Below are 72,089 nucleotides of genomic sequence, written 5' to 3' on the forward strand. Positions count from 1 at the left end.
CGTCTACACTTCCATCCTGCAGCAGATGAAGACACTGCAGTCAGTACAGGGTTAACGAAACGATAGATCCGTTTAAATAGAAATTTCTCTCTATGCTGAGTGTTGGATCATTGTTGTCAACGGTGGCGTGAATGACGAAAGTACAGAGAATGCGAGCTACAAGGGGTTTGTCCGTGATGATGTTACACAGTTTCAGGAGTGATGGAAACGGATAAATATATCAATCCGACGCATGGGACTCTCGTCCAGAAACGACAGAGTCTAAATTTGCAAGCGAAAATCGTTCCGATACCTCTGACAGTGGAAATCCTTTGTTTTTCATATTTTGGGATTAGATAGTTTGAACCAAAACAACAAAAATATCCAGTAAACAAGGGCTCTAAAATACATACCTAATGAGCTATGAGTAGTTGTTCAGTAGAAGAGATGTATTTCACAGTAGCAAACGTTAATAACTGCCCATGGCCCTTCAGGAAAGAACTTTAGAGTTCACATTTAGTGAACCTGTTTTTTTATTTATCGATTCTACTTTCTCCCCAAGTACGGACAACGAAGAGCCTGCTGCAGAAAGGCGAGTGTCAGAGACACCAGAATAATTTTCGCTTATAACATTCGACTCGCTCGTTTACTGGACATGGCCCCCTACTTCACGCTGATTCATTTACCCTTTTCTGTCAATCCTGACAGTTTGTAACATCATCTGTAGACTGCATATTATTCTCCAATTAAGACATTACCGGTAAGTACAATTTGTACACTGCTTGGTGAAAATGTTATCTCTCATTATCGTTCGACGACTATTGTGTGTGTATCAACGTAGTATATAGAAGTATAAAGACTGTAATTTTTCAGATTGTATTCTGGTGTGTAACATCCCAGTCCGTCGTTAGCTGTAGGTACTAGTAACATCTAACTCAAGTCAATCTGTTCTAAAATTGTAGCATTTCTGATTGACATATGAGAACACACCAATTTGAATGTTACCAGCCAACAGCTAATGCCGGTACAATTTCTCCTATGTGATACCCAGCGGCATTCGTGATTTGGAATAACGTAGAGGTAATTGCAACAGCTTACAACCAAGACAAATCTCTGAAGACAGTGGACAGAAGCAGGAAACTGTAGCCATTTTAATTTTCATTGGAGAGGGACATGTCCCAGCTAAAAGTATCAAGGGAGTATTCGTAAGCCTGTGTAACAGGACAGAGTCGGTGACTTTACTGGCGAGTGTTACAAGTACACAGCACATATTGAGAAGATAAAAGTTAATTAGTTACAGCACTAAGTATCCAAGCTATCAAAATTTTTTATTAGAAAATGTCATGTTTGCCTTGAAATAAATTAAAAATTATTCCTAATCCCCAGTTCGAAGCAAGTATTTCGAAAAACTGACCTTAATTTCAATCCATTTTCCAGTATGAAAACCTTGCTAAACATTTCCAGATGGGGAACCATCTGATTCACTACCTAGTCAGCTGCCATGTGACTGACAAGATCTGGCCTGTGGAACCTACCTCAAACTATCCACACTACTCTCTATGGTAGAGAATGAAATGTATAAAAAGATAATTTCAAATTTTCACTCTGTACCACTTCCTTAATCGCAGAGTATCATTTCTTTTACAGGTAGAGTCAAGGTTAGATCGTGACTCATAGACTACACTACGTAGACAGACTGAGTTACTATTTACAACAAGTCTTATTTAAATTAAGCTTCGTTAGGCTTCTGTTGTGATAAGTACAATTAACCATATATTACAATTTTTCGTCAGGTCAGAAATGATGCCAAGTACTCTCCATCATTACTCAGTTAACTACTAATCAAAATAATGTATCGGCTAGTGGACAAGTAGTAGCATCTTACAAGTCTTTACAAAGATTTTGTAAGTTCTGTTCATGTTTCTTTCAATACATACTGGGATTTGGTTGGCAGGGCTCACTTCCCTAGCCTGACTGTCAGGTGTTGGCGCTTCTTCAGGATGGACTCTGAAATAAATTAAATATTTTTAGTTTTATTTATTCATGATTTTAAAATCGTTTTACAAAAATTTATTCATACAAGGAAGTACACATGTAGCCATGGCAAACTGTTATATAGCTATGATTACTTTAATTTGATTAAAACACATATATGATTATCTCACATAAATAAAGCAAACTCTTTGATACTTGAGTTACTGTTACAATATGGTTTTTGCACATTCTTCATACCCATTCTTTGAACCTGATTGAGCTGTTTCCCTACAATCAGATTCCTGAAGCGTGAGAATGAATACTCAAGTCCCAGCACACATCTTCAGAACATAAATTTGGATAAGCCAAAAAGCCCCTCCCAAACACCCTCCAACCCTAGAGGTTACTGTATGGGGCAGTAATTACCGAATATTCACGAATTCAGCTGCGCTACAAGGTAAGTTCCACGCTGAAGAATTCTGAACCCATAGCACAACAGGCCGGACTCACCTGCTGGTCCTCCTGGACCTGCGGCCTCGTGGCAGCCTAATGGAGAGGCAGCAGGCCAGCAGCCGCCGCAGCAGGCCGCGGCTGGTCTCGCCCTCCCCCACCTCCTCCTCCCCCACCTCCTCTTCCTCCTCCTCCTCTTCCCCCACCTCCTCCTCCTCTTCGCCTCCCTCTGCCTCAACCGCATCGTGGTGCTGCTGTGGCGGCTGCTGTCGGTCTGTTTCGCCTCCGCCTTGCCTCTCTTGTAGTTTTGGCATGTCATCGTAAACCTGCTTGCGTAAAATGGGTGATGGGAAAACAAGACAGAATATACTCCTTGTAGGGTTATGTCGGAAAGATGGTCACTTGGTCCAAAAATCTAGTTATTCAAGTATAGCTTGTTAACACAGAAGGGATTTTGGTTTACAACAAATAGTGGCCCAAATTTTATGTGCAATACTGTTTGCCTGAAGGCAGTTACGTAAACTGTATGGACCAGATCACAGTAGAGTTTAATTAACAGTGCCCTCATTTATGAGCTTCCATCACAGTTTATAGGGGAAATCGGGTGTTACTATCATATTGATGGTCTAACCTGTTGTAAGCATAAAATCCAAATACCTCAAATAATTTTTCACAATGAGAGTGGGTGTTGTTGTATTACTGAGTGAATAGACTTTGGTTACTGATACAGAAATAGTAATGCTTTATATTTTTTACTTCCGAGTTAAACCAACAGTGCACGTGAAGTTACGTGTGTATTGGTGATTTCTGACCCTTAAAAGAAAGACTGCTAACGAATCGCTAAAAGTTGCATTAAATAGGTAATAATCTTAAAGTTCATAGAGATAATAAGTGAACTAGACTCACCATTTTTTTTACAGTGAATAGAGAGCAGCTACTGGCTCATGTAACTATGTTCCTGTATTCTGCTTAAAATGTACACCTAGAACAGCGGTTAATAAAAGCGTAAATAACCTACATCTTAAAATCGTGAGATATACAGCCAGTCCATTGCGCGAATAGTCTGCTGCTTTGTCTTGAGCTACGGCTAATCCCTTTTTCTTGATATTCTGAGCTGTGTATCTTGCTGAGTGTCTTATACTAAGTACACGGGTTTTGAGTGGCTGTTGAAAGTAAATACTCCATACTCATATGGCCTTTGCGGTTTGGGAACGTATTTACCTTAGTGGCAGTCCATCTGGACATAGAAGATGCAGCGAAACTTTGCAGCCTCCTTAAAAAATTTTTCTTTCCAGAAACAGTGTACAAACTAATCGTTCAGTGCTTTTAGTGTGAGAATACTATAGTTGTTTGTTATGAGGACATATCATAGCAGTAAAGAATAGTACAGGTATCTGTAGACAATGCGGTCCAGGATGTACTGTTTATTGTACATAGTAATGTTGGTACATTCTGAGGGTGTTAGGTGATAGAAGAAACAATTTTTCTGAAAATGATGCAGAACATACATGAGGGAGAGAGTGGACCTATTCGCAGTGCAACGTTCGATATAATTAAATAAAAGAAAAGAATATTGGTTTGATTAGTTATAGTACTTCAAATCACTTTATGACAATTTATGAGAAATGAGCCATAGTCGAGTACAGATAAGGCGTGACGAGGATGCAGCCTGAGTGTACTTCATGCTGTGCCTCTGCTGTCTTCACTGCGCCTACCAACGGCGAGCTGTCTCCGGAGAATGGAGAACAAATAACGTTAAGTAATAAAACGAGAGTTATTTGTTTATCTGATTAGAGGAATGTTTTTGGACTGTTGTCAGACAGCTATTCCCTTTCAATTGCGAATAGAGTTAAACACTGTAGGGAGTTATTTTGGTATCCCAAGCGGACTGTGACTTGTTTAAGTGTGATTACGAGAATTTAACGCTCGTGAAGTAGAGTTCGGATATTTAAAGGAAATACTAGAATCTTTTTTAAAATGGCAGAGCAGTATCCACTCCTCTTAGCAGAAATTCTAGAGGAGATTAAACAGTATCGTAAGAAGAGAGAGGAAGATACTAAACAGTTCCGTGGGGAGACAAAACAGAATACTGAAAATTTGTCACACAGTCAACAATGCTTCAAGGAATGAGTTAGTTAGCGCAAAACAGGACTAAAGCAGTTTTAAATAATACGATAATCTTGAGTTTACAGATGTTAGTACAAAAATAGGAAATCTTGAGGAAAAATTAAATGAAGCAAAAGAGGAACAGGAAACGTCTACAAGTCCCTCGCATCAGGATGTGACTGACCGGATTAGTACAAATCATATTAAAGATAATTCTGAGATTAACAAGTTAAGTACTAGTGTATAAGAGTGAAAACTAAGGCACGCAGATAGGTAGTAGATAATGTGAAAAATGCTAACATTTTAGTATCTGAATTCATTTTTAATCAGAATAAAATCAGCACTAAGCGAAAACCAGATGGTGGTATTCGTTGTTATGTGTGTTTCACTCCATGTAGTAGTACAGATAGTGTGCTGATAGTGATTGAAGGAAATCTGAGAAGGATCATTGGGATTTTCACGCACCTTTATTAAAAGTAAGTCTCATGTGTAGTGAGTATGTTCGCGTAGTGGAAATAAACTAGTAATGAGAGACAGTATTAACCATTATCCTACATTCGACCCTATTGCTTGTGTGCATCTATTAATTTTTCTTGTAGCGTTTATAGGTGTTCTTCCAGAGTCATGGGGTAATAATAGAAGTGTGATGTTAAATTTAAATGTATTTTGAACTGTTCATCAATTTATTGAAGCTTTTAAACAAAGTATTCGTCATTGAGTAGGCAACACAAACTAAGACTACAGTAGTTTGGCCCACAGAAATACAACGAGAGATGGGGAGGAAACGGCAATTTTATGAACTACAGTTCAAATGAAGTAAACGATTTGCATCTCGCCGAAGAACTTGTTACTTGACTACCAGATGGAAACATTAGATCAGATACATTGTTTGAACTGATGTAAAGAGGGAACTATACAGGGGGACTTAATTGGGTGTCTGTAAAGTACATATTTAAGTATTGGTTGGTTTCATGGCTGGCCATTGCCAGGTTATACTCTGCGTGGAATTGCGGGTTTAAGCGACTTTTCTATTTAACAGGCGAAATTATCGGTTTAAAGTTCTACCATTTGGACAGAATTTTGTGTATCAGAGTTCATTCAATTATTAGTTCTTTCCTTAGGAGATTAATTATTAAGTAAAATATTTGTATATGTTGATGACGTATTAGTAGTATCTAGAACATGGAAGAAACACACAGAAATGTTGGTTAAGTTATTTAAAAGTTTAACATCTCAGGGAATTTTTGGGAAAAATTTCAAGTCAGGAGTCAACATTACCTAACCCAAGGAAATTCTCGGCAATTAAACGTTGTTCTATCCCTACAAGTAGGTAACAGCGGAAGACTTTTCTAGGATTTAACGGAAGGAATATTCCTCGTAATTTAATGAATAGTGTGCACTTTAATACGTTGTTATAAATGACTACACCTTGAGGAGGGGATGAAAGTTGTCAACAAGAGTCTGATGCTGTGGTACGAGAATTTAGTAATCCTAGATTGTTAGGGCGTTCAGGTTTGACCAAAGAGTTTTGTGTGGTTCCAGACGCGTAATGATTTGGATTGGGTTGTCAGGTGATCAAGGAAACGGTAAATGACGGAAGAACAATGACATTAGCATTTGACAGTCGTATGTTAACCAACTGTGAGTGGAATTACTCAATTACTGAAAAGGATACTATAGTAGTAGCAACGGCTCTAAAAAAGTTCAGGTATATATTCCATGGGAGAAAGATTGGATTACATACTGTACAAAGTTCATTGATATTTTTATGGACAAGGATGCTCTTGCACAGTCTTTTGATGCGATGTTTTCTTTTTTATCAGGAGTATGATTTAGAAATACGATATATTATAGGAAAGGACAATTGTGGGCCAGATGCACTATCTCGCCTGTCTGTGGAATGGAAAGCGATTATAGCTGTCAACTGAGAAACGAGTTCAGTTTTCAAAGTTCGTCATTTAGAATATGAGAAAGAGTTTGAGGCATTACTAAAAAATCTTAGTAGAGCACAAAAGAAGGAGAAGTATCTTACAAAGGAAGGGTGACAAGTAGGGATACCAGTGAAGGGGATGTGGATTTGCTGTAATGACTTTTTTTTTTTGTTAGCAACTTCCCACGACGCAGTATCAACTTAATTTGTAAAAGAGTTTCTGGGTATTATAGTATACACAAGTGTATTGCACACTTACATAACTATTATTTTGCATGCAAAGGGTAATAGTAGGATAGGTAGGAAGGAGTAGAGAACTTGTGAGGTGTGCCAATAAACGAAGATGAAGAATCAGAAAGACACAGTGCAGCCTGTTACAGTAATACCCAAGGGTTTGTGTGAGATATTTCAGCAGTTGTTATTCTAGGACTATTGTCAAGAGATGTTGGTGGAGAGATTTTTGCTGTGCATGTATTGGAGGTTTAGTCCAATTTTGTGAAATTGTGTCAATTGAAAGTGGCGACCAGTAATACGGTTATGCATATCCTGGAGAGTCGTATTTCCCTATCGTAGAAACCATTGCGGCTCTCGTCAGACACTGAAGTGCAATTTGTGTCTTATGAATTTCAACACTTCTTGAAACAGAACAAAGTACAAGAGTTGTTAATAGCCATACGTCACCCAAATCGAATCCTTGAGCGAGCATTATCCACTTATTTGGGAGGCATTTGACTTGGCCTAAATTTATTCGAGAATTTGAGAGGTTACTGAAAGATAAATCTCCTGTTAGTATTGTAGTGGCGCCTAGAGGGATAAAAGAAGGCAAGATACAAATGTATCGTCTTTCTGACTAGATTAAGTATACACCTGTAATACCTAGCTTTAGATATAAAATAATTGTGTAGATACCTATTTAAAGGAGAGTACTGAAACCAGCAACTTGGTGCCTAATGATGCTAAAAGTAATGGTAAACATAATTTTGTGGGAAAGACGGTGTAGAGAAGGACGTGTACCGTACTTTGTGGTAAGAATGTACGTATGAATGTGGGTGGAGTAGAAAGTTTATCAACAGAACTGAATTTATATTGCTGAATCAAGTAGCGAAGAACAGAACTGTAACAGCGGTAAGATTATTACTATGTGATACCTGAGCTTCTCCTGGCATAAACTATGTTCAAAGTACTTACGGGCATTCAGCCAGGTTGAATTTTCGACAACTGCCGATATTTCGGCGGATGCACACTCCGCCATTTTCAAGGCTTAACTGCAACGACCAGACGAAGTGCAGAAAACACGAGAGCTCGGTTCTGCGAGTCTAACAGAAAAGATAACACACACCTAAACAAAAGCCACCAAAGATGAACGAAGTCAGAGCTATCGATAGTAAGAAACTATGGACTGGTAGTTGAGGAAACGTTAACTCTGTCCCTATGTTTTTAACAAGTGAAAGAGCAGGATTCCAGGCCGAGTTTAAACAAAAGCCTCCATCCCTATTCACAAGGTTGCTAGCCAATTTAATTTCAACAGACTCCTTAATCACACTATCCCAATAGCCGGACGTGCATGCTAATATCTCGGTATTATTATACCACATGGGGTGACTAGTGTCCAAACAATGTTCGGCAATAGCAGATTTGCTAGGCTGCTGTAGTCGCGTGTGCCGTTTATGTTCAATACACCGGTCCTCCAAGGTCCTGATGGTCTGACCAATGTATGCCACGCCGCAGCTACAAGGAATGCGATAACACCTGCCTTACGTAAACCAAGATCATCCTTAACAGACCCCAAAAGCGCTTTAATCTTAGATGGAGGTCGGAAAACACATTTCACATTGTATTTCCGTAAAATACGACCTATCTTGTTTCAAGTGCTTCCCATGTAGGGCAAAAAGGCAATCGATTTAGGAGTCAACTGAGAATTATCATCAGTCACCTGGCGCACAGTTGGTTGATATCGCAACGCCCGTTCAATCTGTCTTTCACTATACCCATTGTGGTGGAAGGTAGCCTCAAGATGGGCCAGCTCAGCAGGCAAAGTCTCAACGTCGGAGATGACATGTGCCCTGTGTACCAGGGTACGAAGTACCCCTTCACGTTGGGCCGGATGATGACAACTGTCCGCCTGCAGATACAAGTCAGTGTGAGTACGCTTCCTATAAACTGCATGTCCCAACGATCCATCCACCTTCCTCCTAACCAAAACGTCAAGAAAGGGAAGGCAACCATCCTCTTCCACCTCCATGGTAAAACGAATGTTGGGGTGGATCGAGTTTAGATGTTCTAAAAAGGCATTCAAATTCTCCCTGCCATGCGGCCAAACAACAAAAGTATCGTCAACGTATCTGAAAAAACAGGCAGGTTTCAATGGCGCCGACTCCAATGCACGCTCCTCGAAGTCTTCCATGAACATCTAAGATTAAAGCGCTTTTGGGGTCTGTTAAGGATGATCTTGGTTTACGTAAGGCAGGTGTTTATCGCATTCCTTGTAGCTGCGGCATGGCATACATTGGTCAGACCATCAGGACCGTGGAGGACCGGTGTATTGAACATAAACGGCACACGCGACTACAGCAGCCTAGCAAATCTGCTATTGCCGAACATTGTTTGGACACTGGTCACCCCATGTGGTATAATAATACCGAGATATTAGCATGCACGTCCGGCTATTGGGATAGTGTGATTAAGGAGTCTGTTGAAATTAAATTGGCTAGCAACCTTGTGAATAGGGATGGAGGCTTTTGTTTAAACTCGGCCTGGAATCCTGCTCTTTCACTTGTTAAAAAACATAGGGACAGAGTTAACGTTTCCTCAACTACCAGTCCATAGTTTCTTACTATCGATAGCTCTGACTTCGTTCATCTTTGGTGGCTTTTGTTTAGGTGTGTGTTATCTTTTCTGTTAGACTCGCAGAACCGAGCTCTCGTGTTTTCTGCACTTCGTCTGGTCGTTGCAGTTAAGCCTTGAAAATGGCGGAGTGTGCATCCGCCGAAATATCGGCAGTTGTCGAAAATTCAACCTGGCTGAATGCCCGTAAGTACTTTGAACAAGATTATTACTATATGATGAGTACATCTAACCAGTAGATGAATATTAAGAAGTGGGAATGAACGAAAACTAAGCAAAGAAAAGAATAAAAATATTTTAAAAAATCGGTCAGAAGGCAGGATTATCAGAAGTATTAAGAAAGAGTGAAGTTTGAGGGAGACATAAACTAGTGGTTATGGTAGAGTACAACGTGTTGTTCGATATGTTGTGAAATTATTGTAACTAGAGGACTGGGAGTTTGGACGGGCCTTACTACACTTTTGGCAGGGCAGTTTTTGCTCGGGCGGCAGGGAATTTCTTCATGCAGGGATCCATAGTTGCTACGAATCACCGCTCAACCCGACTGCCGAGCAAATGCAAATTTTATGTTGTTGTGTGAATGTAGTGCTGTTCCTTTAGTCGAGTAAATGGTTCTACGTCGGTTTGGATCGTAATAAGGGCAGCCTTCAAATCCGAGATCCCGAGGCGAAAATTAGAGCTCAAGGAAAGGCAGAAAGTCTATGCTAGGCGCATGAGGGATAGCTACAGCTGTTTCTGGTTTGTAGATGAAAGAAAAGTCGTTAAAAAGGTACCAAACAAAATAATTGTAGAGCCAGAGATAACTTACAAAAACGTTTGGTACTAGCCTCTGGTGCTGTGAATTAATACTTCGAGGTTTAGAACGACACTGGTGAAAGTTCTGTGTATGTGGTTATTGACAAATTATTTTGGATATTAATATTTGTAAAAGTTGCGGTTCTTGACCGATATTAGCGTTTCGCGAAACTGAGTGTATGCTGTAGTGATAACGTCGTGGTGAATTTGAACGTAAATGTCCTTGGTTCCCAAACTTAAACAGCTGTATGAGGGCAGGTTGTCCGTTTATCAGTTCACTGGTTTACTATTGAGAGGAATTGGTTGATTATCTATTCGTTACTAAACTCAAGATTGTAGGCGGATTGGATGACTGGTATGGTGGGGACACAAAAGGGATCCACGACTGTTTTATGGATGGAATTGTTTGTTGGAAGTTCCTTATGTGGAAGCTATCGAAATGCTGCATAGAATTAATTGAAAGGGGGGTGGGGGCGGTCAGCCGTGTTCCATTTTAGAAGACGAAAAAATAGTGATTGATGATACCTACAGGGTGTTTCAAAAATGATTGGTATATTTGAAACAGCAATACAAACTAAACGAGCAGGGCTAGAAATACACCGTTTGTTGCAATATGCTTAGAACAACAGTACATTTTCAGGCAGACAAACTTTCGAAATTACAGTAGTTACAATTGTCAACAACAGATGGCGCTGCGGTTGGGAAACTCTATAGTACGACATTTTCCACATATCCACCAAGTCTAGCAATAATATGGCTTAGTCTCTGAGTGAAATTACCCGAAACCTTTGACAACGTGTCTGGCGGAATGGCTTCACATGCAGATGAGATGTACTGCTTCAGCTGTTCAATTGTTTCTGGATTCTGGCGGTACACCTGTTCTTTCAAGTGTCCCCACAGAAAGAAGTCACAGGGGTTCATGTCTGGCGAATAGGGAGGCCAGCCTGCGCTGCCTCCTGTATGTTTCGGATAGCCCAAAGCAATCGCACGATCATCGAAATATTCATTCAGGAAATTAAAGGCGTCCGCCGTGCGATGTGGCCGGGCACCATCTTGCATAAACCACGAGGTGTTCGCAGTGTCGTCTAAGGCAGTTTGTACCGCCACAAATTCACGAAGAATGTCCAGATAGCGTGATGCAGTAATCGTTTCGGATCTGAAAAATAGGCCAATGATTCCTTTGGAAGAAATGGCGGCCCAGACCAGTACTTTTTGAGGATGGAGGGACGATGGGACTGCAACATGGGGCTTTCCGGTTCACCATATGCGCCAGTTCTGTTTATTGACGAAGCCGTCCAGGTAAAAATAAGCTTCGTCAGTAAACCAAATGTTGCCCACATGCATATCGCCGTCATCAATCCTGTGCACTATATCGTTAGCGAATGTCTCTCGTGCAGCAATGGTAGCGGCGCTGAGGGGTTGCCGCGTTTGAATTTTGTATCGATAGAGGTGTAAACTCTGGCGCATGAGACGATACGTGTATGTTGGCGTCATTTGGACCGCAGCTGCAACAAGGCGAATGGAAACCCGAGGCCGCTGTTGGATCACCTGCTGCACTAGCTGCGCGTTGCCCTCTGTGGTTGCCGTACGTGGTCGTCCTACCTTTCCAGCACGTTCATCCGCCACGTTCCCAGTCCGTTGAAATTTTTCAGACAGATCCTTTATTGTATCGCTTTTCGGTCCTTTGGTTACATTAAACCTCCGTTGAAAACTTCGTCTTGTTGCAACAGCTCTGTGTTCTAGGCGGTGGAATTCCAACACCAGAAAAATCCTCTGTTCTAAGGAATAAACCATGTTGTCCACAGCACACTTGCACGTTGTGAACAGCACACGCTTACAGCAGAAAGACGACGTACAGAATGGCGCACCCACAGACTGTGTTGTCTTCTATATCTTTCACATCACTTGCGGCGCCATCTGTTGTTGAAAATTGTAACTACTGTAATTTCTAAGGTTTGTCCGCCTGAAAATGTACTGTTGTCCCAAGCATATTGCAACAAACGGTGTATTTCTATCGCTGCTCGTTTAGTTTTTATTGCCGTTTCAAATATACCAGTCATTTTTGAAACACCCTGTAGACTAAGACGTATTTTATTTTTTTAAATGGGATTATGTATGGAGAAGTATGACAGCACTCGTCACAATCCTTCGTCAAGCAATACGCAGTTTCCTAGCAATAGAATAATAAAACAAAGGCTATTTATCGAAAATAAAATAAAATAAAATAAAGCAAACCCATGCTCTAAACTAGAAATCTGGATCCCTACCTACTCACACCTTAACCCTAAAATGAACTCATTACAGACTGGAACGTCACAATATGGCAATGTAGAATTATTGGAAAATGTTACTACGTAGCTAAGGAAGAAAGAGTTATTACAAAATATAGTTAAGATTCTTTCTATAACAACACAAAACATAGTATTTTTAATTTTTCTCCAAATCAGGCTAATAACCTTCACCCGCGACTAATTATATTCATGAACGTCATCAACGTGATAGCTATTTGGCACTGTCGTTCGGAATAGAGTTCTAAAAGTTTATTTTATCGAAGAGTCACGACGATAGAGACACTAACTATCAATAATGAAAGTAGTTGGTTTAGGTATCATAAATAATCGCAAGTAATAACCACAAGAAAGTAGTATTAATATTTTTGAAAGAAAGGAACAACAGGAAAGAAACATTTTTAGTTACATGTGTGAGGAGAAAGACCGTAGCAGTAATCACTGAGCTTGTCGCTGGTATTCTTGGATACAAGGAACATCTCTGCTCTAAGAATGCGTATTTATTTCATTCAAAGTGATAAATTGAAGTTAAACACAGAAAATATATTAAAGATATTCTTGTGAGAGGAGGGATAACCTACAACTTCAAGGTAATTATTTCTACGTATGACTCATAAGGCAGCGAAAGCAGTCGTTCCATTTAATTATTAATAAAATTCGAGCTGTAGCAAACACTACTGTGGTGTGTCCACGAAAGCTCTGATTATCTATCGAAATAAACTACCTGAATAATTAAGTGGAACGTTACGTTAATACATTGGTGGATGAAAATATGTTTATTTTTCTGTAACATACGACACCCACTGAATAGGGAGATCCTATTGCCCTTTTATGAGCGTATAAAACAAATGAATTTAAAAAAAAAGGTGTATGCAATGTTGTACATTTACAGTTCATTATACGTTTCATTTCCTCTGCTGTACTTACATGTCATATTTCAGACACAGATTATGCATTGGTGTTTGGTCAGTGGATATTGTGCGGAAAAAAAACTGCCCACACATCAGGTCTCATTACCTCTAAATTCTTTGTGTTTTTCCTGATTGTTCCTGCCCACATAGCACGTTTCATTGCCTCAATTGTTTGTGTTTTCCTGATTACTCTCCTGTAAAATAGCTGAAGAGAAACAATTTCTTTCAGAGTAAACCTTAATCTTCCGGCTAGTGGTTTTCTTGTCTGCAGTCACTTCAAAACGAGAATAAAACCCGTACATGAAACATATCAGCCCAAGATACAGATGTCAGTCAAAGGAATCAAAAGAAAGTAGCATTTACACTCACAAAAATTTCGTGGAAGCAAGCAGTTTCCCAAATGTCGGAAATGGTGGTAGTGTCTGTCAGTGCAGAGTTAAAAAGTTTAGTATCTTACAGGCATTTCTAATCCTGCAATCACTATAAAATTCACAGTATGCATAGGTCAATCTTCGTAGATGAAGAAAACAATGTTTTTGAAAAATGGATTTTGGACCCAAATGTGTTACATCTCACCTTGAACAATAAATTGACATAATTTATTTCCTGTATGATATGCGTCAGTTTAAATTAAATAATAAAAAAGGGCGATGCAAGGAGCAACTCACGAGGGTGGGGAGTGAAGGGCAGAGCGAGGTAAACATACAAGGCCAGCAGCATTCACAGTCCCTTATTCTGTAAACTAAATAACGTTTCCATCAGAATTTATTGTAAAGTCAAGAGTTATGTCGCTAGCCCATTCAGTTTTGAACAGTTGCGTTTATCAGAATCATTAAATGATCAACAAACATTCAAATTTCAACTGAATACTGAGCTGTAACACAAACATTAATTAATTAGGCAACGCAGTCCTATTCCCCTAGAATGACATCAATAATCAAAAAAATGGTTCAAATGGATCTGAGTACTATGGGACTCAACTGCTGTGGTCATCAGTCCCATAGATCTTAGAACTACTTAAACCTAACTAACCTAAGGACATCACACACATCCATGCCCGAGGCAGGATTCGAACCTGCGACCGTAGCAGTCGCACGGTTCCGGACTACGCGCCTAGAACCGCGAGACCACCGCGGCCGGCCATCAATAATCACAACCGAAGAGTTGTATCATCACAAATGCAGAATTTTAATCAAACTCAGGTTGCAGTATAATCTTGCACCCAAAGTGGCTTTATTAGTAATGGTCATGATTAGTTACTCAGACTTTATACGACTGAAAATTTGAAATCAACTTCAGTTACAATACTTGACAGTGACAGTAACGAATACTTATAACCAAATGGGTCCCCCATGAACGATTGGATCTTGCCGTTGGTGGGGAGGCTTGTGTGCCTCAGTGATACAGATAGCCGTAACGTAGGTGCAACCCGAGTGGAGGGGGTATCTGTTGAGAGGCCGAGAAACGTGTGGTTCCTGAAGAGAGGCAGCAGCCTTTTCTGTAGTTGCAGGGGCCATAGTCTGGATTACTGACTGATCTGGCCTGGTAACATTAACCAGTGGTACTGTGAACGGCTAAAAGCATGGGGAAACTACAGTCGTAATTTTTTCCGTTGGCATTCAGCTTTACTGTACGGTTAAACGATGATGGCGTCCTTTTGGGTAAAATATTTCGGAGGTAAAATAGTCCCCCATTCGAGTCTCCGGGAGGGGACTACTTAGAAGGACGCCACTACCAGGAGAAACAAAACTGGCGTTCTATGAATCGGTGTGTGGAATGTCTGATCGCTTAATTGGGCAGGTAGGTTAGAAAATTTAAAAAGAGGAATGGATAGGTTAGAGTTAGATATAGTGGGAATTAATGAAGTTCGGTGGAAGGAGGAATAAGACTTATGGTCAGGTGAATACAGGGTTACAAATACAAAATCAAATTGGAGTAATGCAGGAGTAGGTTTAATAATGAATAAAAATAGGTTTGTGGATAAGCTGCTACGAACAGCATAGTGAACGCATTATTGTAGTCTAAACAGACACAGAGCCCACACCCACCAGAATATTACAAGTTTATATGCCAACTAGCTCTGCCGATGACGAAGAAATTGAAGAAATATATGATCAGATAAAAGAAATTATTCAAATACTGAAAGGAAACGAAAATTTAATAGTCATGGGGGACAGGAATACGACAGTAGGAAAGGAAGAGAACGAAAAGCTGTAGGTGAATATGGACTGGGGGAAAGGAATGGAAAAGCAAGCCGTCTGGTGCAATTCTGCACAGAGCATAACTTCATCATCGCTGACATATAGTTTAACAATCATGAAAGAATGCTGTATACGTGGAAGACACCTGGAGACACAGGAAGATTCCAGATTGATTATATAATGCTAATACATTTCCGAACGATGTTTTAAATTGTAAAGCGTACACAGGGGTAAATGTGGACTCTGACCATAATTTATTGGTTATGAACTGCAGATTAAAACTGGAGTAACTCCAAAAATGCATGAATTTAAGGATATGGATACGAATAAACTGTGAGAAATAGAGAATACAGAGTTTCAGAAGGAGCATTCTGGAACGATTCAAAAGAACTGCAGAAAGGAATACAGTAGAAAAATGGGTAGCTTTCAGAGCTGAAGTAGTGACGGCAGCAGAGGATGAATCGGATAAAAACCTGAGGGCTTGTGGAAACCCTTGGTTAACAGAAGAAATACTGAATTTAATCGATGAAAGAACAAAATATAAAAATGCAAATAACTGAATTAGGCAAAAAGGAACAGAAACGTCTAAAAATGTGATCGACAGGAAACGCAAAAGGCTAAGCAGGAATGGCTAGAGGCAGATGTAAGGTGTAGAAGTATATATCACTAGGGGGTAAGGTAGATGCTGCCTAAAGGATTACTATAAAGAGACCTTTAGAGAAAAGTGAAACACCTATACGAATATCTAGATTTCAGATGGAAAACCAGTCCTAAGCAAAGAAGAGAAAGCAGAAAGGTGAAGGGAGTATATAGAGGGTCTATACAAGGGAGATGTACTTGAGGCCAATTTTATGAAAATGGAAGAGAACGTAGATGATGATGATAAGAGAGACATGATACTGCGTGAATAATTTGACAAATCACTAAAAGACTTAAGTCGAAACAAGGGCTCAGGAGTAGACGAATTTCCGTTGGAGCTGCTGATTGCCTTGGGAGAGCCGCTCATGGCAAACTTTTTCATCTGGTGAGCAACATGTACGAAAAACAGGCGAAATGCCCTTAGGCCTCGAGGAGAATATAATAATTCCAGTTCTAAAGAAAGCAGGTGCTGACATTGTGAAAGTAAGTCACGGTTGCAAAATACTAAGACGAATCTTTTACAGAAGAATTGAAAAACTGGTAGAAGCCGACCTTGAGGAAAATCAGTTTGGATTCAGGACAAAGGTAGGAACATGCAAGGGAAAACAGACTCTATGACGTATCTTAGAAGTAGGTTAAGGAAAGAAAAGCCTATCTTTATGGCGTTTGTAGACCTACAGAAAGCTTTTGACAATGTTGAAAGGAACACTCCTTCAAATTGTACACGTAGATGGGGTAAAATACAGGGAGAGAAGGCCTATTTAGAATTTGTACAGAAAGCAGATGGCAGTTAGAGTCGAGGGGCGTCAAAGGGAAAGCAGTGGAGGAGAAGTGAGTAAGTCAGGGTTGTAGCCTATACCCAGTGTTATCAATCTGTATAAAGAGCAAGCAGTAAAGGAAAGAAAAGAAAAATCTGCAGTAGGAATTAAAATCCAGGGAGAAGGAATAAAAACTTTGAGGTATGCTGATGGCATTGTGATTCTGCCAGACAAAGCAAAGGACTTGGATTAGCTGTTTAATGGAATGGACAGTATCTTCAAAGGAGGATATAAGATGAACATCAACAAGAGCAAAACGAGGATAACGGGATGTAGTCGAATTAAATCAGGTGATACTGAGGGAATTAGATTCGAAAATGAGATACTTGAAGTGGTAACTGAGTTTTGCTATTTGGGAAGCAAAATAACCGATGCAGGTCGAAGTACGGAGGATACAAAATGTTCTGGTGTAAGCACAAGCGGCGGAACGAAGAATGCAAGAGAAGAGAAGGCGGTGGAACGAAGCCTGCCAATGGTGCACTGGTCAGGACCGCACCACGACAGGAGTGGTCTCTACAGGAGGAGAATATAGGCGCCGCTCCTGCCAGCCTCGGACGCTCAGTATCTGCTTAGTATTCGGACAGGCCCAGCAGTGAACGCTACGATAGCAGTTATTAGTGATGCTCAAACTGTGTGTCAAACTTGCATGAACCCTTTATACAGCAGTGGACTGACTTATTTGCATGTCGTCCATCGCTTGCGACATCACTGTTACTTCAAAGTCGAGAGCTGTCAATCTGCTTTATTGAAATAAAACTACTAACGTTATTTGCTTGAATTTCTGTATAGCATTCCGAGAACGCGGCATCCCTTAGGCACCCTACACGCGACGAGTCGGTAGGATCCCACACAAAATGTAGACTAGCAATGCTAAGAATAGCGATTCTGAAGAAGAGAAATTTGTTAACATCGAGTATAGATTCAGGTATCAGGGATTCTTTTATGAAAAGATACGTATAGAGTGTAACCATATATGGAAGTGAAACATGGATGATAAACAGTTTGGAGAAGAAGAGAACAGAAACTTTTGAAATGTGGTGCTAGAAATGTAAATGTGTGTGAAATCTTATGGGACTTAACTCCTAAGGTCGTCAGTCCCTAAGCTTACACAATACTTAACGTAAATTATCCAAAGGACAAACACACACACCCATGCCCGAGGGAGGACTCGTACCTGTGCCGGAACCAGCCGCACAGTCCATGACTGCAGCGTCATAGCCCGCTCGGCTAATCCCGCGCGGCAATGTGGTGCTAGAGAAGAATGCTGACGGTTTGATGGGTAAACATTGTAATTAACGAGGGACTGAATAGAATTGGGCAAAAGAGAAATTGGTGGCACAATATGTCTAGAATAAGAGATAGGTTGGTAGAACACATTCTCAGGCATCAAGGGATCACCAATTTAGTGTTTGGGGGAAGTGTGGGGGAGGTACAATTTGTAGAGGGAGACCAAGAGATGAATACAGTTATCAGATTCAGGACTGAAGACCACAACAATAACACAACCAAGTGGGAACAATAGTAAAACCAGAAGTTCAGCAAATAATAAAACATGGAAGCTCAAATACTATGTAAATCCAGTATAAAGAATCAGATTTCAATTGTAAAATAATTAACCACTTGCTCCCAAAGTGTCGTTAATAGTGATGATAATGAGCTTTCACTCACACTGTAAATTTGATTACAAAATTTGAAATCTACTTCCGTTACGGAAGCTATTGCTGACAGCAATAAAAATTATGTGCACAAGTAAGACAAGGAAATCTCTCTTAAAGCAGTAAATACTAAAACATAGAACAAATATTAAATAACTCTAGCATTAATAATCTTGTTTCAGTTCCAAAATAGTTAACCCTGAGAGCTATAAAATGTTAAGCCCAATGTCGATAATACTAACACCAAAAACTCATTTGAGACTACAGTAATTAATGACAGAAAATTTTAGCCGCTCATGTGAACAGACAATTTAACATAACAAAATCAAAAATTTTGTTCAAATGTGTGTGAAATCTTATGGGACTTAAGTGCTAAGGTTATCAGTCGCTAATCTTACACACTACTTAACCTAAGAGTAACGTATAGAGTGTAACCATATATGGAAGTGAAACATGGATGATAAACAGTTTGGAGAAGAAGAGAACAGAAACTTTTGAAATGTGGTGCTAGAAATGTAAATGTGTGTGAAATCTTATGGGACTTAACTCCTAAGGTCGTCAGTCCCTAAGCTTACACAATACTTAACGTAAATTATCCAAAGGACAAACACACACACCCATGCCCGTGGGAGGACTCGAACCTCCGCCAGGACCACATATCAAAATCATACTTCCAAAAAACTGACACTTGCCAGCCAGCCAACTTTGAATTACGGCAATAAAATAACGAAGCGACTACCTACAAGGTGTTGCCAAACACTTTGACAGAATGACACCTTCAGTGCACCGGCAGTTGTAGAGGCCAGAAAAGTGCAAAGGTAGATCTACAAAACACTAAGGCTCTGCGTGAACGACCAGTGACAGCAAAGATAACATAACAAATTGAACAGACACAACCCATGTAAGAGCAGGTTATCACATGAGATGTTTCAACATACAGAGCGGCCATCAACAAGCCCCAGAGTGGATCTCACACATGCGTCAGTGGGCAAACGCAGCTACCGCGGCCATTATGGCGGACACGGAGAGCACGCGAGAAGTGGGGAGAGCTGCCACAACGCACAAGACTGGCAGGTCCTCGTGAACTGCAAACAGTGCAGTCCGTCTAAACTATACAACGGTCGCCAAGCATGATTAACTCATTCGGATGATATTAAATTAAATGACACTTGATTTAAAGATATTACGTAGTTCAAACGAATGTACGTGAGCTAGTTATTTACTCCTGTCAGCAGGCCTTTTAAAGGAACTTGTAACACTCCTGTCTGTCTGCTGCTGTACCATAACCTTAAAGCAGGTTGCGAAATAAAAACAATCTTATTAAAGCAATTGTGGTATAACGCAACAGAGCAGTGTTACCCTCTCAGAGGAATTTTGTTGTGTTGACCGTGTTGTAACTAACGGAGGTGGCTTATCGAAAGTGAAAGTCAGAATTACGGAAATATTTGAACAGTAACAAACAAAATTTTGCCTATCTGCACTGTTTAACGGGAAAAGAAAACGGTCGCCAGCCTAACTAGGCAAGAGAATGATTAACATTCTCGTTCAAGAAAATAGTCATTAGTACCTTTAATGGATAAACACAACCTATACTTTGTCACACGCGAGTGCAGTGAACTCTTGACACATACGTATGTTTTAAGATTGAAGCTAACAATTGGAGCAGCACAAACTATTTGCAAAATTATAACAGATACCGAAACTTTCAGGGCTTACACAAACTGGATGGTCTTTATAACGTTATTATTACTATTCACTGCAGAATCATTAATTGGATGTAGGTTAAGTCTCTTTCAGTTAAATACTTTACTATTTAAAATGAAAGTTAACTGGAATCCACTAACAGGTTGCTTCTCACTATCATTTCAATAAAGAAATTATGGTTGTCATAATTAATGGTCTTTCCGTTACTTGTTACCGAGCATTAACACAATAGACAAACTGTGGATCCTGGTATACTATTCATATGCACTTCTAATACACAAGAGAGACAAACACTTAACAAACATGAGTATATAACGTTTCATACTGCAGTTTTCCACTCTTACTACATTGAGAGACAAAATTAACATATATGTAAGATACTGACTCACCTTCTGTGATTTAAAACAGGCAGTAATGAGATCATTTACGAAGCAAAACTTTATAAGCCTCAGTCTTAAGAACTTTTAATTTGAAGTTGGCAACAATACATTAATAAGCAGTTTTACTAGGAAAATTATTTTCGGCAAACATCATTAACTGTAACTCACTCCCTTGCCACATTAACTTTTACTTTCATTTAACTATGTTCAAGAGGCATCAATTAATCAAACACTGGGCTTTAATCCAGAATGAGATTTTCACTCTGCAACGGAGTGTGCGCTGATATGAAACTTCCTGGCAGATTAAAACTGTGTGCCCGACCGAGACTCGAACTCGGGACCTTTGCCTTTCGCGGGCAAGTGCTCTACCAACTGAGCTACCGAAGCACGACTCACGTCCGGTACTCACAGCTTTACTTCTGCCAGTATCCATCTCCTACCTTCCAAACTTTACAGAAGCTCTTCTGCGAAACTTGCAGAACTAGCACTCCTGAAAGAAAGGATATTGCGGAGACATGGCTTAGCCACACCCTGGGGGATGTTTCCAGAATGAGATTTTCACTCTGCAGCGGAGTGTGCGCTGATATGAAACTTCCTGGCAGATTAAAACTGCCTGGCAGATTAAAACAGTTTTAATCTGCTAGGAAGTTTCATATCAGCGCACACTCCGCTGCAGAGTGAAAATCTCATTCTGGAAACATCCCCCAGGCTGTGGCTAAGCCATGTCTCCGCAATATCCTTTCTTTCAGGAGTGCTAGTTCTGCAAGTTTCGCAGAAGAGCTTCTGTAAAGTTTGGAAGGTAGGAGATGGAACAGTTTTAATCTGCCAGGAAGTTTCATATCAGCGGACACTCCGCTGCAGAGTGAAAATCTCATTCTAGAAACATCCCCCAGGCAGTGGCTAAGCCATGTCTCCTCAATATCCTTTCTTTCAGGAGTGCTAGTTCTGCAAGTTTCGCCGAAGAGCTTCTGTAAAGTTTGGAAGGTAGGAGATGGATACTGGCAGAAGTAAAGCTGTGAGTACCGGACGGAAGTCGTGCTTCGGTAGCTCAGTTGGTAGAGCACTTGCCCGCGAAAGGCAAAGGTCCCGAGTTCGAGTCTCGGTCGGGCACACAGTTTTAATCTGCCAGGAAGTTTCACTGGGCTTTAATGTTCTTTCAGTAAGCATACTGGGAAATTACTTTAGTTCAAACGGAGAGGAACCTGAGAGGTGTCATGATAAGGAGAAAAATCAAGGTAGGTACATAAATTCAGTTATAAATTACCTTATATTTGAGCACACTAACACATCCATTTAGCTGATCCGTCACTGTACATTACTATAGTGCTCCATTACAGTGATTGCGCAATATGGTGGCGATTGCATGTTAGTAGTTGAAATTGCAGGTAGAATTGCTCGACTCTGCCATTTCTTGGTGGCGATGACACATACAAATTCCAGAATAGTTCCAGCTATTTATTCATCCATCTGAGGCATTGGATAGTAGCAGAAAAAGCCTCTCTCGGGACCAGCACAATATGCAACATTTACATCGCAGTGCACAGTTTGGTAGTTCGTCGCCGACTCGTAGCTCGTCCCCGATTGGTACCTCGTCCCCGACTGACTCTTGTTCCACCTTTTCTACACGGTCCAACCACAATTTGCACACGCTACACAGTTTCGTTCCCGAGGGGAACCACTATTCCTTTTACATACAAACTAACTAAGAACCCTAAGTGAGGATAAGCACTTTACATAACAGCAAACAAATACAATAAATAAAACAGAACATTTGCACATAGTGACATTTCTACCAAAAATTATTCACACAAAATTACAATGATATACAGTAAGTTTTGTTCCCTCCAAGTGGGACAAAGAATTTAAATGACAGATACACTACATTGCATAGAATTATATCATGACGTCGAAGTTCTTACAATGAAAGGAGTATAAAATTTTATGTTATCGATTCAAACAAACACATTTACAGAAACTCAGTGATGTAACATTAAATAAAACACAAGGAAACTAAATCAGTACAGCATTAGAGCTATGGTGTTACAAACTCACTGACATTTAAACTCCGCTCTTTGACCACCACGTAATCGTAACTTCAGTGTAGGCTACGTACAGGGCACTATCAGGAAAACGTGTAATAAATGTTGACTCAGCAGGAATGGTCAACAAGGCACCCAGATATTCATACTAACAGCCCACAATTGCATTGCCGGAACAGACACCGTCTCGTTTTCGTGACCCACACCGATAGCAGCGGGCTACGCGGCCAGTAAGCAACACTCTGAATACGGCACCGGATGAGTGAGGATACTAACGTTTATACTGATCTGCAGCTCTGTTTTTACAATAGAGCGTCTATTTAGTGCAGTGGTTTCGGGGACCATTAGTCCCTGAGAGCAATCACATATTTGCTAGTACCAAATTTTAGAATGATACAAAATTTCCTTTGAACAGTTTTATTTTTAAAACGATAAAAAACAAACAATATTTAGATTTTGTAGGTGTTCCATTGAACCACAAAGTACTGAGTCAATGAGATAACTGCTAGAACATTTTGAATAAAATGTTGGAGCAGCTGCCAGAGTGTCACGATTGCTGCCTAGAGTCCTTCTCAGAGAAGAAAGCTAACTACTCGCATTGATGGTAGTTACTTGTTACAAGACATGGTTTCTCTGCACCAGTCCTCCCCCTAGCAGCACATGGATTCACCCATATACTGCACCCCCATCCCAAATCAGCTATACATAGTTTGTAAATCACTTCATTGATGGACTCTTTACTTCGGAAATGAAAGCGGTTAGCAGAATTCAAGCTGACAGTGTTTAGTAATAATAATAGTGATAATAACAGTAGAGTGTAGGGCTTACAGCAATATAATGGTCATATCCGTAATTATTGTTGCGTTTTCAGTTAGTTCCTTCATTTGTTGCCAAATGAATCATGAAACCTTTTATAGGTTATTTGCGAAATTACCTATAACTTGGAGGTTTTTCATGCGATATTTAAGCATATTTTATGTGTATATATCAATTTTACTCTCATAGATGAATGCTATAAGACACAAAGTATATGCGTAGTAGATGGACTAGCTGAGGACAATGACATTGATAAATTCCTTTCAGAAGGTGTAGCCTTCACCATATTGAGCCAAGGGCCAATGACAGTACGTGAAAAACTATGTAATTAGTATTACAATCTTTATATATACATATATATACATATATATATGGAAGAGCAGGGTCTGTGTATTCTAACATTTTAGCTCCTGTGGCGAGATGTGCCACCTGCGAGTTTTGCGTGTTGCCTCTTAGGCCGAAGTACTTCAAAAGAGTCTTTTAAAGCAGTGCAAATCACAAGAGATCGTCTGAGAATTTCTATAAAAGTTCACAGGTAGTTCTAAAAGCGGAAGGGTACAACTGAACACGGCTATGTTTCTGTGAACGGTATGGGAAGCGAACTGCATTTACACTCGCAGACGTCATGCCGCCAATAGCAAGGTGGTGGCCAGGACACTGGCTACTTTTAGTTTGTTGACAGAAAACACAACAAGTACTGGGGAAGAAAATTCTGCAAGCTTTCGCTACATGCAGCAACAAAGACGGAGTTTTCAGTTGTCACAGTGGCAATCCTGTAATTTTCCTCTTCTCTTGCGGTATTTTGGAGAAGTATGTTAGAACAGGTGGTCAGCAGTGCATTTTGGGGCGAGCACACATTAGCGGCGGTTCGTGTCTCGTTTGAAAGCCTCTCTGCTTCTCACTGCTGTACCGTCACGCTCCTTTCACTGTTTCTGAGTGAGACTCGCGTTTGCATCGTCTGTGAACTGCGTAGCTGACACTTTGCGAGTCTTTTTCGTGACTTCGTGACTGATTATTATCGTTAGTTCTTTCTCATACTGGGATCAAAACTCGAAGCCATCCAGTATATATCGCTTTTGGGAGTTAAGCAGCCTTTGGGAGGTGATTTGCATGTTATTACGCTGGTGATTCAGAAAAATCTTACCCTTCTACGAATATTGCTGTTTGCAACGGCCTTGCCGCAGTGAATACACCGGTTCCCGTGAGATCACCGAAGTTAAGAGATGTCGGGTGTGCCGGCACTTGGATTTGAGACCACCCAGGCAGCCATGTGCTGTTGCCATTTTTCGGGGTGCAGTCAGCCTCGTAATGCCAATTGAGGAGCTACTCGACCGAATAGTAGCGGCTCAGGTCAAAGAAAACTATCATAACGACCGGGAGAGCGGTGTGCTGACCACACGACCCCCCCCCCCCCCCCCATCCTCATCATTAACTGAGGATGACATGGCGGTCGGATGGTCCAGATGGGCTACTTGTGGCCTGAAGACGGAGTGCATATTGCGGTTTAAATTTTTTGATGAAAGTAATTGTAAATCAATCCAGCTTCAAATTGAAAAAAAATTGATTGAAGGAAAATAAGTTATCTTTGAAATGACTTTTCCTCAGTCTACTTTTTATGAAGCGACCCTTTTAATGAAAAATTTCGTCAGAGGACTCTAGCTCACTGAACTGCAGTCTCAATATGAGACTGTTTCCGATATAGTGGAGGTGCCATTACACGTTCGTTTCTTTTAATTTGGAAAGTTAGCTGGATACTTGCTAATTATATGAACTGAATTAAATTTTATTTTGGGAATAACGAAACTTCAACTTCATTGGCATTTAGCAGCATTAATAATTATCAATTTAACATTTTTATTATTGTGTTGAAGTCTGCCTGAGCTCAGTATCTCTTGTTTGGTCGTTTGCATGTTGAGTTCACGTGCGTGGCAGGCAGCTTGCAAAACGAAACCACTGCAGAAACTCAGTCGACTCGCACACAACACAACAGGTACGGCAAAGAGTCATAAACAATTCAGTAGTAATAACAGAAATTATATTTTAAAAATAATTGAAATTCTTGACCAGCACAATCGAACACTTTTTGTTTTCATTCCTCAGAGAATTTCATTTTGTCTCTCAGCGGTAATTACCCCCAGGTTGGGAAAGTTAACTACCATAAACATCGACAGTGACTACAAAATCACTCCACATTTGTCATTCTTTGGCTTCCTAAGGACCCTGGAAGGTAGGAAAGGGTACATCATCACAGAACTGTTTATTTACGATTCTGTTGTACCGTACAGACATTTACCGAATAATGTTTTCCTTTAATAACAAAAAAAATTGTTAGCATATACCTGAAGATCTGACCCTTAGCATAAAGACATTGTATGTCTATCATAAAAAGTCGAATTTTGTCCGCTACACTTCAAGGCCAAATCACTGAATTTGGAACATGATTTCACCTTCATTACTTAATGTACGAAATACGCCACCACAGCTGTAGCTTGAGATAAAACGCCACAGACGTGATAATAAATCATCAAAAACAATAGAACTGTTTCCCGATACATAAGGAACGAGTTCTACACATGTGGCTAAATTTTAACCACAAACGGCAAGGAACATAAACACGTTCGTTTTTGTAGCAAAAGTAACAAGATTTACAAAATAGCTCGTGCTTTAGAGAGACGAGTGAAGTTTAAGAATAGGTGAGTCGTTTGACTCCATAAAATTACTTAAGTGTGGAGGGAAGTATTTATGATAATAACAACAGGCAACATCAGAAATATGGGCTTCACATGATCGAAATACACGTTTATATTCCCTTGCTTTTAGCGGAGGAAGCTGCAAATATGTACGTTGTTGAAAGTATATCTTCACGAATAAGTTGGAGCTTATGTTATTGGGTAAAATGGCTTTGAGCACCATGGCACTTAACATCAGGCCTCTAGAACTTAGAACTACTTAAACCTGACTAACCTAAGGACATCACACACCTCCATTCCCGAGGCAGGATTCGAACCTGCGAGCGTAGCGGTCGCGCGGTTCCAGAATGAAGCGCCTAGAACCGCTCTGCCACACCAACAGGCTTATGTAATTGAATTAACGTAATTCGGCTGGTTTCACATGAGTTTCACGATAATTCATGTCTTTAGGTAATTTACTAGCGCGAGGAACGCACAATTATAGCAACCGTTTCGTTGATAGAGTAGAAAATAATCAAAAACCAGCATTATCCTCAAGACGCACCTGACTGTCTGCTTTCTTACCGCTTGGAGCGCTAGTGTCCCTGCAGCCATCAAATGTTAACAACTTTCACACCAGAGTGTCTCCTGGCTGTATTTAACAGACTGTGACATGTATAAAGACGTAGAGGAATTATGGGCAGAGCTTAAACTGATTGTAAATCACGCCACGGTAAGAACCTACCGAGTGGATTAATGGCAGAGGAAACGTGGCACAGTTTAATTCTAAAATTTTTCATAAAACAGAGGCTGTTGCACTATCGCTTCAAAACAGAACGCGCAAATGAGGACAGATAGTAAAATCGTGCCTCTGAAAGAAGACCGATGTGCGAAACATACAACTACCACCGTCACCAAGCGAAACATCTTCCTGAGAACCCGAGAAAATTCTAGTCCCACGTAAAATCTCTCGACGGTTCTAAGACATCCGCCCACTCACTTTGTGACCAGTCTAGTGTGGAAACGTTGCCACGTAAGTCAACGTAAGGAAAGCCGAAGCTTTAAACCAAGCTTTTAAGAAATCATTCACCCACGAGGATCGTACAAATATATCGTCGCCTGAACGTCGCAGAAGTTCCCGTATGGAGGTCCGAGTAATAGGCTTCACTGATATACAGAAGGAACTGAAAGGGTTGAAAACAAAGAAGTCACAAGGTCTGAAAGGATTCCCAGTTCGATTTTACAGAGAGTTCCTACGGCATTTGCCCCTTACTTAACATACATTTATCTCGAATTTCTCACCCAGCGCAAAGTCCCAAGCGACTAGAAACAAACGGAGGTGACTTCTTTATATAAGAAGAGTGAAATGACCCATTAAGTTACAAATCAATATCCACAAAATCGGTTTGCTACAGGATTCGTGAACGTATTCTTAGTCGAATATAATAAAATTACTTGAAACGGGGCCTCTTCTGTTTATAAATGTGCTCGAATTTATAAACCATCGCAAGTGCCCTTTTCTCACGTGATGTACTGCAAACCATGGACGAGGGGTGACACACAGATTCCATATTGGAAGATTTCCGGAAACAAATTGACACCGTGTCCCACTGCGAACTGTTAAAGAAGGTTCGAAGATACAGAGAATGCGAGAAAGGTTCGAAGGCTTCTTAAATAACAGAACTCAGTGTGTTGTCCTCGACGGCGAATACTCATCACAGACAAGGGCACCGTTAAGAGTGCTCGAAGGAAGCGTCCAGGACCTCTGTTGTTATCAATATACATAAATGATTTGGCGGACAACGTGGGCAGCAATCTCAGGTTGTTTGGTGATGATGCAGTGGTACACCGTAAGCTGTCGTCGTTTAGTGACTGCATGAAGGTACAAGACGACTTAGAAAAAATTTCCAGTTGGTGCCACGAATGGCAGCTTGCTCTAAATATAGAAAAATGTACAGAAATCCAGATGACTAGGAAAACAATCCCGTAATGTTCAAATTCAGTATTATCAGTGTACTGCCTGACATAGTCGCGTCGATTAAATACCTGGAAGTAAAATAGGAAACCTGAAATGGAACGAGAACGGTAGGACAATGGCAGGGAAAGCTAACGATCGAAATACGTTTGGTGGGAGGATTTTAGGAGAGAGTGGTTCATTTGTAAAGGGGACACAGGCATATGAGAGAGTGCCTTTTATCCATCGCACTATTTGCGAGTTAAATGGGAAACGAAATGGCAAGTAGAGGTGTACAAGATACCCTCCGCCACTCACGATATCGCTACTTGTAAAGCATTTACTGCATGTAGATGTTCGTAGTAGGCCTAACAGAGACCCAGGGCTGTACGTGGAAACAGTACGGTGCAATTAGAGTCAAAGTTCAACATCCAAGGTAAAAGTCTACCTCCAGCTTCAAATTGTTCCAGTGAGTCCACATATTGTTTGGAAAATAGTTACACCATTTTAAGCGTCAGGTTTGGTGGGAGGATTGTAGAAGTTCGTAAAGAAGTGGCATATACAAAAATAATCTACATCAAAATGCAAACAAAAATGGTCCCATGCATAATCTTGCTACATTTTCAGAGTTAAGTAGAAATTTTTGCGTATTTTTTAGATTTTGTGGAATAAATATGTCATTATCACTAAGGAAACTAATTTTTTGTACAGGATAGTGTTTTACCAAACCTAATTGCGATTTTAGTGGCCGGTGGTATGTTAGTGATAAGCCCTTGAAGGAACGACAACCTCACCACCTCCTCAAGGGGCGCTACTTTTTAAGGGAAAAGAGGCTCCCACAGGCCTAGGCCATATAAACCTGTGGTACGGAGAAACCCACTCTGAAATTTCTCTGGACAATGCCGTATCAACAACGAATATCTTTCCAAAATAAATGAATTTAAATTATAAAAATAGAATCTTTATAATAAGTATGATGTATAATTATATCATTTTTAATCATAATATCCCTAAGACTGCAGATTTTGGAGACTTTTCCTTAGTTGTGTGTGTATTGCAACCACATTTTATTACAATTTTTGCAGTGCATAAACTGAGTTCAGTAGTAAAATTTAACAAAAATGGAATCCTAAATGCGACTTTATATTACTGTAATGTATTCATCAGTGTTCAGTCCTCTTCCAACAGAGCTCCCTCCACGTCTAAATCTTCGTGAATGATGTTCGTGTCCCTGTTATCACACCCTCTATATATGCTCGAGCAGTTGAGGCTGCTATTCTTGCACTCGCAGTTACTGACGCGTTCGTCTTGCAAGCGCACACTACGAGTAAAAGTAATTCCCAGGGAGCTGCCGGACGTACTGTTAAAATTGGTCTCAGGTGTTCGCCAGTCTTCTTAAGCCAGTCTTCTTCACATTCAGCCACTGCGGCACCTGGTGGTAGGTTCTAAACGAATGCTGCCAGTAAGCTGCTGAGAGGGGTGGGGGGAATGTATCCAACTTGAACAATGAATGTAAAGACTGCTTTGCAACACCCTGCAAGTAACACAGGAGCGAAAACAATCTTCAGTGTTCTTGGCTCCGAACATCGCAAGAAGGGAATCCTTTTCAGCGTCAGTCACTGCACTGGGGTACCCTTCTTGTAGATAGTTGATACAGTGTCATACCCTGTGAATGCGTATACTGCTAAGAGTACACCGTTCATATCCCCAATGCCTCGCTGAATGTCAGAAATAGTCTACACTTTTTCGTGCTGATTGTCTTTCTTTGGGACCACCATTTTCATTTTGTTCTGTGATGGTGTGCGTACAGTCAACAAGTCTGTGTCATCATCAATTACACAAGCTTCAACTCCTTTCATAGCTTCATCAATCGCTTTAAAACTATTAATAAGTCATCATAATCCGATGGTTGATGAACTGTGAACCATCTCTTTTCAAGTGCACTAAAAGGAGAGAAATAAGTTTATAAATTCACTTTGGTTGACATTTCGATGGATTGGGTCTTCTACTTTCACATCAATCTTAGTGGTTGAATATGATCGGCCTTAAGTGTTCATCATATTTTGTGTTTTCTTGCTTGTATCCATAAAATAAAAGAATTGCTGGCCCATAATGAGTAACTATGTAATCTGCGTGCTGCTTGCAAATCAGTCTGTAAGTAGTTGGGTGTCACCAGACATTACAATGAAGGAAGTGACCTCCATCAATGATGTAGGACACTTACTCTGAATGTGGTGCGATTGATGATTCATTTGAATCTGGAACCAAGCCAGTAACCATTGAAGATTTTCTTCCCTTCCTCACTAAGCCAGATTTGTCGAAAAAGAATGGAGGATAAGCACATAATTGAAACAGAAATATTTCTTCAAGTTTCACATGACTCCTTACTGTGCAGATCATCCGAAGTAAGAGATATTGGGGTTCACACATACAGTGTTGTGGTTAATAGTCATAGACTTGGTGATACAGGCTAGAAACTTAACAGCTAAATTTCTTTTCAACTGTATCTTATTGAATGTTTGTTCTCAACCCGTTTCAAGGCCTGTGTTCTAGCTTCAAACGCTTTATCACAGTTTACGTTTCCACCTGCTTCAACCCCTGCTGAGTTCGGGTGGTGTAGAAAACAGATTGTGTTCCTCGAAGCAAGAAATAAAAGCTTGCAAGTCCTTGCAGCTTCTTTTCTGCCTTGACTCTCGTATCTCCACGTGCCGCTCTGAAGAGACACTGCATATTCTTACATTGTTCAGACACCTGAGAATAAACTGGTATGGAGTTGATCGAAGTTGCAACAGTTGCCGCTGTTACTCCTCTGCCTCTAGTCAATCCACAGACGCTACTCAAGGATGTCATCGAAACCTGTTAAAAAGTAATGTCACCCCAGACTCCAGACCAAAGCTTTTCAGAACGTCGGATGGTGAAGTAACCACAATTAACGAACAAATCGTTTTCTGGGCTCACTGAGTTGAGAAGTTCCAGCGAATCTTGTAGGTAAACATGTGCAGATTTAGCGTAGTTTAAGTGACCAGACACATGGGAAATGGGGAGCATTTGATGTGCACAGTGAATGTGAAGGAGAAAGTCCCCACTCCTCTCAGCTCTAATAAACGTTCGAACAAGTTCAACCATTTCTGTCAAGTGAATCCACAGTCTTTGTGTTCGCTCTGATTCTTCTGAACGTTGAAGTCGGTTTTTCAAAATTTCTACAAAACTGTTCACTGCAGCTGCGTTCGTAAATTCTTCAGAAGATGTATTACTATGCTTGAAAGTTGAGTAGCTAATTTTTAACCACACGAATGAGAGCTTCAGTAGTTTTCAAAAATGTAGCAATTAGTGCCTCTTCGACTAGGAAGGGAGCACAAATAACCTTCGTGTAAGCTTTCACGTTCATCATTTGTTGAACACTATTTTTGGCATAGACATGACTGTACAACTTCTCCAAATCATTTCCTGCCATGATGAGTCCAATTGCTGACAGATCGGACATTAATAAGTGAGAACCACCTAGTCGAATGAAAAGTGACTTCAAAAGGCTGTCATCATGTGCCGTTCCTGCTATTTCACGAGCCTAACGTACAAAGGATGATCAAAAGTCAACATTGTTATTCTTTCTCCATTGCTGGTCACTTTTGTTATAGCTTGAAGAAGAGCCGTGTAAATGGTTGACGGATGTGAAGGAGCCAAGTTGATGAATGGAATCGGGACTACAGCGTAAGTTTGGAACTCTCTCGTCGCATGCAGAATTTCCATGCAGCCACTACAATCAGGTTTACATTCTTCTGGGCCTTCCAACCAGATACCACTCAACCAAAACAAATTAAGTGTTCTGTCATGTTCATATGACAGCGATTTTATTATCAGGCAAGCCATTTTTGTAGCAATTATTTTACAGTCGCCAAATGTACTTGGGGCTCTGTAAGTTTGCAAATGAAACAGGCCTCGTTTTTAAACAGTATGAGCAGTAACATAGTTTCGAGTTACGATGTCCTCTACCTGAACAGCTGTTTTAGGTGTTATGCAAGCAGTTCTACCCACGCCATGAAATGTGTCATGGCCACCCACAGTGTGGATAATGTAGTCTCCACTATCGAAAACATACTGCACGCATCCATTCTCAATGTTTATATGTTGGTTTATGACAGTAACTGTACCTAATTATCTGATTTCATAGCGGACATGAACATAAATATTGCTTATCGATAATGCAGTGTCTGAAAATGCTTTTATTTCACAAAAGCCAGTGCTTATTGCTCAGTTTTTAGATGCTTTTGTTTCATCTCTTATTCTAACGACACAAACAATGAACTACTAAAATTAGTTTGTTATTGATTATATGTGACAGAATGACTTCAGTGGAAATTTTATTCTTAGCTTGGGGTATCAAAATACACGAAATTGCTTTTCTTCGAAGGTGTAGGAAGACCGGTCCCATAATTACAGAACTGAAACCAAAATTTAAATTTCCTGCCTCCGGTATGAATTTTTTTTTCCAAGCATGTTTTCGGCATTCGCATATCTGATTTCCCCACACATTTTCAATCAGAATTAGAATGGATGGTAGTAGCTACAAATGTATAAATATATTTGAAATATTCATTGTATTTCATTATAATAGTTTCGTAGAAAGGAAATACTTAGTATGTACTACACGACAGTTCCCATTAGCCAGAGTACTGCATTTCTCTTCATTCTCTGGTAAGAAATGTCGTTAGGATAAAGTAAAAATTCAGTGGGAGTAGCAAGTGGCGGAGGAGACCGTTGAAGAGCTGACGGCAGCGGCTTATATAGTGGAAGGTGGCGATTGGAAGACGCCGGTGAGAGCAGCTCCCGGCAGACTCGCGACGTGGTCTACAGCGTCGCAGACTAGCGGTACGTGCTCAAATGCAACGCCCCAGTAGACTGGAGTTCGCTAACAGTACACACGCTGTTTGACCCCTTGTGCGATCCTCTTCGCGAGACGCTACAGAGCCGCGCCACAAAGAGAACTTCACTCACACGATTCAGATTATAGGCTTTATAGTCTTTGCAGATGGCAAATTGCGTACCTTCTTTTCATTGTTTTAAGGGAAACTAATGGAGACTTTGGACTGGGAATTTAAGATTCTCCTTTTAAAGCACTAAATGTTCTTGTGACTGTATCGAAATCTGATGAAACTACCGTCCGACCAAATCGATACATTTGACACAGGTTTCTTCCGCAGAATGGGAAAATATTGTATTAGAGTTAGATTCCTGGGGTGATAAGGAAGGAAGAACAATTTTGAGTTCTGCGCGTAATCATATGGAATTTGTTCATGTGGAGATCCCAGTACCTTGATGCGTCAGGTAAAGCTGTTGGCCTTAGATGGCTTTCGAAGTTTGAACAACTTTGTGAGATCATTTTCATAATGTATCTAATGCTGCTGAATGACTATGATGTACATCTCCACTTGAGAAGCAATATTATCAAGCTCAATCACTACCACATAATCAGTTTCATTCACCAAGGATCGCCAGTGTGGTACACATCATTATACCCTCAAGATCGACTTCCACAATTTGACACTCCTGCTTAATTATGTATAATATTCGTTGCTTGTTGAGTGTATCAGGTGAAGAAATTTCATTCATTTTACGTTTCAGGCGTAACGATACGTTATGTTCTATACATTTCTTTGCAGATTGTCATCATTGTAATGGTTTTTTAACATAACATTTTATTTTCAAGTAACAAAATAAATGTTTGTGAAATAGTCGCCTGAAAACAAAGAAATAACTGAACTTAAAATATAAAATTAGATTTTGAAACATAAAACATAGCTAATAAAAAGAAATAAACAGAATGGTGATGGACGTTTTGATTTTTCAAGTAGGTGTCTTGAAAATATTTCGACAGTGCATTATTTACAACTTATTTTCAAAAATGGCATTTCAGGGACGACCTTCGTTACATGTGAATGCATGTGGTGTGAGAGCTTCTGTACTTTATGTTGTAACGAAAGCCTTCATTTTGCAGTATTAACAAGGTATTGCTGTGGTAAGGTAATTCACAAAACTTCAAATTATAACAAAATTGATTATACTGGCTTGAAGAATATAAGAACACAGTCCTTTTATGTTTTGTAGACTTGAAGATATTCCCTCTGATAGTAAAATGACTCTGTACCTTTTGTGTTTGTTTATACACCTTAAAAGTGAAAATGGCCCAAAACGAGACAATAACTGTACCATTATTTGCCTTCTTGCACTCTATTTATCCACCCAGTTTCATCAAAAATCTTACAATGTTCCCGTGTGAGTATTTGTGCTGCTGAAGAGAGTAAACAATGTTGTTACTATGTTAAATCTCGTCTGACATCAAAGTCATTCTAAAAGTACAGAAAACCCTCTCAGACCAATGAATTTCCACAAACTTCTCAAGTATCACAACACTGTTTTCACATTTAACACATCTGGGAAACACATTCTAGCTATGCAAAAATTACAGTTTTTATGTTGAGTATAATAATGCTTGAGTCAAATATTACTCTGTTATTTACCACACATATTCATCATACTGTTACCTAAAAATGACAGTGAACTCTAGAGTATACTCTTTTCATGCCTTATCACAAGTGCTATAAGAAAAATATCATAGTGAACCTTATAAATTAGGTGTAAAAGGCGTAAACTATAATTCACGATACAGTTGTAGGCATGCAGTGAAACAAATTAGGCATTCTCGGCGTACACTTGGTGTAACAGACTATTTTTCAGCACCATTTTAGGAGAGGCGAAGATAACGTGTTTTAGGAAACACAAATCGATGTCAGTTATTGCACATGACTGGATATAGTCGGGGCTAGTTATGAAACAAACTTTTGAAATCGGAATTATGACTCAATAAAAAGTTTGTAAGAGGGACTAAGGCTCTCCAGATGTGGAAGTATTTAATTTTAATCCAGTGTTCTTTCAAAGTGTACGAAGTCACTTTAGTCAGCTGTAGTGCCAGCAGTCTTAGTGTCGTCGTATGTGCCGTCTGCTCTACATCTGCTGTGCAGCAAGCTACGTAAATTTAAGTATTAACTGTGTTTTTCTTTCGTGTCACTTCTTTTTCCGTGTATTTCTGCTTTTAGGAAGCTTTAATATACGAGTTCTAGTAATAGTGTTCCATAGATCCACAGACATTTAGTGCGTATTTTCATTGTTTCCAACAAGAAGTGTCTAGTAATCAGAGTTTAGTCAGCTATCAGCCGCCTTTAGTGAATTAGCAGTCTAGTTAAAAGTTGATTAACTCTCTACAGTAAATTGTTGATTTCTTCAGATGGATAGAATGTGTGACTGCTGTGTACGGACGCAGGAGGAGCTGGCCACTGTTCGCGAACAGCTAAACGTGCTGATGGTCACGGCCAGCCTTCTTTAGGCTGCTGCCTCGGAGTGTAGCGGCAGTGGGGAGTCTGGTGCGTCGCATGGTACACCCCAGGTGTTACATGGTCCACCCACGGTACCTGCTGTCGAGACATTTTCGCGGGTACCGGGCGCGGTTGCTCTTGTCGGCACCAATGACTCCTGCCGTCTGGATTGAGAGGTCATCCTCAGTTCATACAGGCGGTTGGCGGAGTTGGTGAAGACGGAAAGCCTCGCGCACGGGGTGGAATCTGAGCTAACAATAAGTAGTGTCGTTCCCAGAACCGATTGCGGTACTCTGGTTTGGAGCCGAGTGGAAGGCTTAAACTAGAGGCTCAGACGATTCTGCGGAGATCTGGGGTGCAAATTTCTCGACCTCCGCTATCGGGTGGAGAAATGTAGGGTCCCCCTGAATAGGTCAGGCGTGCACTACACGCAGCTATCGGCTACAAGGGTAGCGGAGTACTTGTGGAGTGCACATGTGGGTTTTTTAAGTTAGATAATTCCCTCCCTTGGCCCGACAAGACGCCTCCTGAGACGCTACATGGTAGCAGTAGGTAAAAAGCAACAGGGAATGAAAATATTAATGTGGCAATAGTAAACTACAAGAGCGTCTATAGAAAGGTCCCAGAACTGCTCTCATTAATAAACGGTCACAATGCCCACATAGTACTAGAGACGGAAAGTTGGCTGAAACGAGATGTAAACAGTAATGAAATTCTAAACTCAAATTGGAATGTATACCGCAGAGACAGGCTGGACAGTGAAGGGGGAGGCGTGTTTATAGCGATAAAAAGTGCAATAGTATCGAAGGAAATTGACGGAGATCCGAAATGTGAAATAATTTGGATGAAGGTCATGGTTAAAGCAGGCTCAAACATGGTAACTGGATGTGTCTACAGGCCACCTGGCTCAGCAGCTGTTGTGGCAGAGCACCAGAAGGAAAATTTGGAAAATATTTCGAGTAGATTTCCCGACCGTGGTTTTGTTCTGGGTGGAGATTTTAATTTGCCGGATATAGACTGGGAGACTGAAACGTTCTTAACGGGTGGCAGGGAAAAAGAATAAAGTGGAATTTTTTCAAGTGCTTTATCTGAAAACTACCTTGAGCAGTTAAACAGAGAACCGACTCGTGGCGATAACATATTAGACCTTCTGGTGACAAACAGACCCGAACTATTTGAAACAGTTAACGCAGAACAGGGAATCAGCGATCATAAAGCGGTTACTGCATCGATGATGTCAGCCATAAATAGAAATATTTAAAAAAAGGTAGCAAAAGTGACAAAAAGCAGATTTCAAAGTACTTGACAACTCAACAGAAAAGTTTTATCTGAAGTACAGATAGTGTTGAGAATCAGTTCAAAACCATTGTACAATATGTATTAGAGGAGTATGTGCCAAGGAAGATCGTAAGAGATGGAAAAGAGCCAGCGTGGTACAACAACAGAGTTAGAAAAGGGCTATGGAAGCAAAGGGAACTTCACAGACAACATAAACATAGCCCAAGCCAAGCAGACAAACAAAACTTACACGTAGCGAAATGTAGTGTGAGGAGGGCTATGCGAGAGGAGTTCAATGCATTCGAAAGTAAAGTTCTATGTACTGACTTGGCGGAAAATCCTAAGAAATTCTGGTCTAAACGATGACTAACTGAAAACCTCCGCTGCCTACAGTTTTTGTTGATATACCTCGATGTACTCCGACCAGGACTCGAACACGGAATCTCCTGCTTAAATGGCAGTCGCTCTATCCATCTGAGGCACTGAGGACACAGATGAAGAGCGCGACTGTAGGGACTTATCCCTTGCACGCTTCCCGTGAGTCCCACATTCCCAACTGTCCACAATTCTACATATGTACATAAGTATGTGTCCCTGTCGGGGCACACATTTTCAGCTGTCCACATCGAGGTATATCAACAACACCTGTCGGCAGCTGTGGTTTTCAGTTAGTCATAATTTATTCCAGGAAAAAGCTGCACGGTCATCAAAAGTAACTGTTCTTTCGAGAACAAGATACTGTCTTCGTATAAATTCTGGTCTCATGCCAAGCGGTAGGTGGATCAAAACAAAATGTCCAGACACTCCGTGACCAAAATGGTACTGAAACAGAGGATGACAGACTAAAGGCCGAAATACTAAATGTCTTTTTGCAAAGCTGTTTCACAGAGGAAGACTTTACCGTAGTTCCTTTTCTAGATTGTCGTACAGATCACAAAATGGTACATATCGAAATAGATTACAGAGGGATAGAAAAACAATTAAAATCTCTCAAAACAGGAAAGGCCGCTGGACCTGATGGGATACCAGTTCGATTTTACACAGAGTACGCGAAGGAACGTGCGCCCCTTCTTGCAGCGGTGTACCGTAGGTCTCTAGAAGAGCGTAGAATTCCAAAGGATTGAAAAAGGGCACAGGTCATCCCCGTTTTCAAGGAGGGACGTCCAACAGATGTGCAGAACTATAGACCTATATCTCTAACTTCGATCAGTTGTAGAATTTTGGAACACGTCTTATGTTCGAGTATAATGACTTTTCTGGAGACTAGAAATCTACTCTGTAGGAATCAGCAGGGGTTCCGAAAAAGACGATCGTGTGAAACCCAGCTCGTGCTATTCGTCCACGAGACTCAGAGGGCCATAGACACGGGTCCCCAGGTAGATGCCGTGTTTCTTGACTTCCACAAGGCGTTTGATACAGTCCCCCACAGTCGTCTAATGAACAAAGTAAGAGCATATGGACTATCAGGCCAATTGTGTGATTGGATTGAAGAGTTCCTAGATAACAGAACTCAGCATGTCATTCTCAATGGAGGGTAGTCTTCCGACGTAAGAGTGATTTCAGGTGTGCCGCAGGGGAGTATCGTGTAACCATTGCTATTTACAATTTAAATAAATGACCTTGAGGATAACATCGGAAGTTCAGTGAGGCTTTTTGCAGATGATGCTGTAGTACATCGAGGGGTTGTAACAATGGAAAACTGTACTGAAATGCAGGAGGATCTGCAACGAATTTACGCATGGTGCAGGGAATGGCAATAGAATCTCAATGTAGACAAATGTGGGGTGCTGCGAATACACAGAAAGAAATATCCTTTATCATTTAGCTACAATATTGCAGGTCAACAACTGGAAGCAGTTAATTCGATAAATCTTCTGGGAGTAGGCATTAGGAGTGATTTAAAATGGAATAACCACATAAAATTAATCGTCGGTAAAGCAGATGCCAGACTGAGATTCATTGGAAGAATCCTAAGGAAATGCTGTCCGGAAACAAAGGAAGTAGGTTACAGTACACCTGTTTGCCCACTGCTTTTATACTTCTCACCGATGTGGGATCCGTATCAGATAGGGTTGATAGAAGAGATTGAGAAGAGCCAACTGAGAGCAGTGCGCTTCGTTTCAGGATCATTTAGAAATCGCGAAAGCGTTACGGAGATGATAGATAAACTCCAGTGGAAGACTTTGCGAGAGAGGGATGCCCAGTTGCTCGGTAGGAGCTTTTGTTGAAGTTTCGAGAACGTACCTTCACCGAGGAGTCAAGCAGTATATTGCTCTCTCCTACGTATATCTCGCGAAGAGACCATGAGGATAAAATCAAAGAGATTAGAGCCCACACAGAGACATACCGACAATCTTTCTTTCCACGAACAATACGAGACTGGAATAGAGGGGAGAACCGATAGAGATACTCAAGGTACCATTCGCTACACACCGTCAGGTGGCTTGCGTGGTATGGATGTAGATGTAATTGTAGAAATCTTCCATATTTTGAGAAATAATGCAATTCCATCTTGAGCTAATTGTCATGGTCTTCTGGAGCTATACTTTTACGATGAACAGCTTCTCTCTCTCTCTCTCTCTCTCTCTCTCTGTGTGTGTGTGTGTGTGTGTGTATGTGTGTGTGTGTGCGTGCTTTACTTCTCGATAAACTATAAAAAATTTTATACATGATTTTGGTTCTGAAATATCAAAACTGTGATATTTTTTGTCATGTTATATCTCTGTCACCCACCTATGACGTGTGCATAAACAAAGCAGTTTTTCTCCATTTTAGGTAATATATCACAGTAAAGCACCTTATTCCTTTCTTCTTACATCAGTGTTTGTGTGTGTTGTGTGAATGTGTGGTGTTTTCATTACATGTTTTTGTTGATTATAGGAAATGCTGTCTGTAAATGTGTTTCTTTCAGACATCGCCTCGACTCGGTATAAACTCTTATAATAATCGCAATCTGCAATATGATCTTTTATCTACATCCTTACTAAATTGGCGCTATTCCTCAATGTGTTGGCTCAATTATGTATTCAAAAATGCGTATTTGGTTTTGTGCTCAAATAGTATTAATCTTGCTTAGGATAGTTTCAATGTTGTAGGTCTAACTTAGAACGTGAACTGTTTGTTACTTTTCATAAACGACATGTATTTTGGCATGGAAATACATGATTCTCAATAATGATTTTGCAACCTGTATGACAAATACGTGTGGGTAATAACAGTATGATAATTAATTTAGAAATTGTGATACACGTTGTCAACACTACACTTTTTGGACTGCTGGCGTGTTTTTTGCAGACATTCTATATGTGAAAAAACATAATGAAACATGGAAAGAACCCAGATGTGGAAAATAATTAGTTTTAGGAGTTCACTATAATGTTTGACTGGCTTTGATATCAGAAGAGATTTGTCATGGTGGTGTCATTGCTTGCTCTTGTCGACAAGTGCAATATAAGTTCTAGCGGCTATGTGTGTCTTGTGAAGATACATGCATTTCATGTTGTGCTGACAGGATGTGAGAGTTGTGGATACGAGGAAGAGCACTTCCTCTGTGGTTCAGTACTCTCGAAATATCGAAGCATATTTTACATCGTAAACTGGAGAAAACTGTATGCGCTCTACTTTCAGACTAGCTGAGGCGTGTAAAATGCATAGTCATCTGTTTATTCTTGCCGCTGCTTTCCTACCCAACTTTCGAAATGTGACAGGAATTTAGATTTGGGAAGTAATTAATTTGTTCGTTAGTTCAGTCTTTGCAAATACGCAAGTCAAGCTTTAAGTAACGTTTGGGAAAAATATGGCAAAATATTCAGAGCATTTCTATACCTCTGAGCACCCTTGGAAGTACTATGAAATACTGCAAGTTACACATTTTACGTAAATTTTGGATAAATATGTAGCTATCTATTATATAGAATTAATACTCTCATTGCACATTCTCGAATATGAGACCTGTATTTTTATATACTTTGCGCCATCACGGTTTGAAATTTGTGTGCTTGACAACTTTGTTTTCTTAGTGAAACATTTCCTCCTACTGAACAATTAAATCAGATAGGATACGATTTCAACGGTTACCGTAAAAAACGATTAGAGTAAGAAACAAATATTAAGAGGTTTAAGTCCTAAACCAGCGTGCGTAATGCCTAATTTTCAAGGTATATTAAATAAATTATAGCGATTCTCACGTCAGTTGCTACGTATAATCTCTGTCTCCAAAAAATTATAGCGTGGTCGACGTCCACAGTTCTCACGACCTGGTAGTTTTTTGTTTTTAATTTTTACTTTCTGGCTGGCCACCTCAGCCATAAGTTAAGCCTAGTGGAGGAGACTTGTGTTCACCACCTGTCTGCGAATCCTGTAAACACGGTTCTCTATAGAATGAGATCTTCACTCAGCAGCTGAGTGTGCGCTGATACGAAACTTTCTGGCAGATTAAAACTGTGTAGCAGACCGAGACTCGAACTCGGGATCATTGGCATTCACGGGCAAGTGCTCTACCATCTGAGCTATCCAAGCACGACTCACGACCCGTCCTCAAATCTTCAATTCTGCCAGTACCTCGTCTCCTATCTTCCAAACTTCCCTGCAAACCTTGCAGAACTGGCAGTCTTAGAAGAAAGGATATTGCGGGGACATGGCTTAGCCACAGCTTCAGGAATGTTTCCAAAATGAGATTTTTCACTTTGCAGCGGACTGTGCGCTGATATGAAATTGAAGCTGTGAGGACAGGTCGTGAGTCATGCTTGGGTGGCTGAGATGATAGAGCACCTGCCCGCAAAAGACAAAAGTCTCGAGTTCGAGTCTTAGTGTTGCACACAGTGTTAATCTGCCAGGAAGTTTCACTGTACTTTATGTTTTAGTATTCCAGTTGTTTGTGTATTCGTTGAGGCAGAGACTGAGGGCCAGCACAGTATTGACCTAAACGAGCGTGGAGAACCGCCTAAAACCCACACTGAGGCTGGGCAGTGAATGAAACCAACATCTGTAAGTCCCGCATATGGCATGCATTCGTGTCTGTTCCAGCTCCCTGCCTTGCGTAATAGCTGGCCACACTTGTAATCTCGACGAGCACATCTGTAGCTCTGATGATGTGGAGTCCACATTACACTCAGGTTGATTTAGTGCGAGTACACTGTTTCAATCCGGTATTCTTACTCAATGTCTGCTGCTACAGGTCGCTATTATTTATTTTAGGTCAATGACACAAAAATATTAATTCAGTGTCTATCGCTGTTTTTCTTATGATGCAAACACAGCCAATAAACTACTTTAATTTACTTTAGTATTTCAGTTAATGTGACATTTAAAACGTCAACAGCTATTTGTTGAAAATATCGGCGTCGGTATTTTTGTAACAGATCTGACAAAGATTCAAGGAATCTAGATACTTAAGTTGTTCGTCCTCTGTTGGTGCGAAGTCTTTGATATTTACGAGGAAGTAGTGTTAACATGGATTTTTTTTATTTTATATTAAAATGTATTCACTATTTCACGTCCTTTCCCTATCTTGCGCTATAGGACTGGTAATTCGACTACGATAATTACATTTCAAGATTTTTTCCTGTTTCCTCTTTTAAAATATGGAACTCACACTACTAAACTCATTATCTATGAACCGCTACAGTTTATAAGAGGAAATATACTAATATGTATTTTCGTACGTTATTTCATGCCACGCATTATAAATTACGCCCAACACAACAATTACTCAGTGGAATTCAGGATGAGGCTGGCAGCAGATAATTCCACGGTTGAACTGAAAGGTTTTTACTTCCATTACGGAGACTAAAGATTTCTCCTTTAAATAAAAGAGTTTCAGTTGAAATTTTGAATGTGACGCTACGATTAAGTCTTTGATGTAACACCACAGTATATTTACAGTGAATGCTCCTAGTATATATGAATTATAATTTATGTTATTCTTCTACTCACCACTGCTTGCATAGCTAAAGCTTCTGCAATACGTTACCTCTGCCCCTTGTGTGCTGTCGCCTTCTCCGTGCAGATCCTCCATCCATCTGCAGCGGTCCCGGGCGCTCCCAAAATGCCTCAGCACCCATGCCGACACCATCTCCTGCTTCTCCCTCGTGTATGTTTCCTGCAATAGAAAAAGACAGTCAGATTAATTCAGAACTACTTTCCCCGTTAATAAATCGTATACCTATCCCAACAAAGATCTTCCCGTTCTTCTGTTATTTATCTCGTCTACACATCCATCCTGCAACAAAAAATGGTTCAAATGGCTCTGAGCACTATGCGACTAAACTTCCCAGGTCATCAGTCGCCTAGAACTTAGAACTAATTAAACCTAACTAACCTAAGGACATCACAAACATCCATGCCCGAGGCAGGATTCGAACCTGCGACCGTAGCAATCGCGCGGTTCCGGATCCTGCAACAGATGAAGACACTGCAGTCAGTATAGGGTTAACGAAACGATAGATCCGTTTAAATAGAAATTTCTCTCTATGCTGAGTGTTGGATCATTGTTGTCAACGGTGGTGTGAATAACGAAAGTACAGAGAATGTGAGCTACAAGGGGTTTGTCCGTGATGATGTTACACAGTTTCAGGAGTGAGAGAAACGGATAAATATATACCCGACGCATGGGACTCTCGTCCAGAAACGACAGAGTCTAAATCTGCAAGCGAAAATCGTTCCGATACTTCTGAGAGTGGAAATGATTTGTTTTTCATATTTTGGGATTAGGTAGTTTGAACCAAAACAACAAAAATATCCAGTAAACAAGGGCTCTAAATACATACCTAATGAGCTATGAGTAGTTGTTCAGTAGAAGAGATGTATTTCATAGTAGCAAACGTTAATAACTGTTCATAGCCCTTGAGGTATGCACTTCAGAGTTCATATTTAATGAAGCTGATTTCTTATTTAATGATTCTACTTTCTCCCCAAGTACGGACAACGAAGAGCCTGCTGCAGAAAGCCGACTTCAGAGACACCACAATAATTTTCACTTATAACTTTCGACTCGCTCGTTTATTGGACATGGCCTCCTACCTCACGCTGATTCATTTACCCTTTTCTATCAATCCTGACGGTTTGTAACATCATCTGTAGACTGCATATTATTCTCCAATTAAGACATTACCGCTAAGTACAATTTGTACACTGCTTGGTGAAAATGTTATGTACTTTGTTTGTTGTACAACACTTCAGCATCTATGCTTCTGATTGTTAATATATGAAATGTTGAATGGCAAACAAAGTATGTTTATTTTAACCCATCTTCTTGCATCTGTAAGTAATCGAAATGGACAGTATCCACACACTCTTTTATTAAAGTACGTTCATCTACAATGTGTGTATACACGCATCAGGTAAAACGAGAAAGGCACGACAGTTGCGAAATTTTATGGTGATTACGCATCTCTCAGTATTGTTCGACGACTATTGTGTGAGTATCAACGTAGTATATAGAGGTATAAACACAGGAATTTTTCAGATTCTATCCTGGTGTGTAACATCCCAGTACGTCGTTATGTGTAGGAAATAGTAACACCTAACTGAAGTCAATCTGTTCTAAAATTGCAGCATTTCTGGTTGACATATGAGAACACACCAGTTTGAATGGTACCAGCCAACAGCTAATGCAGGTACAATTTGACCTATGTGATACCCAACGGCCTTCGTGATTTGGAATAACGTAGAGGTAATTGCAACAGCTTACAACCAAGACAAATCTCTGAAGACAGTGGACAGAAGCAGGAAACTGTAGCAATTTTAATTTTCATTGGAGAGGGACATGTCCCAGCTAAAAGTATCAAGGGAGTATTCGTAAGCCTGTGTAACAGGACAGAGCCGGTGACTTTCCTGACGAGTGTTACAAGTACACAGCACATATTGAGAAGATAAAAGTTAATTAGTTACAGCACTAAGTATCCAAGCTATCAAAATTTTTTATTAGATAATGTCATATTTGCCTTGAAATAAATTAAAAATTATTCCTATTCCCCATTTTGAAGCAAGTATTTCGAAAAACTGACCTTAATTTCAAACCATTTTCCAGTATGAAAACCTTCCTAAACATTTCCAGATGGGGAACCATCTTATTCACTACCTAGTCAGCTGCCATGTGACTGACATGATCTGGCCTGTGGATCCTACCTCAAACTATCCACGCTACTCTGTATGGCCGAGAATGAAATGTATAAAATGATAATTTCAAATTTTCCCTTTGTACCACTTCTTTAGTCGCAGAATATCATTTCTTTTACAGGTAGAGCCAAGGTTACATCGTGACTCATAGACTACACTACATAGACAGACTGAGTTACTATTTACAACTAGTCTTATTTAAATTAAGCGTCACTAGGCTTCTGTTGTGATAAGTACAATTAACCGTATATTACAATTTTCCGTCAGGTCAGAAATGATGCCAAGTGCTCTCCATCATTACTCAGTTAACTACTAATTAAAATAATGAAACGGCTAGTGGACAAGTAGTAGCATCTTACAAGTCTTTACAATGATTTTGTAAGTTCTGTACATGTTTCTTTCAATACATACCGGGATTTTGTTGGCAGGGTTCACTTCCCTAGCCTGACTGCCAGGTGTCGGCGCTTCTTCAGGATGAACTCTGAAATAAATTAAATATTTTTAGTTTTATTTATTCATGAATTTAAAATCGTTTTACATAAAATTATTCATACAAGGAATTACACATGTAGCAGCCATGGCAAACTGTTATATAGCTATGATTACTCTAATTTGATTAAAACATATATATCATTATCTCACATAAATAATGCAAACTCTTTGATACTTGAGTCAGTGTTACAATATTTTCCACATTCTTCATAGCCATTCTTTGAACCTGATTGAGCTGTTTCCCGACAATCAGATTCCTGAAGACTGAGAATGAATACTCACGTCGCCGAACACAGCTTCAGAACACAAATTTGGATAAGCCCAAACACCCCCACATGGTAAGTTCCACACTGAAGAATTATGAACACACGGCCCAACAGGCCGGACTCACCTGCTGGTCCTCCTGGACCTGCGGCCTCGTGGCAGCCTAATGCAGAGGCAGCAGGCCAGCAGCCGCCGTAGCAGGCCACGGCTGGTCTCGGCCTCCCCCACCTCCTCCTCCTCTTCGCCTCCCTCTGCCTCAACCACATCGCGGTGCTGCTGCGGCGGCTGCTGTCGGGCTGTTTTGCCTCTGCCTTGCCTCTCTTGCACCTTACCTGCTGCCACGTTTGATACTACATACGTGAGCGCGGGTCTCGGGGACGGCTCAGACTGCACATCGTGGCGGTAGCAGTGGCCTGTAAAATAAAAGTTCACCATCACTCTAAACAGAATCTATCTGCAATAACTCACTGTCATCTACTACCACAGACTAATAATGTTTCATCATTGCAGTATGTACATAGAGAGCTATAATACTTATCATTACTGCTCTTGCATGTCAGAAAAGGTGAATACATCTTATAGTACTCACTGCTATCCAACGTTGTTGACACAGTTGGCGGACAAATAATAATGAAGTTAACATCCTCTGTAAACAGAAATTTATTTGACAGAATCAAAATAATTATGAAGTAATCTACTGACCATCTCAGAGGACTGTGTGCTGCCCATTAGCAGTACAGTATTTAGTGGAAATATGACACACGATTCTAGTTCTAAACCAGAGAGTTATTAAGATCTCCACAGCGTTTTCTCTAACTCTGTTACTACCACACAGATCTAGTTGAAAGATCCATCAGGAAAGAATGCACTCACTGACAGACGCAACTCATGTCCTAGCTACTCAACTACCAGACTAATAAACAGAACACGACCAGTAAAAAGTTCATACCCTAAAACGTGGCTTCCCTGGCATCACTCCTAATACAAATGATCGGTACAGTGATTTTAGCTGTAAGACTAGAAGAACTGAATATCCTTCCCATAGTAAATGTCACAGAATGCTCATATCACATTACGTATAAAGCAGACTATGACAAAGTAAATAAGACACACCGCTGCATTCATTTCATGTTTATTATAGCAGACGCAGCTGGGATACGGAAACAAGTTGCTGATATAAAATGTAAGCTGTGTAACAAAGCCACCTCATCAAAACCATTACACTACTTGAATCTTTGCTACTCGTATCCTCACAACACCAAAAGGTACTCACTGTATTTCAACAAGACCTCCACGTCTTGCTCCCGTACAGGCCGTAGAGGTGGAACGGCCCTACACTCTGCATCAGCACTCATCACCTGTAACAGAGATACAGAATGCAATGAGTAGTGGTTATTACGCTAAATAGCAAGATGCGGAATTTTATGAATAGCAGTGAATGTTTGTAAAACCCTCAGCACAACTTCTGATCGATATTCAAGTCAGTAATCACTCCAATTTAGTGATATTAGGACAAAACGACATAATGTAAAAAAATGAGAACGCTAGCTTGCGTTGATGTACTAAGGAATTATTTTAGGTACAGTTTGTAAATCTTGACGATAGCTTCCGCGTAGGGCATGTCGGTGGAATGGACCTATATTCGTCAGCAGTGCTTAGGACCTGGAACAGAGACACAGATGGAATGAGTGTGGGGTATTGTGCTATATCCAAAGCGACGTTATTTTCTCAATAGTAGTCAACGTATTGTAAAACTCACATCAACATTTTTTTCAACGTTCAATTCAGTAATTATTTTAAAAATGTATTTCGTCACGTTCCTTCATTAATAAGAACAAGATAAAGCTGCTTGCACCGATGTGCTAAGAGAAACTTTTAAGATTATTCTGTAGATTACGTATAAAGCTCTTCGAATGAATGTTTATTAGTCATACATCTAGTTATGTCCCTACCTCCGATCAATTTACAAAATAATATCAAGGAAATTATTTTCTAAAGTGACGCGATATATTTTCATTTCTGTGTCAGCAGAGCTGCAAATTATGTATATGTGTCCAAGGTGTATAAAGAAACACAACAGGACGACAAAACTATGCGAAGAGTCACGTGTAAATTGCGGCCGAGTATTTAAATCCGGTTTGCAAAGCCAAACGACTGGTACGAGGCTTCTCTTTTCTCGAATTATTGTACGAACCAGAATTACAAAAAATCGAAGAACGCAATCACCCATAATCGGTTGAATGAACTAAATTCTTCTGCTTTTCTAACCGTGTCATTTTGTTACATTGCCACACAACGCAATTAAAGACAGAGAATTGGCTTAAGGATGTGATCAGCAGGTAAAGAGGCCGATAGACAGGGCGAACCTCTGACGCCGTGCTGGTCTTCCGCTGTGTTACAAATTAAATGGCGAGAACAGAAATAATATGAAATCACGTGTCATACGCTTCCATTAGCAATAATCGACATTCCTTGTCAGCTTCGTCGAACTTTCTTGCGTTTTGAGCTACAAAAGTATTTCAACATCCAAACGAAGTCAACGTTTCTAATCGATATTTATTTAACATCGCCATTTTGTAAGGTGCATGACAAAATTTGTGAGTTTCTAGCCCATGGTACCTGAAAGGAAATTTTCTTTTCAAAAACAAAAATGGAATGGAAAGTGTGTTGATAGGAGGGTGTACCATGAACGTCAATAGGAGTAAAACGAAGACAATGGAATGTAATCAAATTACATCAGGTGATGGTGACGGAATTAGATTAGGAAATAAGACACTTAAAGTAGTACATGAGTTGTGCTATTTGAGGAGCAAAATAAAAGATGATTATGGAAGTAGAGAGGATATAAAATGTAGGCTGGTAATGAAAAGGAAAGAGTTTCTGAAGATTAGAAATTCGTTTACATCGAATATAAAGTTAAGTGTCAGGAATTCCATTATAAATGTATTTGCGTGGTGTAGCCATGTATGGAAGCGAAACATGCACGATAAACCCTTTAGACAGGAAGAGAATACAAGCTTTGGAAATGTGATGCTACAGAAGAATTCTGAAGATTAGATGGGTGGATGACATAACTAATAAGGAGGTACTGAATAGAGTTTGGGAGAAGAGAAATTTGTGGCACAACTTGACCAGAAGAAGGGATCGTTTGGGAGGACAAAACCTGAGGCAGCAAGGGATCACCAATTTCTTACTGGAAGGAAGCATGAGGAGTAAAAGTCGTAGAGGAAGACCAAAACATGAATACACTAAGCACATTCAGAAGAATGTAGGTTGCAGTAGTTACTTGGAGATGAAGAGACTTGCACAGAATAGAGTAGCATGGAGAGCTGCATCAAGACAGTCTTTGGACGAAAGACCACAACAACTACAACAAACAAAAATTTTCACTACCTAGCTTAGCATTCCGTCAAACAATGCAATATTTACCGAAAATCATACAGACAATTACTATCTGCTTCCAACAATTAGTAGTTCTCTGATGAATATAGAAGTTGCAGGTTAGTAATGCATGCTGATGGAAATAAAATCACCTTTTACAAAAATATGTGGAAACTTTGTATCAAAACTGTGGCTGTTATCAATATCAAGTCAACGTAAATAATCTGTAAGTTCTAACACATGTAATTACTGCAGCCACGCACTTAATGTAATACTGCATGGGTCGTGTTCCTTACCTTTCCATCCCGACGCAAGTGCACGTATTACTCCTGCTGCTTCACGTCTGGAACAGCAGCTGGAACACTGCTGTTTTGCTCAGCCACTGTGAACCAACTGATGAGAAGTGTTTCTGCAGCTACAGACTTAGCGATCGTCAAATGTAATCAACTGATTTATGTTCGTGTTCGAAACTGCGAATAAATCCCGTATAATAATATTTCTGTTTTCAAAAGAAAGTCGTGTTGTAATATATCGATTTTAGGAAAGGCAAGGCGTCTTTATCAGAAAGCAAGCATTATAGCTTCATGATGGCTCTTTTCACAACTATTGGATAGGAGTTACAAGAGCTGTATTATTCTGATATACTTCACCCTCGACTGTTGTCTAAAGTCAAGATTCTTCGTGGTAGGTGAAGTAGAACTGCAGCGATAAAACTAAATAGGTTTGGAAGGGGCATTTTTTCATCATTTTGATATCGGTGACCCACTGGTTCTAATTGCTTTTTGTCAAGGAATTGCATTTCATTTGGTTTCCTATTGCCGTTGCTGTTTGTATCTGTATAGCACGGAAATTCTATGCCCAACAGTGCAAGTGTCCACTGTAATTGCCGTGTGTCTCGTTTGCAAACAAGTTTGTACTGTTTATCTATCGTACTTCCTGTTGATAATAATAAGCCCGCTTGCTTCTTCATCCCCAATCTTCTATTCAGTAGGGTTCACTGTCTACCTGGGTTTAGATTTGCGACAGTGTCACTGTGATGCACAGCAATGCGGGTAAGCTTACTGACGAAGAACAGGCCGACTTTCCTCTCGTGTCTGGGTTGACTGAGTGCGGTGGCAGACAGCCACGACTCCGTGCTGACTGTTCCCGCAGCCACAGAGAAACACATCACTGTACTCTAGCACTGTCCGGGGGTTTTTGCGCTACACTGTTCTGTTTCGAATATTTTGTTGGGTGCTCATCACATGCTTTACTATTGTGAGGATCCTTTCGAAGAAATATACGTAAATATGTTAAAAAGTTGAATAAATTATCATTACATTATTATTCTATAACGAGGAGCTGGTGACCACGAAACTCTTATACTGAAATACTCATAAACTGTCCACAAGAACTTCAAGATTTCGGATTCGACCTATATTTTGGACCTCATGTCTTGACTGCTTAACCTTGTACATAGATATATCAAATCACTACTGACAAGAAAGTAAAACATATTCACACTGTCGCCTTAGACATTATCACCAGTACGAAGATTTCTTTGTAATTTTGTGAGTACCTCAGTTCATGTTGTTGAGCACAAGTCCTCGCTCCACAAGTTGACTCAAACCTTTAATGTCATTATTACACACGCGATGAAAGATACAAAAATTGGCACTGTGTGATACGAAACTAATAGCCTGTAATGCGACAAACACGTTGACGTCACTGTAAACTCAGTTGGTGATTTGTGGATCTATCTTACGTATTCGCTTACTACCCCCAAACTAGTTTCAGAGGTAAGTCGAAACCTTCCAAGTTTCTACAATGTAAAATTGTTGCGCTTTCCTTAGCGACATTAACATTTCTTGAAGAGGGACATACAAGTATAGGCGCTTGAGACAAAGGTCTCTGCTACAGTGTTTAGTGTTTCAGCGCTACATAAATATATAAATTTAGTGACGCAGACGGTTTTTTCCTTCATGATAATGGTTATCACAGGACATTATGCTTTGTATTATATAAAATAATTGTAACGAAAACGGACAACTACAAGTAACGTTTGATACTCGAAATGCACGGAAAAATTTCTAATTTTTATTGATTACGTGAAATTCACGAATGGCGAAGAAGCTACAATGAGGAAGACAGTTTCCTAGACCAATCTGCAACAAATCTTCAACATATTTGCATAGACGTAAGGGAGATAAGAATGATGGGAAATCTTCTGGGCAAGAATAGAAATCAGGACAAGACGTGCATACGTCAGACACTGGCCTTGCGGAGTTTAGAAGAGGATAGGGTTAAGATGGAAATGAGTTTCAACTGATCATCTACTATCATGCGGATTATATCTAAATACGCGGTATTGCATGTAATTACTCATTAATTTAAACATATATGAAACAAAAATATCCCATAAACATCACAAGTAATATAAAACTGTTATAAACCCGGAGTGAAATGCATCTTTTGTTATGATTTGTTCCTTGTACACAAAACAACTGTTTTGTAAAGAATTTTGACTTACTTTCACAGTCTACGTGATAGACGGTATAACTGTTAAGAAAGTTAATTCACGGAAAGTACACAACGCCCAGTTCATGTAGGACAGATACTGACAGGAAAAACGAAACTCCGAAAACAAAAGAGGTTGAACATTATATTCTGTTATTTCTAGAAGGTGAATATTTTCCGCCACTTGATTTAAGATTATATAGCGAAAATAATGGCATTCCGAACAAAACATCCAGTAAAACAAAAATCTTTTTGAGATAATAATTTTTAGAGCAAATATTTCAAATCTGTTACTTAGGTGACGATATTGAAAACGATATTGAAAATAAAATGTATAATCAAACTGTCTTTCGGACCAGTAACAGAAAATTGACTCCTTAAGTGCAAAAAGGAACCAGTACTAAATTTTATAAACTGAAGGTGATTAATTCGTTAGTCCTGCCAGGTTAGCCGAGGGCGTTAATGCCTTGCTTCCTGGACTCGGGTAGGCGCCCCAGCCATGGATCGAATCCCCTCCACCCGTTATATTACCGACGAGGGAAAGTGTTCCTGCCAGCCTAGTTGTGGTTTTTAGGCGGTTACCCACATCCCACTAGGTGGATAACGGGCTGGTCCCCACGTAACGCCTCAGATAAACTACTCGCCGACATTTGAAAACGTTCGCGCTATTTCATGGCTTACACTACACACATACAGATGGGGTACACTAATTGCATCCTGGGGGGTATCTGGCCAACCTCTGACATTAGCATTGCCTAATAGGCCTATATTGTAACAACGCTGACATCACCCTAAGGTGGGACAAAGGCCCAACCGAAATGAATGGTAATGGATGATGGTGATTACTTTGTTACACTATGTAAATGTAACTTCGGAGAACACAAAAAGAAAGAACAGAGCCGTTATTGGAAATGAAAGAATACAATTAAATATTTTCAACATGAAAATCAAATGAATCAAGAAGAATCGACACAAATCCTCATGAGAATTCCAGATTCCACACAAATTCGTGAAATACAATTCGAACGCTAAAAGAGTTATTGGAGGTCTTCAGAAAAGACTGAAATGATTGTTAAGTTTGGATGGCCAAGAGCCTAATTCTTTAGAGGAAGATGATGAAATGATGTGTATCCATTGGCGTAACGCATTTTTGTTTAATTGTTATTGGGCAGAAGGGTTGGTGAGATCGCATTCCTGCCTATGGTTGAAAGTTAATGTTAAGTTTGAGGTCATGGTTAGCCAACCCATTACATTCGAACTTGATCGGATGGCCCATTTTTGGATGTACCATCTTCTTCACTATCTATAAAACTGATGTTAAGGAATAATTCTCGTGCTTCATTTATTCCTAACTCATATTTGCTGCGAAAATTGTAATATGACTGATGTTAGGCAAATGATATTACAATCAGTATGTGCTGATATATACATGAACAACGATTACAAGTCAACCAAATATGCAACGGTAGTTTCACGTGTGAGATGCGCAAGAAAAGTTAAAGGTGCACTTACCCTGTATACGGCCTTTTTATTGGAAGAGTTCCCGTAAAAAGTGGTAGGAAGTGAACACAGCGAATAATTAATCGGATGTGTATAAAGACCAACACTGCTTCTTCGTAGCTCCCTGTGTTTGATAAACGAAGTTGATGGATATTTTCTTTCACTCGGAGCAATTTTTAGTCACAATTTCGTAAATGGAGTTAAAGTCGGAAAAAAAACCGTAGTGACTGATTTTCAGTTGCTACCGTGTACTGTCAGCCGACTGGCTAATACGTATGACAACGGATTACCAACAGGAACGTACTACGGGTGAGTTGCACACGCTGTTAATTCACGCCAGTTCAACTAATTATTACAGAAACGCAAAATAGATACAAAATGGAAGCTACAGTGATTAAATTCTCGCACTTCGAAATGTGTATCAACGATAAGGGAATTTTGATAGTCATACACAACGTCTTTTACATTTCGTCTATAAACGAACTGCATAGCACACAAAACCACGCAAATCGACCCGCATTTCAAGCAAAGAAATAACGACTACACTGTGTTTCAGTATCTTTGTCTTTCATAATCAGTAATATCGTTGGATATAACTTGCAAAGTCCCTGAGTCCGTATTAAGGTCGTTTTATGAAAGAGGAGCGGTGCACGCTGCATCCGAATTCTCTAGATTCCAATCTGTGCACTTTCCACTCCTACGTATCTTACCTGAAACCGTGTGCAACATCTCACTTACCTTTCCGTACTCGTGCCACGGCACGTAGTACGGCTTCCGCTTCGCCTCGGGCACAGCTACAGGAACACTTCCGACGCGCTGCGACATCTTGAGGGGAATGAAGGGATGCGTTTCCACGGAAATGACCTTAGCGATCGTCAACTGTCATTCATTGTTGCGTGTGCCTTCTCTTTTTGCATAATCGATGTCACTGTTTTTGGAGGATTAAAGTCGAGCCGTCAAACAGGCTACATGCCCAAGGATAGCGTCTGTAGTCAATTCAGAGTGTTAAACCCGGCTGGAGATTCTCGAACATGACATGCAAAATGCACGCAGGAAGTATTTAAGGCTTCTTTTACACTGTTTGTCTCAGTTGTTTATGGGAATAACTAACCACACCCGTTAGCAAAATGTGAGATACGTGCTTAATTCACATCTAACTGTAATATGTGTGTCGAAAACTCAATTTAACTTTGCCGTAAATAGAGACGATCTAAAATTTTTACCATCCTCTGAGAAATTATTAATTGTCTTCTAACCGACGCATTAAACAGCATATAATATTTAATAGAACCGTGTATGTAAATGGCTATCACTTCGATATTTATATTTAATGAAGATAGTTTCTGGATAATTGAAGCTGTTCATTGGAAAACTTTTCTTTTGTGATAACCACGTTTTTCATTTCACTTATTTGATGTTTTCCGTTTGAGAATGCTATATGTCTACATCATGACCTAGAGAGAGACGCCACGGCTTAGGAACAGTTTGAGGTAAAACCATGAAACTTAGTTTTTGAAATGATTTTCACTCAAACCAATATGTGACCAGAAAGAGGTGGTAAATAAATTCTATATATAATGCAAGTTCTGAGTAAAACGTATCAATAATTCCATTTTTCGTTTCACACGGGAAACGTACCTTACTCTAAAATTCGTACTAATCATTCTACAAACGACGACCGAGAAGTGAAGGTAGTTTTAAGTACAGTTATTTCCGTTATAATTTCCAATTCGGAAATATTGAGCTCGATTGTTGTAACGCACAACAGAATGGTTAAAGGTGGTTGTATTGTTGAACTAAACACAGGTTTTTTGACTATACAAAGGCAAATCAATGCTGTTGCCAGGCAAAACACTAAGTGCAAAAATTTCATAACAAAGTGTGCAGTCGCCCTGCAGCAGATGAAGTGCAAATACGAATGAAAAGTTAATTTTTTATGATTGGTGTTTAATTTCGCATCACACGCGTAAAAGTTTTTATAGTACGGAATGTGTCGAGTTATGGAAAATTATGTTGTTTAAGTAGTAATCTTCCCACAAGTGTCGTACAAAATTAAAATCCAGAAAAGTGTTGGTAATTGTACAGCGCCGCTCCTTGTTGTTACGACTCACTTAAATTGCGGGTGGACTATAGCTGTGATAACATTGTCGGCCAGTCGGTCACTTTCTGTTACTGAATGCGCAACCTGTGCATTTATCCACATGATTAGTGACATTCATACAGTACCAAGTCTTACATTCTACCAATTCACGTCTTTCACATATTTATTGTTACATCTATCGTGATTATGCAAATCTGGGTAAGAAAAATAAACTTGATTGGCTCAGATTGTTTTTCATTCTGATGCCAATTCCCTACTATACGCTGAAGCCGTTCAAGATAACTTCTTATATGAATTCTCTAGGAACGTCATCATTTACATTCAAGGTACCGCTAAGTGCTTTGTGTTGTTATCTTCGCCAGTGTCCCAATTAATTGAATCACTATGCTCCGTAACAGCAATACTATGACAAAAAATAAAAATAAAATAAGAAAAAAAGAATGACCATGAGGCACCTGCCTTCATAACGCCCTCATATTAAGTAAGAAACGTCATCGGGCAACAGCTTTCAACAACGAGCAATGGTCATCGTTTCGTCTGTGGGTGAAAGGCATCAGCTTCTTATGGACTATGTAATTATCTTGTAGTTAAAACATAATTTTGAACAAAACTGTGGTTTTTAGGCTTATTACGACTGTCATTAATCGTTGCTAATTTGTTTAATAATTTGAAACCAATCAGTCTGCAAGATCCAGGCAATCATAGAGATTGGGATAATTGGTAGTGGGGGCTCCAGCGTTGTGCGCGTTATGGGGCCCCATAGGTACTTGGCTTACAATATGGGAAAGAAAAGCAATGTGCACTCCGTGTGCATACCGACTGGAGTCATTCCAGGTATGGAAATGTTTCTCCCGGATGCCATGAAGAGCACAGGATGGAGCCAACTGCAGGTGGTTGCTCACATCGGTACCAATGATGTGTGTCACTTTGGATCAGGAGAGATTCTCTCTGGTTTCGAGCGGCTGTGTGGCGTGGACTGGGCGCTTTTTTAGGTCAGAGGGCCTCGGAAAAACACAAGAAGGGCTTCAGTCACAAAGGGTGCAGGCCGAACACAGGAAGAACGTAGATACTGGAACCGTTGGTATAACAGTTGTGAATTGTCATAGCTGTGTTGGGAAAATACCAGAGCTCCAAGCGCTAATAGAAAGCACTGATGCTCAAATCTTTAAAGGCACTGAAAGCTTGCTAAAGTCGCATATAAGCTAGTCCGAAATGTTTCCGGAGTAGCAAACGATGTTCCGAAACGATGGGCTAAACACGGTTGATGGTGGCGTGTTTGTTCCTGTTAGGAGTAGTTTAATCTGGCGCGAAACTGAAGCAGATACTTCCTGTGAGTTAGTGTGGGCAGCGGTCATTGTTTGCAACCGGAATAAAAGAACAGTAGGATCCTTTACCTACCTACCAGTTTAGATGATACAGTTGCTAAAGGTTCAAAGAAAACTTGAGTTTGATTTCAAACACGTACCCGACTCATACGGTAACAGTTGGTGGTGACTTTAATTTACCCTCGATATGTTGTCGAAACTCCGAAGGTGTGCATAAAATATCATCGGTAATTGTGCCAAATGCATTCTCTGAAAATTATTTCGGCCAGTTAGTTCATGAGCCCACGCGAATAGTAAACGGTTGTGCAAGCATATTTGACCTCTTAGCAAAATATACTTCTGAGTTAATAACGAGCATCGAATCCGATACAGGGGTTTGACATTGAGTTACTACACCAGCCTTCCGAAAAGCCTTCACAAAAGAAGACGAAGTAAATATTCCAGAATTCTAATCGAGAACAGCTGCCAACATTAAGTAACGTATAAGTAAATATCCTCGGAGTAGTGAAGCAACTCAAATCACTTAATAAAAGCAAGAATTCTCGTCCAAACTGCATACCAATTAGATTCCTTTCGGTGTATGCTGGTGCATTAGCTCCATACTTAACAATCATATACAACCATTCGCTCGACGGAAGATCCGTACCCAAAGACTGGAAAGTTCAGAACACACCAATATCAAGAAAGGTAGTAGGAGGAATCCACTAAATTACAGGCCTATGTCGTTAACGTCGATAGGCAGCAGGATTTTGAAACATAAAGTGTGTTCAAACATTATGAATTACCTCGAAGAAAACTGTCTATTGACACACAGTCAACATGGGTTTAGCAAACATCGTTCCTGTGAAACCCATCTAGCTCTTTATTCACATGAAGCGTTGAGTGCTATTGAGAAGAGAATTCAGATCGATTCCGTATTTCTGGATTTCCGGAAGGCTTTTGACACTGTACAACACAAGCGGCTTGTAGCGAAATTGCGTGTTTATGGAATATCGTCTGTTATGTGACTAGATTTGTGATTTCCTGCCAGAGAGGTCACAGTTCGTAGTAACTGACAGAAATTCACCGAGTAAAACAGAAATGATTTGTGGCGATCCCCAAGGTAGTGTTATAGGCCCTTTGCTGTTCCTTATCTATATAAGGGATTTGGGAGACAATCTGAGGAGCCGTCTTAGGTTGTTTACAGAGGACGGCTAATAAAATCGTCAGAAGTTCAAAAAATATTGCAAAACATTTTTTGAAGAGATATCTGAATGGTTTACAATTTCTAATCTAAAAGCAACAAATTCAACTAAATACGTTGGTATTTCAATTACGAACAACTTAAATTGGAAGGAACACATAGAAAATGTTTTGGGGAAGAAACGATCGCCATGATAAAATAAGGGAAATCAGAGCTCGTACGGAAGGATATAGGTGTTCTTTCTTTCCCCGCGCTATACGAGGTGGGAATAGTAGAAAATTGTGAAGGTGGTTCGATGAAACCTCTGCCAGACACTTAAATGTGATTTGCAGAGTATCCAAGTAGATGTAGATATAGGCTAATGGTGTTAATGGGAAGAAAGATATTAAATGGTTATTATTATGCCTATTCACGAAGTACACGTGATCCTGAGAACTGTGATTGTACAGAAAAAGTAAATTATAGTCTCTGAGATATTTCGTAATGCACAACAAGCCAGGTTATGAAATTGGAAAAACAAGAAATAAATTTCGAAAATTCTGTTACTTAACTCTCCATTAGAGGGATGGATACTACAACACCAACAGAAAAGAGGGCTGCGGTATGCGTTACATCGTTGGAAGTGTGTGAGCGCTCAGATGTAAGGAGTTTATATAGTTTGAAACGGAAATGAGGGAAAGAAAACAGACGGGCCAAAGTGCATGGTAAAATGAATATCACAATAATAGCTTCGAAGTATACCATCACACTTGAGATCCATGTAAACCAGTTCAGAGTTGCATTAATTAAACGCTAGTGACTATTCGGCACAATTACAATTTCATGGATATAAGGGAGAACATGAACAGGAAAATTAATACAAGCTGACCGTTTCTCTCTTTCTTTCCAAGCATTAATCCCGACTTGCGGGGTCTGCTGTTTTGCTACATCTCCTCCATTTCTCCCTGTCGCTGACACCTTCTGGTCTTAAGTCAGCAACGTGCGTGTCTCCCCTGACGCTGTCAGTCAATCTCTTTGCCGGACTTCCTCGAAGTCTTGTTCCTCCTGGGTTGATGTGGAGCGCTGTTTCTGCGACTGAGTTTTGCTTCCTCATGACACGAGCTAACATACTGCACCAGGAAACAAATATCACTTTTGTGTACAGAAAGTGTTGTGACTAAAGAAGTTTAGAATAAATTTTAGCAATGACACCGATGCAACGCTATGTTATCAAACCAAGAACAGGAACAATATAAAGCATTAATTTCTTGTACATTTCATTCAATGCATTCTCGTAAATGCAAAAATAGCACACAAAGATCATATATTGAATAAGTACAGTTTATGGGAATACAACATCTGTACCAGCACTCTGGTCCAGGTATGTGTAGCTATGTCATGTACAAGATGTTCAAGAAAAGTAATGAGAGTGATTTTTTTTCTAGCATAGTTTTAATTTTTTCAAACAAGAATAATGTCCACTCCAAACTATTTCCCTTCAGGAGGTGCACTCCAGTAGAGTTGTTTGCAGTACTGGTATCAGATTTGAAAGACGTCATTTGGTAGATCTTTAACATGTCTGTCACACTCTTTTGAATGTTCTTCAGTGATCTAAAAATGATGTCGTTTTCAGATATTTTTGGGTTTTGAGAAAAAAAAGTGGCAGAGACTCATATTACGTGAATAGTGGGGGTATGGAACAACAGAATTCCGTTTGAGGCCAAAAATGTCTTGATAGATGTGACCACTTGAAGTGGAGTGTTGTCACAATGCAGTATCCACCTGCCTGTAATGTCCAGCCTCAGTCGAGTCACCCTCTTTCTGGCTTTTAAAGGACATCTTTGTAAAACTCTTGCTTGACGGTTTTGTCGTGGAGAAAGAATCTCACAAGAGCCCACACACGTTCCATGTTCTGGTCGGATTTTGAAGTTGAAGTCTCTCTCTGAGCACAGTTCTGCTTCAACGTGTTGTCGGCCTTCCTAAATCTATTTGCGACAGTAAAAACTTGTGCCCATTATAGAAATGATTCCTAAGGACCGCTTTCTAGTGATCTAAGGTCACACACGCTGATTCCCCAATTCAACATCAAACTTGATGGCATAACATTGCTCTAAATTCTGCTGTTCCATTTTCGTAACAGACAATAAAAACTCCAGATCACTGATGGCGTTCTTAGAAGTCACATAATGGGTGTACGGAGGTGAAACTCAGACTGAGTGTCAAGAAGGGGTGAAAGATCTGGTTTGCAAAAGAACAACACAACGTTACCAGATCACTCGCATTGTTGCCCGTCTCGATACTTTTCTCACACGCCTCGTGCATTTCATATATTCTCTTCTGCCCTCTCTGCTCTTACACCTCTGTCTGTCTATCTTGTATTGCCCCCTCTCCTGGGCAGAACGAGCGTTGTACTTGCTTAACGCTGCGTGTAATACGTTACACATAGTCGATGAATCTGGAGAAGTACTATTAAATATAAATCGATCGTTTTCATAATCGGTATACCTACTTCTATGGATAACGCAACCATACTGTTACATGTATATATCAAAAACTTCCATACTCTCGGAGGTGTAAATTTTACATAATACATACAATATCCGTGCTGGCATTGAGAAACCCTATTACGGTTGAAATGGCACTAAGCACTATCGGACTTAACATCTGAGGTCATCAGTCCCCTAGACATATCTTAGTTAGGTTTAAGTAGTTCTAAGGACATCACACACATTCATGCCCGAAGCAGGATTCGAACCTCCGACCGTAGCGGCCGCGAGGTTCCGCACTGAGTCGCCTATAACCGGTCGACCACAGCGACCAGCCCGGTATTAGGAACTGTAATGTATTCATCTGTAGAATCAACTTCAACCAATAGTATGGTTTCGTATTACCTAATTTTATCAAATTTCTCTAGTTTCATTACCACAGATTTCTGATGTAATTACAAATACGTTGGAAAATTATTATTTCATTTTATTTTGGTTGTGTGAGTGCTTTGGCGAGACAGAGACTAAATGAAGGACATACGTAGAGTGATAATGTGACGTTTTACTACAAGTATGTAAATGCATGCGTGAGAAAGTTGCTGCGCAGTAGGGCAATTTGTGACGATGTCCGAGTGAGCTTGATTTTGTAATAGGCAGCCAGAAATGGCATGGAGTATTAAATTTATTAGTAATGTGTTTTGTGGAAAGGAATCGCATTTTGTTTTCACTAAATTTTATTTAGTTTTGGAATTACGGCATTTGTTGTCTAAATTGCTTGTGCTAATCTGACTAGCTGACATTAGAAGTACCTCGGGTATAGAAGTGGTGGGGATGATCTGATTGGCTTCTTAACATACTATTCGAAAGGAGTTTAGCATTTCCCTTGCGTTTGAGTAGGGTGGTAAAGATCCTGTGTATATGTTTGCTGATGAAATTATTGCGATGATAATACTAATTAGATCTGCGGTTCGTGACCGAACATAGGATTTCCCGAAGTGCAGTGTGTACTGGAGCAATTACATAGTTGGGAGTTCACTCTGAGCCTTACTTAATTGTATGTGGCCAGGCTGCGTGTTCATTGGCATACCCTGCTGATTAGTTGCAAAAGTCAGGCTTGAAGGCGGATTAGGTGGCTCACCAGGTCAGGAGGACACAATAGGTGATGCGAGACTATTTCATGGGAGAATTTGTTGGAAGTCTGTTAAATGGAAGCTATTCATATGCCCCACGCAATTAATTGACGGTGTTTTGTGGGGGATGATGGTGAGGTTGCGGCCCTCCCCGTAACAGCGAAAGACTCTGTGGAACTATTTATCAATAATGTTTTTCACATTGTACATTCTGTAATGCATTTTAGGATTGCCGAGTGGTCAGCAGAGCCAGAGTAGGCTCTAGGGGTGTCAGTAGATTTTGCTAGCCAATGCCTAAAGAGGCTGAGTTTTTGTGTGCTCATTTGTAATTTCTAGTAGTTAATGTTGGGGTCAAAAGAGGTGATGGCGATCTTTTTATTATTTTTTTATAAATGAGGTTCTGTGTACATAAATGTTTGGAGGACACTCGTGACAAATCTTTGGTAAACACCCTGCAGTAGTGATTGTTTCTATTGAATAAACCCGTTGTTACTTGTTGGAACAAAAAAAAAGTTCGGATTCTAAAATTAGAGCATAGTACCCTACCTACACATATCTTACCCATAAAATAAACCAGTTAAAGAATGAAAAGTCTCAGTAAGACAAAGCACTGAAGAAAGTTACGATTTAACAGGAGGAGGGAGTATTGTTATAAAATATCTGGAAGCTTCTTTCTATAAAAATATTAAAGGCTGAATTTTTATTTTCCTCAAAGACAGACAAATAAGTTACGTTTGCAACTGGACTCATATTATCATTACAGAAATTTGTAGAAACAACATCAGATCTCGATTGTATGGTAATACCAGTTTCTCTCATATCATTGATATTCGTGTACTGATATGTTTAAAGTGTATTAAACTGTATTGGAATGTGATTTATGATCACGAATAGACTGAAATGTTCCGTAAATTTCATGATTTTGAAAGTAAGAGCACGCATAATGGATACCTTCCAGGGCTCATCGAGAAAGAAGACGTGGTGCTCAAAAGACCCTGGAAAAAGTTATCGATATCGCATGTTAACTACAAAGGCGGGGACTGTCAAAGTGTGCAAACCGTAATTTTGCAGCCTTTTTGGCATTGAAAATGAACGTGTGCGACGATTTTTGTTATTGTGTGAAAAACAATGATGAACCCAATGCGGCACCATAGTCAGACCTGCAGCTAATTGAGAAGCATATTAAACCATCCTCTATGAAAATCACGCATTACACTACCGAAGACGTGCATTACTTAGATGCTGAGTTGTTTGTAAAAACTATTTGTGAAATTCTCATAAAGTTACATTTGCACGTCATGAGAAATATATTTCAGGGGATTCACTGAGTGTTTTAATTATACTTTGACCAGCCACTAACCGAATTTGGTGCTCTATTAAGTGACTTACAGTGGAAATTAAGAGGAAGTAGTTCAACGATATAGCATACCCTGCAGCTATTAGCAATTAACGGTACATAAAAGACGTAGTAGGAAAATTCAATTCAAAGATGGATGCAGTAAAGTAGATGTGTGCAGAAAATGAGCATGTTGTGTCATTATGTTTCTGTTACACGCAGTATCTGTAAATTCACGAGCTCGCAGTGCATCAAGCATTTACTTTGAGTCGACTTAACGTCAATGCATTCTGTGATACATAACTAAAAAGCAACAGATCCAAGCTATATCTGTATCATGAAGATACAGCTGACAAAGGACCTAACGAAATATGTTCGTTTTTGGATGATTACATCAGGACAGTGATTAATAAATGTGTTTGTGAATAGCACGTGTTCTCTGACGTGTCCCCAGCGTAAAACAAGAACAACTCAGTGGTTAAGCTAATGCTTTGAAATTCCGCCAGATTCAAAGGTGTGTTCCAGTGTTTTCCTCTGCGTGGTCGTGTAGGTTTGGCATGTCATCATAAACCTGCTTGCGTAAAATAGGTGTTGGGAAAACAAGACATAATATACTCCTTGTAGGGGTATCTCGGAAACATGGTCACTTGGTCCAAAAATCTAAATATTCAAGTATAGCTTGTTAACACAGAAGGGATTTTGATTTAAAATAGCTCTTGGCCCAAATTTTATGAGCGATGCTGTTTGTCTGATGGCAGTTATGGGAGCTGTATGGACCAGAACAGTACAATTTAATTCACAGTGCCCTCATTTATGAACGTCCATCACATTTTATAGGAGAAATTGGGTGTTAGTATCATATTGATGGTCTCAAAAAATTTCTTTGCGACTCTCGTTATAGGCACAACCAAAATTGCCCTCATAAATGGCACATAACAACATAGTTGCAATCAATGTCAAAAAGCTGAAAGACATAGGACAACTAATTCTGTATACTCCTGAAGGACACAAAGTCTTTTATCTGGAACTGGCTCAGTGGCCTCTGTGGACATTCCTGGACATGATTCATAGAAAAATCTGTCTTTTACATCAAGCTTTGCATAGATTTTTGCCAATGTTCTTTTTAAAAGATAAACAACTGACGCGAAACTATCCTAGAAGTAATGTAGTATATTACATTTATATAATAAACTAATATTTTGTAACAGAAACAAACTATGGTATTAAAATGTTAGTATAAAATGTTTAACCTCCAATACCACATAAGTTCAGAAATTAAAAGAAAATGATACATGCAACGTTGTACATTTACAGTTCATTATTTTATTGTTAAAATTTACCTAACAGATACAGCTTATTTTTAAATGAATGCATGCATCCTGCATCTCATCATACAGCTAGTATACAGATTCTTCTTCTTTTGTAAATCTAGCATTTTTGGACTAACGGTGTTTTCGCAATTACTGATTCATACTTACTTTTCATTTAGGCAACTGAGAACACAACGCTGTAAGCATAAAATCCAAGTATCTCAAATAATTTTGCACAATGAGAGTGGATGTTTTATTACCGAGTGATTAGACTGTGGTTACTGACACAGAAATAGTAACGCTTTTTTTTTTTTTTTTTTTTTTTTTTTTTTTACTTCCTAGTGGAACCAACAGTACACGTGAAGTGACATGTGTGTTGGTGATTTCCGACCCTTAAAAGAAAGACTGCTAACGGATCGCTAAAATTTGCTTTAAATGGGTAATAACCTTAAAGTTCAGAGAGATAATAAGTGAACTAGTCTCGCCATTTTTTTACTGTGAATAGAGAGCAGCTACTGGCTCATGTAACTATGTTATTGTATTCTGCTTAAAATGTACACCTAAGACAGCGTTTAATAAAAGCGTAAATAAGCTACATCCTAAAATCGTGAGATATACATCCAGTCCATTGCGCGAATAGTCTGCTGCTTTGCCTTGAGCTACGTCTAATCCCTGGTTCTTGATATTCTGAGCTGTGTATCTTGCTGAGTGTCTTATACTAAGTACACTGGTTTTGAGTTGCTGTTGAAAGTAAATACTCGCTAGTCATATGGTCTTTGCGGTTAGGGAACGCATTTACCTTAGTGGAAGTGCATCTGGACGGGAGAGGGGTTGTCCCTTTTGTCTACGGTATAGAAGATGCAGCGAAACTTAGCAGCTACGCAAAAAGCTGTTTCTTTCCAGAAACAGGGTACAAACTAATCGTTCAGTACATTTAGTGTGAGAATAGTATAGTTGTCTGTTATGAGGACATATCATAGCAGTAAGGAATAGTACAGGTGTCTGTAGACAATGTGGTCCAGGATGTACTGTTGAGTGTACATAGTAATGTTGGTACATTCTGAGGGTGTTAGGTGACAGAAAAACAGTTTTTCTGAAAATGATACAGAACATACGTGAAGGAGAGAGTAGATCTATTCACAGTGGAACGTTTGATATAATTAAATAAAAGAAAAGAATTTTGGTTTGATTATTTATTCTACTTCAAATCACTTTGTGACAAATGAGACATAGTCGAGTACAGATAAGGCGTGACGAGGATGCAGCCTGATTGTACTTCATGCTGTGCCTCTGCTGTCTTCACTGCGCCTACCAACTGCGAGCTATTTGTAGCCTCCTCGAAAGGTTCCGGAGAATGCAGAACAAATAACGTTAAGTAAAAAAACAAGAGTTATTTGTTTATCTGATTAGACGAATGTTTTTGGGATTCTTGCCAGACAGCCTTTTCAACTGCGAGTACAGTTAAGCACTGTAGGGAGTTATTTTGTACTAAGTGGTATCCCAAGCGGACTGTGGCTTGTATAAGTGTGGTTACGAGAATTTAACGATCGTGAAGTAAAGTTCGGATGTTTAAAGGAAACACTAGTCTTTTTTTTTAAAAATGGCAGAGCATTATCCACTCCCCTTAGCAGAAATTCTAGAGGGGATTAAAAAGTTTCGTAAGTAGACAGAGGAACATGGTAAGCAGTTCCATGAGAAGACAAAACAGAGTATTGAAAATTTGTCACAAGGCCAACAGCGTTTCAAGGAAAGAGTTACTTAGAGCAAAAGAGGACTTACGCAGTTTTAAATAGTACGATAATCTTGAGTTTACAGATGTTAGTACAAATATAGGAAATCTAGAGGATAATTTAAATGAAACAAAGAGGAACAGGAAACGTCTACAAGTCCCTCGCATCAGGATGTGACTGACCGGATTAGTAACAATCATATTAAAGTTAATTCTGAGATTAACAAGTTAAGTACTAGTGTATAAGAGTGAAAACTAAGGCACACAGATAGGTAGTAGAGAATCTAAAAAATGCTAACCTTTTAGTACCTGAATTCAGTTTTAACCAGAATAAAATCAACACTAAGCGAAAACCTGATGGTAGTAATAGGTGTTGTGTCTTCCACTCCATCTAGTATACAGATACTGTGCTGATAGTGGATCGAAGGAAATCTGAGAACGATCATTGGGAGTTTCACGCACCTTTATTAAAAGTAAGTCTCATGTGTAGTGAGTATGTTCGCGTAGTGGAACTAAAACTGGTAATTAGAGACAGTAGTAACCATTTTCCTACATTCGACCCTATTGATTGTGTGCATCTATTAATTTTTCTTGAACCGTTTACAGGTTTTCTTCCAGAGTCATGGGGTAATAATAAAAGTGTGATGCTAAATATAAATGTATTTTCAACTTTTCATCAATTCATTAAAGTCATTGAGTATGCACACAAACTAAGACTAGAGTAGTTTGGCCAACAGAAATACGACGAGAGCTGGGGAGGAAACCGCAGTTTTATGAACTACCGTTCATATGAAGTAAAAGAGTTGAATCTGGTCGAAGAACTACCAGATGGTTTTAGAGAATGACTGATGAAGGAGAGAGGGACTCAGGTCCAACCCCTCTTCGAAATATTCAATCAGTTTCATTGTTTGAAGGGATGTAAACAGGAAACGGCACAGGGTGACTTAATTGGTTGTCTGTAAAGTACATATTTAAGTATGGTTGGTTTCATGGCCGGCCATTACCAGGTTATCCTCGCTGTGGAATTGCGGAATTACGTGACTTTTCTATTTAACAGGCGAAATTACCAGTTTAAAGTTCTACCATTTGGATTGAATTGTGTGTATCAGAGTTCATTCAATTATTAGACCTTTCCTTAGGAGATTAATTATTAAGTAAACTATTTCTGTATGTTGATGATGTAGTGTCTAAAACATGGAAGAAACATACAGAAATGTTATTTAAAAGTTGAAGATCTTGGGGAATTTTTGGGAAACATTGTAAGTCAGGAGTCAAAATTACCTAACCCAAGGAAATTGTTGTCAATTAAATGTTGTCCTTTCCCTAAAAGTAGGTAACAGCTGACGACTTTTCTAGATTTTACAGAAGGAATATTCCTCGTAATATAATGAATTGTGTTCACCATAAAATGTTGTTATAGATGACTACACCTTGTAGAGTGGATGGGAGTTGTCAACAAGAGGCTGATGCTTTCGTACGAGAACTTAGTGATCCTAAATTTTTAGGGCATCCAGGTATGACCAAAGAGTTTTGTGTGGTTGCTGATGCGTAAGGATTTGGATTGGGTTGTCACGTAATCAAGAAAACGGTAACTGATGGAAAAACAGTGACATTAGAATTTACCAGTCGCATGTTAATCAGCTGTGAGTGGAATTACTCAGTTACTGAAAATGATACTTTAGCAGTAGCAACGTCAACAAAAAAGTTTAGGAATATGTCCTATGGGAGAAAGATTGGATTTCATACTGTACAAAGACCATTTATATTTTTTAGGAGAACGAAGCTTTTGCACAGTCGTTTGTGCGATGGTTTCTTTTTCATCAGGAGTATGAGTTAGAAATACGATATATTATAGGAAAGGACAATTGTTCGTCAGATGAACTATCTCGCCTGTCTGTGGAATGGAAAGCGAATGGAGCTGTGAACTGGGGAAGGAGTTCACTTTCCAAAGTTCGTCATTTAGAATATGTGCAAGAGTTAGAGACAGTGCAAAAAAAGTCTTAGTAGAGAACAAAAGAAGGATAAGTATCTTAGAAAATTCAAGAAAGGTTGAAAAGGAGGGAAACCAATGAAGGGGAAGTGGACTTTCTCTAATGGCGTTTTATTCGTTAGCAACTTACCACAACCTTTTAGAGGAAGAGTTGCAGTACCAACATAATTTGTAACAGAGTTTATGGGTATTTTGGTATAAACAAGTGTATAGCACCCTTACGTAAGTATTATTTTGCATGCAAACGTTAAGAGTAGGATAGCTAGGAAGGAGTAGAGAACTTGTGAGGTGTGCCAGAAAACGAAGATTAAGAATCAGAAAGATACAATGCAGCCTGTTGCAGTAGTACCCAAGGGTTTGTGTGAGATATTTCAGCATTTGATATTCCAGGACTATTGTCAAGAGAGGTTGGTGGAGAGATTTTTGCTGTGCACGTATTTGAGGTTTAGTCCAAATTTGTGAAATTGTGCCAAGTGAAGGAGGCGACCAGTAATACGGTTATTCATATCCTGGAGAGTCGTATTTCCCCATCGTAGGGACACCATCGCGACTCTTGTCAGACAATAAAGTGCAGTTCGTGTCTTATGAATTTCAAGATTTCTTGAAACAGAACAAAGTACAAGAGTTGTTAATAGCCAAACGTCACCCAAATCGAATCCTTGAGCGAGCATTATCCGCTTAATTGGGAGGCCTGGACATAGTTGTTGTGTGAAGAGGCATTTGACTTGGCCTACATGTATTCGAGAATTTGAGAGCGTACTGAAAAGTAAATCTCCTGTTACTATTGTAGTGGCGCCTAGAGACTTAACAGAAAGCAAGATACAAATGTATCGTCTTTTTGACAAGATTAGGTATCCACCTGTAATAGCTAGTTTTCGATATAATGTAATTAAGCGTGTAGATGCCAATTTAAAGAAGAGTGCTGAAACCAGACAAAGCAGATTTGGAAGAGAAGGGAAAGTAAACCCTTACAGGATAGGATATTTTGTGCTATGAAGAGGGCATTATGTAACCAAGAAATTGAATAATAATACGAAAAGTGTTTCTACCTGCTTGAATGACCATTTATTGTTAAAAGTATTCCTCATGCTACGGCAGTAGTGCTGAAAGAAGTTAATAATGATAAGGAAGTAGGGAAACGTAAAGTTCACCATATTAAGAAGTGCTTGGTGGCAAATGTTGCTAAAAGTAATGGAGAACATAATTTTGTGGCAAAGACGGTGTAGAGAAGGACTTGTGCCTCACGTTGTGGTAAGAATGTACGTTTGAATGTGGGTGGAGTAGAACGGTTATCAACAGAACTGAATTTATATTGCTAAATCAAGTAGCGAAGAACATAATTCTAACAGCGGTAAGGTTATTACGACATGATGAGAACATCTAACCTGTAGATGTATATATTAAGAAGTGGGAATAAACGAAAACTAAAGAAAGAAAAGAAGAAAAATTAAAAAAAAAGCAGTCAGAATGCAGACAGCTTCAGGGTTATCAGAAGTATTAAGAAAGAGTGAAGTTTGTGGGAAATGTAAACTAGTGGTTATGGTAGAGTACAGCGTGTTGTTCGATATATTGTAAAATTATTGTAGTTAGAGGACTGGGAGTTTGGACGGGCCTCACGACACTTTTGGCAGGGCAGTTTTTGCTCGGGCGACAGGGAATTTCTTCATGTCGGTAACCGTAGTTGCTATGAGTCGCTGCTCAACCCCACTGCCAAGCAAATGCAAATTTTATAGTGTTGTACGAATGTAGTTCTGTTCCTTTAGTCGAGTAAATGGTTCTACGTCGTTTTGGATCGTAATAAGGGCTGCCTTCAAATCCGAGATCCCGAGGCGGAAATTAAAGCACAAGCAAAGGCAGAAGGTCTATGGTAGGCGCATGTATAGCTACAGCTGTTTGAGGTTCGTAATTTAAGAAAAGTCGTTAAAACGGTACCAAAGGCAATAATTGTAGCGCCAGAGACAGACATACAAAAGTGTTTGGTAAATAGCCTCTGGTGCTGTGAATTAATACTTCGAGGTTTAGAACGACATTGGTGAAGGTTCTATGCATGTAGTTATTCATGAATTTTTTCGGATGATAATCTTGGTAAAAATTGCGGTTCTTGACCGATGTAGCGTTTCGCGAAACGCAGTGTACGCTGGAGAGGTAACGTAGTGGGGAATGTGAACGTAAAAGTCCTTGGTTCCCAAGCTTAAACAACTGTATGAGGGCAGGTAGTCCGTTTATCCGTTCACTGGTTTACTGTTGACAGAAACTGGTTGATTACCAATTCGTTACTAAACTCAAGATTGTTAGCGGCTTAGATGAATGGTCTGGTGGGGAACAAAAGGTGATCTACGACTGTTTTATGGATGGAATAGTTGGAAGTTCTTATGTGGAAGCTATCGTGCTGAACAGAATTAAAAGAAGGTTTATTTTCTTGGAAGGGGGGATGGGGGGTGTCAGCAGTGTTCAGTTTTAGAAGACGAAAGAACGGTGACTGATGATACCTCGACTAAGAGGTGTTTCATTTTTTTAAATGGGATTCTGTATGGAGAAGTAAGAGAACACTCGTCACAATCCTTCGTCAATCAACGCGCAGTTTCCTCGCTTTAGATTAGTAAAGCGATGGCTATTTATTGAAAATAAAACAAACCCTTGTTCTAAACTAGAAATTTGGAAATTTAGATCCCTACATACTCACACCTTAACCCTAGAATGAACCCATTAAAGACTGGAACCTCAGAATATGCGAATGTAGTAATATTGCGAATTGTTACTATGTAGCTAAGGAAGAAAGAGTTATTACAAAATATAGCTAAGATTCTTTCTATAACAACACAAAACAGAGGTTTTTTATTCTTCTCGAAATCAGGCAAATAACCTTCACCCACGACTAATTACACTCCTGGAAATTGCAATAAGAACACCGTGAATTCATTGTCCCAGGAAGGGGAAACTTTATTGACACATTCCTGAGGTCAGATACATCACATGATCACACTGACAGAACCACAGGCACATAGACACAGGCAACAGAGTATGCACAATGTCGGCACTAGTACAGTGTATATCCACCTTTCGCAGCAATGCAAGCTGCTATTCTCCCATGGAGACGATCGCAGAGATGCTGGATGTAGTCCTGTGGAACGGCTTGCCATGCCATTTGCACCTGGAGCCTCAGTTGGACCAGCGTTCGTGCTGGACGTGCAGACCGCGTGAGACGAGGCTTCATCCAGTCCCAAACATGCTCAATGGGGGACAGATCCGGAGATCTTGCTGGCCAGGGTAGTTGACTTACACCTTCTAGAGCACGTTGGTTGGAAAAGGATATATGCGGACGTGCATTGTCCTGTTGGAACAGAAAGTTCCCTTGCCGGTCTAGGAATGGTAAAACGATGGGTTCGATGACGGTTTGGATGTACTGTGCACTATTCAGTGTCCCCTCGACGATCACCAGAGGTGTATGGCCAGTGTAGGAGATCGCTCCCCACACCATGATGCTGGGTGTTGGCCCTGTGTGCCTCGGTCATATGCAGTCCTGATTGTAGCGCTCACCTGCACGGCGCGAAACACGCATACGACCATCATTGGCACCAAGGCAGAAGCGACTCTCATCGCTGAAGACAACACGTCTCCATTCGTCCCTCCATTCACGCCTCTCGCGACACCACTGGAGGCGGGCTGCACGATGTTGGGGCGTGAGCGGAAGACGGCCTAACGGTGTGCGGAACCGTAGCCCAGCTTCATGGAGACGGTTGCGAATGGTCCTCGCCGATACCCCAGGAGCAACAGTGTCCCTAATTTGCTGGGAAGTGGCGGTGCGGTCCCCTTCAGCTGTGCGTACGATCCTACGGTCTTGGCGTGCATCCGTGCGTCGCTGCGGTCCGGTCCCAGGTCGACGGGCACGTGCACCTTCCGCCGACCACTGGCGACAACATCGATGTACTGTGGAGACCTCACGCCCCACGTGTTGAGCAATTCGGCGGTACGTCTACCCGGCCTCCCGCATGCCCACTATACGCCCTCGCTCAAAGTCCGTCAACTGCACATACGGTTCACGTCCACGCTGTCGCGGCATGCTACCAGTGTTAAAGACTGCGATGGAGCTCCGTATGCCACGGCAAACTGGCTGACACTGACGGCGGCGGTGCACAAATGCTGCGCAGCTAGCGCCATTCGACGGCCAACACCGCGGTTCCTGGTGTGTCCGCTGTGCCGTGCGTGTGATCATTGCTTGTACAGCCCTCTCGCAGTGCCCGGAGCAAGTATGGTGGGTCTGACACATCGGGGTCAATGTGTTCTTTTTTCCATTTCCAGGAGTGTATATTCGCAAACGACAGCAAGCTGATAGTTATTTCGTACTGTCGTTCGCAATAGAGTTCTAATAGATTATTTTATCATAGAGTCACGACTACAGAGACACCAACTATCAATAATGAAAGTAGATGCCTTAGATATCATAAATAATCTGAAGTAATAACCACAAGAAA

At 40.0% G+C, this 72,089-nt stretch overlaps 1 protein-coding gene across 1 annotated transcript; it reads right to left on the reverse strand.

The window, feature by feature from the left end:
- Positions 1-32,629: 32,629 nt before the first annotated feature.
- Positions 32,630-53,533, reverse strand: LOC126272421 (uncharacterized). The gene is made up of 6 exons (XM_049975265.1): positions 53,061-53,533; positions 46,945-47,029; positions 45,799-46,084; positions 45,327-45,396; positions 42,769-42,897; positions 32,630-33,886 (listed from the first exon to the last, which is right to left on the reverse strand). Exons 2-6 carry the CDS (start codon positions 47,024-47,026, stop codon positions 33,833-33,835), a joined length of 621 nt encoding a protein of 206 aa, XP_049831222.1. The 5' UTR covers positions 47,027-47,029; positions 53,061-53,533; the 3' UTR covers positions 32,630-33,832.
- Between the last annotated feature and the right edge of the window lie 18,556 nt (positions 53,534-72,089).

The sequence above is a fragment of the Schistocerca gregaria genome, chromosome 5 (genome assembly GCF_023897955.1).
Source record: "Schistocerca gregaria isolate iqSchGreg1 chromosome 5, iqSchGreg1.2, whole genome shotgun sequence".
Classification (NCBI taxonomy): Eukaryota; Metazoa; Arthropoda; class Insecta; order Orthoptera; family Acrididae; genus Schistocerca; species Schistocerca gregaria.

Bases quoted from the DNA above. Each gene is read 5' to 3' on its own strand.
- LOC126272421 (XM_049975265.1), bottom strand. From the start codon at position 47,026: ATGAGTGCTGATGCAGAGTGTAGGGCCGTTCCACCTCTACGGCCTGTA. The intron at 45,397-45,798 runs GTGAGTCCGGCC...AATTTATTTCAG, and splicing joins AGGTCCAGGAGGACCAGCAG to AGTTCATCCTGAAGAAGCGC. The intron at 33,887-42,768 runs GTAACGTATTGC...CTTTGTTTTCAG, and splicing joins ACAGCACACAAGGGGCAGAG to GCGACTATTTCACAAACATT.